General features: G+C 44.2%; 1 protein-coding gene across 3 annotated transcripts; it reads left to right on the top strand.

Annotated features, from left to right (window-relative positions):
• The first annotated feature begins 17,379 nt into the window (after positions 1–17,379).
• On the top strand, positions 17,380–49,653 carry syt13 (synaptotagmin XIII). Of its 3 annotated transcripts, XM_063062227.1 has the most exons (7): positions 17,380–17,784; positions 31,036–31,258; positions 33,492–33,626; positions 35,827–36,137; positions 37,708–37,825; positions 46,331–46,540; positions 47,363–49,653. In XM_063062227.1, the coding sequence occupies exons 1-7, from the start codon at positions 17,605–17,607 to the stop codon at positions 47,443–47,445; spliced, it is 1,260 nt and encodes a 419-aa protein (XP_062918297.1). In that variant the 5' UTR covers positions 17,380–17,604; the 3' UTR covers positions 47,446–49,653. The 3 variants fall into 3 exon arrangements, with proteins under 3 accessions (XP_062918297.1, XP_062918299.1, XP_062918296.1); XM_063062229.1 differs by lacking the exon at positions 46,331–46,540; XM_063062226.1 differs by having other exon boundaries at positions 46,331–49,653.
• The last annotated feature ends 22,436 nt before the right edge of the window (positions 49,654–72,089 follow it).

The raw sequence follows: 72,089 nt of genomic DNA, 5'->3' as shown, positions 1-72,089 counted from the left end.
TGAGGCTAGGTAATTGATAGCAGGAAACATGGAAATGGCAGATAAGTTCAGCTAATATTTTGCATCAGTGTTAACTGTGGAAGATGCTGAAAATATCAAAACAGATGAGCTAGTTTTAAATAACATGGAATAGCTTATCACATGGGCAAGGCGTTGGAAAAAGAAATAGGACCAAAGATAGATCAGTCTCCAGAACTCAGTGGTCTACAGTCAAGAGTTTGCAGGGAAGCAGTTGCAGAAAGTTATGGTCGCAGATGGCAACTCAGTGAGTTCCAGGAGGATACAACTTGAGCACCCCTTATCTGAAATTCCAAATCTGAAAACCTCCACCAGATCCCTTGCTAACCACACCAAAATATTCATGGACCCAGCTCAATAAGGCAGAAAGACACAAGCCTCAATCATCTACCTAAAACAACAAATCTTTGTTTATTAGGACAAGCACTAAAACACTTATCTAGGCGTGCATGGGCCCTGTCACAGCACCGCACCTCCCACTCTGCCTGTCCATGGCACTGTTCGCAACCAAGCCCATTGGTGAAGCCCCAAAACACTACTGGCAGGTGCAGTAGAAAGCAAAAATATTTGTAAAAAATGTTTAGAAGTATGAGTAAGAAGAAAGATTCTACCCGCACCCCCTGCCCACACCCATGTGAAGACCAGGGTGGACTGATAACTGTGGGGTTTGGCAGCCAGGCCAATTTGCTAGCAGACCATGGTCCACCAGTGGATTGGGCAGACAAGCTGGACTCCCAAGGGATAAAGACGGGATATCATCTTGTGTCCGTACCAAAGGGGATAGGGTTCCAAGACACGAAGGAAAGCTAGAGAGGACCCAGATAGCTGGGATGGGAGTATTTGGTTTAATGATGAGGACCAGGATTAAAGGGTGGAAAGCTGCCCTCCTCCCTATGTACCACAGTACTGTACTTGAAAGCACAACCAACTAGGGTTACTACATCCACAGAAATGTGGTCTGACCAGTCTCCCTTTCCGAGTGCCCCTCCCCCCAACTTGCATTGTCTCCCGACACATCAGGTGACTGGGATGGGGATATTTGGTTTAATGTGACGATTGGGAGGAAATAACCATATAACCATATAACATATAACAATTACAGCACAGAAACAGGCCATCTCAGCCCTTCTAGTCCATGCCAAATGCTTACTCTCACCTGGTCCCACCAACCTGCACTCAGCACATAACCCTCCATTCCTTTCCTGTCCATATAGCTATCCAATTTTACTTTAAATGACAATATCGAACCTGCCTCTACCACTTCTGCTGGAAGCTCGTTCCACACAGCTACCACTCTCTGAGTAAACAAGTTCCCCCTCATGTTACCCCTAAACTTTTGCCCCTTAACTCTCAACTCATGTCGTCTTGTTTGAATCTCCCCTACTCTCAATGGAAAAAGCCTATCCGTTTCAACTCTGTCTATCCCCCTGATAATTTTAAATACCTCTATTAAGTCCCCTCTCAACCTTCTACGCTCCAAAAAATAAAGACCCAACTTATTCAACCTTTCTCTGTAACTTAGGTGCTGAAATCCAGGTAAGATTCCGGTAAATCTTCTCTGTACTCTCTGTATTTTGTTGACATTTTTCCTATAATTTGGTGACCAGAAATATACATAATACTCCAATTTTGGCCTTACCAATGCCTTGTACAATTTTAACATTATACCCCAACTCCTATACTCAATGCTCTGATTTATAAAGGCCAGCATACCAAAAGCTTTCTTCACCACCCTATCCACACGAGATTCCACCTTAAGGGAACTATGCACCATTATTCCTAGATCCCTCTGTTCTACTGCATTCTTCAATGCCCTACCATTTACCATGTGTGTCCTATTTTGATTAGTCCTACCAAAATGTATCACCTCATATTTATCAGGATTAAACTCCATCTGCCATCTTTCAGCCCACTCTTCTAACTGGCCTAAATCTCTCTGCAAGCTTTGAAAACATGGCTCATTATCCACAACTCCACCTATCTTAGTATCATCTGCATATTTACTAATCCAATTTACCACCCCATCATCCAGATCATTAATGTATATGACAAACAATATTGGACCCAGTACAGATCCCTGAGGCACACCACAAGTCACCGGCCTCCAATCTGACAAACAGTCATCCACTGCCACTCTCTGGCGTCTCCCATCCAGCCACTGCTGAATCCATTTTACTACCTCAATATTAATACCTAATGATTGAACCTTCCTAACTAACCTTCCATGTGGAACTTTGTCAAAGGCCTTACTGAAGTCCATATAGACAACATCCACCGCTTTACCCTCATCAACTTTCCGAGTAACCTCTTCAAAAAATTCAATAAGATTTGTCAAACATGACTTTCCACGCACAAATCCATGTTGACAGTTCCTAATCAGACCCTGTCTATCCAGATGATTATATATACCATCTCTCAGAATACTTTCCATCAATTTACTTACCACTGATGTCAAACTCACAGGCCGATAATTGCTAGGTTTACTTTTAAAACCCTTTTTAAACAATGGAACAACATGAGCAATACGCCAATCCTCTGGCACCATCCCCGTTTCTAATGACATTTGAAATATTTCTGTCAGAGCCCCTGCTATTTCTGCACTAATTTCCCTCAAGGTCCTAGAGAATATCTTGTCAGGACCCGGAGACTTATCCACTTTTATATTCCTTAAAAGTGCCAGTACTTCCTCTTCTTTAATCATCATAGTTTCCATAACTTCCCTACCTGTTTCCCTTACCTTACACAATGCAATATCCTCCTCCTCAGTGAACACTGAAGAAAAGAAATTGTTCAAAATCTCCCCCATCTCTATTGGTTCCACACATAGCTGTCCACTCTGATTCTCTAAGGGACCAGTTTTATCCCTCACTATCCTTTTGCTATTAATATAACCATAGAAACCCTTTGGATTTATTTTCACCTCACTTGCCAAAGCAACCTCGTATCTTCTTTTAGCTTTTCTAATGTCTTTCATAAGATTCTTTTTACATTCTTTATATTCCTCGAGCACCTCATTTACTCCACGCTGCCTATATTTATTGTAGATATCTCTCTTTTTCCGAACCAAGTTTCCAATATCCCTTGAAAACCATGGCTCTCTCAAACTTTTAACCTTTCCTTTCAACCTAACAGGAACATAAAAACTCTGTACCCTCAAAATCTCATCTTTAAATAACCTCCATTTCTCTATTACATCCTTCCCATAAAACAATTTGTCCCAATCTACTCCTTCTAAATCCTTTTGCATCTCCTCAAAGTTAGCCTTTCTCCAATCAAAAATCTCCTTCTCCATAATTATATTGAAACTAATGGCATTGTAATCACTGGACCCAAAGTGCTCCCCAACACATACCTCCGTCACCTGACCTGTCTCATTCCCTAACAGGAGATCCAACACTTCCCTTTCTCTAGTTGGTACCTCTATGTATTGCTGCAAAAAACTATCCTGCACACATTTTACATACTCCAAACCATCCAGCCCTTTTACAGTATGGGCTTCCTAGTCTATGTGTAGAAAATTAAAATCTCCCACAATTAAAACCTTGTGCTTACTACAAATATCTGCTATCTCCTTACAAATTTTCTCCTCCACTTCTCGCTCCCCATTAGGTGGTCTATAATACATCCCTATAAAGTGTTATTACACCCTTCCCATTCCTCAATTCCACCCAAATAGCCTCCCTAGATGAGCCCTCTAATCTATCCTGCCAGAGCACTGCTGCAATATTTTCTCTGACAAGCAATGCAACACCTCCCCCTCTTGTCCTTCCGATTTTATCACACCTGAAGCAATGAAATCCAGAAATATTTAGTTGCCAATCACACCCCTCCTGCAACCATGTTTCACTAATAGCTACCACATCATACTTCCAGGTATCAATCCATGCTCTGAGCTCATCCGCCTTTCTTATAATGCTCCTTGCATTAAAATAAATGCATTTAAGAAATTTTCCACCTCTTACCCTCTGTTTATCACTAACGGTGCAAACAACTTTACTATTTTCTTTTTCTTCCTTCTCCCTTACATCTGTTCCTACACTGTGGTTCCCCTGTCCCCTTGTATCTAGTTTAAATCCACTGGAGCCTCTCTAGCAAACCTACCTGCAAGAATATTTGTCCCCCTCCAGTTCAGATGTAAACCATCCCGCCGGAACAGGTCCCACCTTCCCTGGAAAACTGCCCAATTATCTATAAATCTGAAGCCCTCCCTCCTGCACCATGTCTTCAGCCACATGTTGATCTGCGCTATCTTACTATTTCTAAACCCGCCTGCATGTGGCACTAGTAGCAATCCTGAGATTGCTATCCTGGAGGTCCTGTCCTTTAACTTGGCGCCTAACTCCCTAAACTCACCTTTCAGGACCTCCTCATTCTTCCTACCCACGTCATTGGTCCCTACATAGACTACGACATCTGACTGCTCACCCTCCCTCTTGAGAATACTGAGAACTCGATCCAAGGTATCGCAGACCTTGGCACCAGGGAGGCAACAGACCATCCGGGATTCTCGATCTCTTCCACAGAACCTCTTATCTGTCCCCCTTACTATCGAATCTCCTATCACTACTGCTCTCCTCTTTTCCCTCCTTCCCTTCTGAGCTGAGGGTCCCGTCTCGGTGCCAGAGACGCAACCACTGCAACTTGTCCCTGGTCGGTTGTCCCCATCAACAGTATCCAAAACGATGTACTTATTATTGGTGGGAACGGCCACAGGGATGCTCTGCTCATTCTGTCTATTCCCCTTCCCTCTCCTGACAGTCACCCAGCTACCTATCTCCTGACTCTTAGGGGTGACTATCTCCCTGTAACTCCTGTTTATTTCTGCCTCTGCCTCCCGAATGATCTGAAGTTCATCCAGCTCCAGCTCCAGTTCCGTAACTCAGTTTGTCAGGAGCTGCAGCTGGATGCACCTTTCACAGGTGTAATCATCAGGGACAATTGTGCTCGCCCTGACTTCCCACATACTGCAAATGGAGCAACTGCCCTAACTGCTGCCTCCATTACCTACTCTTAAGGTAATTAGATTTATTAAAGGAACTTACCTGGCCTTACCTCACTTGGAGTGAAGCTTGTCCTCAGCCTCTGCTCGCCGAAGCCTCTCGAGCCAAAGCTTTCCTACTCTGTCTCCCACTACTCTGTTGCCTGCTCCACTAACCTTCTCACTTTTAAGCACTCCCACTGCCTCATAGTCCGACTTACATGCGCTTGTGCAGTCGGGCCCCGTTCAACCGCCGAAGAAATGACCGACCTTCACAATCTTCTCACTTTTAAACACTCCCGCTGCCTCACAGTCCGATTTACACGTGCTTGCGCAGTCATGCCCCGTTCAACCGCCGAAGAAATAGTGGAAAGTTGCCATCCTCCCTGTGCCCTAGCCCTTGAAAGCACAACCAACTAGGGTTACTACGTCCACAGAAATGTGGTCTCACCAATTTCACATCCCGGAACAATGTGTCATCCAGCTAGAGGAAGAGTAGGACTTGAGACCCAAATGTTGACCACCTTGGTGGTGACTAAAGACTACTCCAAAAAATTGCTGGAGCTGGGAGATTGGCAGAGTCAGAAATCAGGGGAACCATTATTGGGGTGGTTGTTAAGGCTATGAGATGTGGGAGGGGATAGAGCAATCTTATCTGACCGGGAATTGGGTGCACTGGGAGGTTTGTCATCAAACCATGGGATGAACAATGCTGTACAGGAAACAGTCAGGGAGGAAGGGTCTTTGTGGGAGAGAGTAACGGTGACAGTGAAAGTTAAACACCCCTCCCTGTTAGATTGGGATTTAAAATCTCGAGAAGTGGAGGAGGAGACCTAAGCTCTCTGTCAGTGGACCCTGGTCACTGGGATTTATAAGGGTGGGGTTGACCTGCTGGCAGATTGAGAGTTCACCTTGATCATGGTAGGGTACCTGTTAAAAATGACAGTCCCCTGTCTGAAAGAAATAATACTGCCCCTTTTAGAGCCAGTGAAAGAGAGGACAGTAGAATTGGTTATTGGGCTGTTGGAACATGTAGGTGGGGCTCGTAGCTGGGTAAGGAACATAGAGAAGCAGAACAGGATCCTTGTTGATTCCTCAACCAATGGGGAAAAGGATCCCTCTTTATATCCCTCCCTTGAGGCATTGCAGAAAGTTCTCTGAGACTTGCATCAGCTGGTGGTGCCCACCTACCCTGCTCCCGTAGGCTCTCAGCACTGCCCAGCAACCCTTTTCCAAATGGGGGACCTGAGGCCTAACGTACCCATTGCAGTACATTGGGGAAAGGGGAGTGTACAAAGGTGGATGGCACTAGTTTCCCAGGTGACTTCAACAGGTGAAGAGGTCACCAGGTAATGATAGAAGGATTGGGAGAGTAACATCCAGGCCCAGGCAATTACAGTAAGGGCAGCTATCAACTCAGACAATCAGAACCAATGGCAGTGCTGGTCGTGGCATCCATGAATGCGTTTAGACCATAAGACCATAAGACAAAGGAGCAAAAGTTGGCCATTCGGCCCATCAAGTCTGCTCCGCCATTTTATCATGAGCTGATCCATTCTCCCATTTAGTCCCACTCCCCTGCCTTCTCACCATAACCTTTGATGTCCTGGCTACTCAGATACCTAGCAATCTCTTCCTTAAATACACCCAATGACTTGGCCTCCACTGCCACACGTGGCAACAAATTCCATAGATTAACCACCCTCTCGCTAAAAAAATTTCTTCTCATCTCTGTTCTGAATGGGCGCCTTTCAATCCTTAAATTATGCCCTCTCGCACTAGACTCCCCCACCATGGGAAACAACTTTGCCATATCCACTCTGTCCATGCCTTTTAACATTCGAAATGTTTCTGAGGTCTCCCCTCATTTATCTAAACTCCAAGGAATACAGTCCAAGAGCGGACAAACGTTCCTCATATGTTAACCCTCTCATTCCCGGAATCATTCTAGTGAATCTTCTTTGTACCCTCTCCAATGTCAGCACATCCTTTCTTAAATAAGGAGACCAAAACTGCCCACAGTACTCCAAGTGAGGTCTCAGCAGCGCCTTATAGAGCCTCAACATCACATCCCTGCTGCTATACTCTATTCCTCTAGAAATGAATGCCAACATTGCATTCGCCTTATAACCACTGACTGAACCTGGAGGTTAACCTTAAGGGTATCCTGCACGAGGACTCCCAAGTCCCATTGCATCTCAGAACTTTGAATTCTCTCCCCATTTAAATAATAGTCTGCCCATTTATTTCTTCAGCCAAAGTGCATAACCATACACTTTCCAACATTGTACTTCATTTGCCACTTCTCTGCCCATTCTTCCAATCTATCCAAGTCTCTCTGCAGACTCTCCGTTTCCTCAGCACAACCGGCCCCTCCACCTATCTTCGTATCGTCAGCAAACTTAGCCACAAAGCCATCTATTCCATAATCCAAATCGTTGATGTACAATGTAAAAAGAAGCGGCCCCAACACTGATCCCTGTGGAACACCACTGGTAACCGGCAGCCAACCAGAATAAGATCCCTTTATTCCCACTCTCTGTTTCCTGCTTTCTCTTTCGTAATTGTGACCGCGCACACTTCTCTCCCCTGCCACCCTTGAGTGTCCGGTATACTGCTGATGTCTTCCTCAGTGAAGACTGATGCAAATACTCATTCAGTTCCTCTGCCATCTCCTTATTTCCCATTACAATTTCTCCAGCATCATTTTCTATTGGTCCTATATCTACTCTCACCTGTCTTTCACTCCTTATATACTTGAAAAAGCTTTTAGTATCCTCTTCGATATTATTTGCCAGCTTCCTTTCATAGTTCATTTTTTCCCTCTTAATGACCTTCTTAGTTTCCTTTTGTAAGCTTTTAAAAACTTCCCAATCCTCTGTCTTCCCACTAATTTTTGCTTCCTTGTATGCCCTCTCCTCTGCTTTAACTTTGGCTTTGACTTCTCTTGTCAGCCACGGTTGCATCCTTTTTCCATTCGAAAATTTCTTCTTTTTGGAATATACCTGTCTTGCACCTTCCTCACTTCTCGCATAAACTCCAGCCACTGCTGCTCTGCCGTCTTTCCTGCCAGTGTCCCTTTCCAGTCAACTTTGGCCAGTTCCTCTCTCATGCCACTGTAATTTCCTTTACTCCACTGAAATACCGACACATCGGATTTCGGCTTCTCTTTTTCAAATTTCACAGTGAACTCAATCATGTTATGATCACTGCCTCCTAAGGGTTCTTTCACCTCAATCTCTCTAATCATCTCTGGTTCATTACACAATACCCAATCCAGTACAGCCAATCCCCTAGTGGGTTCAACAACAAGCTGTTCTAAAAAGCCATCTTGCAGACGTTCTACAAATACTCTCTCTTGAGATCCAGTGCTGACCTGATTTTCCCAATCCACTCGCATGTTAAAATCCCCCACAATTATCATAATAGTGCCCTTCTGACAAGCCTTTTCTATTTCCTGTTGTAATTTGTAGTCCACATCACTGCAGCTGTTTGGAGGCCTGTATATAACTGCCATCAGGGTCCTTTTACCCCTGTGGTTTCTTAGCTCAACCCATAAAGATTCTGCACCTTCTGATCCTATGTCACCTCTTTCTAATGATTTGATATCATTTCTTACCAATAAAGCCACACCACTACCTCTGCCTACCTTCCTATCCTTCCGATACACCGTGTATACTTGGACATTCAGCTACCAGAGACATGCATCCTTTAGCCAGGTCTCAGTGATGGCCACAATATCATACCTGCCAATCTGTAGCTGTACAACAAGATCATCCACCTTATTCCCTATGCTGAGGGCATTCAAGTATAACACCTTAAAACCGGTATTTGGTACTTTTCACTTTGATTGCAATTAGGGTATGAATGTACCAAAAGGTCAGTCCCTCCTGACCAGTAGGGGCCATTTTACTTTTGGATTGGCTTGAGCAACGATAATGGTGAGACTGGCCAAGTGGGAGCCCCTCGTCATCCCACGTCCGACCAAGGTGGTGAACATCAAGCAGTGGCACCAAGGGGAATCAATAGAAGCACTGTTGAAAGAGGAGGCTAATCAGCCAGTAACATCCCCTATAACGGCCCGATGTAACCAGTGCAGAAGTGGGATGGAACATGGCAAATGATGATAGGCTTTAAGCAATTGAATAAGAACCTCACAGCGGCTTGATGTAGTGACCATTGTAGAGGACATAAGGGGTAAGGAGGGGAAGCAATGGCATACCGTACGGGATTTGGCCAACGCCTTCTTTTCCATTTCCCTGAGGCTCGAGTTCCAAGACAATTTTGCCTTTACATGGGAAGGCAGATGGTATACCTTTTGTCATCTTTCCCAGGGATAAATGCGCAGCCTGACCTTGTGCCATGGCATTATAGCTCGAGACATCCAGGGATCTTGCTCGAGCTAACCATCTCAGTATCCCACTACATGGGTGATACACTATTGCGCTATTGCACAGGCCCTCAGAGGAGACAGTGAGGGAGGCACTGGACAAGGTGGTCAGCTCCCTGAGGGAGAGAGGATGGTCCATTATTCCTGACAAGATCCAGGGCCCCAGCCAGACTGTGTTATTTCTGGGAGTATAGTGGCACTCTGGACATCGGGAAATACCAGAAAAGGCCAAACAAAAAATATTGGGAGCTGTGGTCCCCACCTCGAAAGAGGAGAGCCACATTTTGCTGGCTACTAGGGTATTGGTGACAACATATTCCTCACCTAATGATGATACCTAGACCATTACATCAGTTATCTTAGAAATATACCTATTTCAGTGGGATCCCAATAGCAAGCTGCCTTTGAGACTGCCAAACAGGCTCTCTCCAAGGCCCCAAGACAACATGGGATACCTTTTGAACTCCAGTCTCTGCGACTTCTCGAGTAGTTGAATGGATTCTGTAGCAGCTAATGAAAGGGTGTTGGGCCCCTTTTAGGTTTTGTACTAAGACCCTTCCCAAGGCTGCAACCAGATACACCCCTTTTGAGAGACAGCTCTTAGCCTGTAACTGGGCCTTTTTAGCCACCAAATATCAGACGGGCTCGGAGACAGGGTCTTGAGACCCCACCTACCTATTGTGCAGTGGGTGAAATCCGAGGAAGTGATGCACAAAGAAGGACAAGCTCAGCACTCTTTTATAGTCAAATGAAAATGGTACATAGCAGATCAGGGGGAGAAAGGCCCCGATGGGTTGAGCAGGTTATGACCCTATCTGCCAGTGATCGTAGCACCTCTGATGAGGTAGCGCCTTCGATCCCGCTCCTATACAATGGAGCAAACTAAATGGTGATCTAATCCCAGAGGTGTGTGGTTTACCGCTGGCTCCAGCCATTGGCAGAGTGGCAAACAGTGGTGGAAGGCCACTGCAACGGGGAAGGTGGTAATAGCCAAGGGGGAAGGAGGATCCATACAGATGGCAGAACTGGTGACTATGGCCCCTGCTTGTATGCCAGGTCACAGGACTGGTACAGATATACACAGACTCCTAGGTTGTGCAGATTGGGATGGCCGTCTGGATGCCTCAATGGCCCATGATACATGGACAACCCCTTCAGGGGCCACACTATTGGGAAAACATATGGGGCGACGCACAGGGTAGCAGATCTCTGTCTACCATGTAGATGGCCACACTTCTCAGGACATGGAGGAGGGGGCACTCAACACTGCTGTTGACAGAGCTGCTCAGATAGTGACAGCCACGAAGATCCCAGAGGAGGAAGTTTGGGGTTATTTGGCCATGTAGGCACATCAGAAGGGTGGGCATTGAGGGGTGGAAGGAATAATGTAACAATCAGAGGCCCAAGGGGCACTGTTGACATGTGATGAAGCCAAAACAGCAGCAATGAATCCAGAGAGGTACTGCTGGGGGGTGCAGGGGGCAGGCCAGATATGGTAAGTGAACTACAGCGGGTCTTTACCTATGCATAATAAGAAGTGATATGTGTTGACTACGGTAGATACTTAAGCCTGATTTATACTTCAGCATCAATGCGTCGCCACAAAGCCGATGCAGAACCCTACGCGAGAGCCTGCGTTGCTGCGACGCGCACCTCTCCCAAAATGTAACCGCACGTCGCAGCAACACAGACTGTAAGATCTGTGATTGGTCTGCTCGGTAGCATCGCATGTCATCCTGTTCTGCAATAGCTTCCCGTTGGGAGACTGAAGGGCAGGGAAGGAACTCTGGCTGCAACGCTTTCTATAAAGCTTTACAGACCTCCGAAATTATGGAGCACACGTTTCACTTTGACGAAAAAAGACACTCGTGTCTTGTTTACCCCGAGAAAGACTACCATGACCATGAAGCCTTGTGCGGGCAGGTGAGTGCGCATGCATGATGTGCGCGAATTGCAGAGCGATGCAGACACACCAACGCACAAGTATAAATACTCACAACGTGCGTAGGCCACTTGCGTAGGTTACAGCATCCAGTTAACGCAGAAGTATAAATCAGGCTTAACTCCAGGTTACTGGTGCCCACACTCTGCAGCCATACTAATCAGGAGCATACAATTAAGGGAGTGCAACATTTCATGTATGGAAAACCCTGGGAAACACGGTTGGATAACAGCTCACATTTGCAGAAACCAAGGTCCAAGAATGGGCTGCAGAGTCCGGGACACTGTGGGTGTTCACAGGCTACAGGAATGATGGGGCGGATGAATAGGCTCTGAGGCAGCAGATTAGATTGTTAACACCGACATGCACCCTGCAGGAGTGGTTGGCTGTCCTACAACGGGCAGTGGACAACTTGAATTCCAGACCTCCAGGTCAGAGAGGGTCCCTGATCTCCCGACTTTTTGCAGTGTCCCACTCTTCCCCCAACAGTAGAAGAGGGGAAATTGGAGGAGAAGCTTGTGAAGGTATAGGTACAACAACCAACCGGGCTGATGGAGAGGGGGATATTGTGGCATGGGGACTGGGCAATACGTTTGGGTGGCACTTTTGGGAGAACAGGAATGGTGTGTCTGAACACCCATGGATTAACTAATAGGGAGTGATAGTGTGCATCCCAACATTACAGAAATGGCCATGACATTGCTGCTGCTCCTCATCACAAATGTAGTACAAACATGCTTATCACCTGAACAGATCATAGTGTTGTGTGTGCTCCCGGATTCCAACTCATCAGGCATGGGTGCATTGATCCCCGTCCCTCTGAATGATACTGGGTCCTGGAAATGGAAACTTGTCAGCTATGACCGTTACTGCTAATGAGACTAAACGGGGGTCAGCTTAAGGGATGGTATGTACCTGCGTATGAGCAGACTAAGATCAAAGTACCAATGTTAAATACAATTCCATGATCTGGGAAAAATTGTCATTGCTGTAATGATGGTCAGGTTCCAATGGGGACTAGCTTCTGTACCCCTGTGCTCCGTAATGGTACAGAAAAATGTGGTACTACTGCAGTGGGAATATACTGTTTTTGGGGCAGGTTTGTTTCCCATGTTGAAAGGCAAGTGCTGGGTGTGTGGCCTCTGGGCCTACCCATGGCTCCCTATGGTCTGACTGCTGCTACCTGAGGTATGTTGTGAAGTATGTGTATCAAGTTGTTGATCGAGCCAATCACCTCACCCACAAGTTGAAAAGATATATCATGGAGGCTGATCTGTTCTTTATGATAGCTCCCCCTCACCCCCCGTACGGTACTGCCTGTTTGTCAAGGGGGGTCATCCTGATGGCCTCAGCCATGGAGGCATTAGCCAACGAGACCGTGCTGGCTTTGGAACAAACCAAGCAGGCACTGACATGGCTTTCGGCCGAGATGGTAGTCATCAAGAGTGACCCTACAGAACAGAATAGCATTGGATTCTATCCTAGCAAAGGAAGGGGGCACATCTGCCATAATAGGCCAGGAGTGTTGTGCATGCATTCCCGATGAGGCAGAAAATATAACCGATTTGGCTGACCATATCCAACGGTCAGTAGATAGGACCCTATTACATCCTGGGAGGGAGTTGCTTGCCCTTTTGAGCACCAGGAAGGAGGGCTACCATTGTGTACTGTGGTGTTCTATTTTGCTTTTATGCTTAGTAGCTTTGCAATTTGTTTGTAATATGGTGGGGCATGGTAGGGATTGTATTAAAGATTGATGTAATTGGATATGTTGTGACATTCAAGGGGTGGCATGTGTTGTGAAGCATTAATCTTCATGCTTCTCAAATGTCTTCATTGCCACCTTGGCCTTGAACATAACAGAACCGGTTGCTGAAGCTTTGATTACTGCTGTGGGAATACAGTACAGTGGCCATGAAAATGCAATATACTGTGAGGGTACAGCATTGGGAACATGAAAGTCAGGTAAATACAGGGGTGGGACCCGTGAAGAGTGGTGACAGGTAATGGTTGTTTCTGGTTCGGTGGTTTGAGCTGGTGCTAATGTATTAGTCCACTTGTTGCAGCATTTCATATCAGTAGAAAGGGCATAAAAGTAGAGTGGTCAGGGGCTTGGTAGTAGTTTCTCAGGGCTTCACTGACAGCCAGAACGTGAAGGTGCCACAGACAGGCAGGGTGTGTTGCAACACCTACATAAGTGTTTTAATACTTGCTATTCTGTCCTAAGAAAGGAACTTTTTGTAGTTCTAAGTAGATAATTGGGATTTGTGTCTTTCTACTTTACTAAGCCTACCCACAAACTTCTTAGTGTAAGGTAACAGCTGAGCTTGTCTATACTAACCAAGATATCCATCTGAGCTAGTCCCATTTGCTTATGTTTGGCCCATTTCCCTCTAAATTAAAGTCTAGTATAAAAGGTGTTCTTTTTTTCAAACTGCAAGTATGTAACTAGTGCAGTGTCCCAAGGATTAGTTCTTTGACCTCAACTATTTACTATCTATATTAATGATTTGAGTACAAGACAAAGTTTAAGGTATCCAGATTTGGCCAGTAATACTAAATTAATTTGAAGACCATGTTTTAGACTTGGCAGTTGGATATAGGGAGGTTGAAAACTTGACAGGACATGTTTAATATGGGGAAGTGTAATGCACTTTGGTAGAAGGAACAAAAAGGGTGGATTACTATGTAAATGCAGTCTGAATAAAAATGAGTGATCTAGGTGTGCTTGTGCATGAATTACAGAAAGTTAGCAGGCTTATGCAGCAAGCAATCAAATAGCTTGTGGAAGGCAAACAGAATATTGGCTTTCATTGCAAGTTAGCTTAAAAATAGCTTAAAAACCACACCTAGAATACCGTGTACAGTTTTGATCTCCTTATTACTAGTGTCAGAGGCAGTTCAGAAGAAATAAACAAAGCTAATTCCTGAGATGAGTGGGTTATCCTGTTATGAGCAACTAAATAAAAACTGGATCTTTAGAGGTGGGAGAATGAGGTAAATTATGATAAATTGGTTTATTGTTATCACAGGTACTAAAGTACAGTGAGAAACTTTATTTTGCATGCCTTCCATACAGATAATTTTATCACATTGGTACGTTGAGGTAGTACAGGGGAAAAACAATAACAGAATACAGAATGAAGCATTACTGTTACAGAGAAAGTGCAGTGCAGGCAGGCAATAAGGTGGATTGTGAGGTCAAGAGTCTACATCTTATCGTACTAGGGGACCGTTCAGTAGTCTTTAATCAGTGAGATAGAAGCTGTGTTTAAGCCTGGTGGCACGTGCTTTCAGGATTTTGGATCATCTGCCCAATGAGGGTGGGGTGAAGAGAGAATGTCCAGGGTGGGTGGGTTGTTTGATTATTTTGGTTGCTTTACTGAGGCGACGAGAAGTGTAAATAGAGTCAGTCCATGGAGGAAAGGCTTGTTTCTATCATGTGCTGAGCTGTGTCTATAACCCTCTGCGGTTTCTTTCTGTCTCAAGCGAGCAGTTGCCATAACAAGCTGTGATGCACCTGGAAGGATATTTTCTATATGTAACCCTCAGGTTTAGCCAGCATGCATTTGTCTAGGGGAAGACAGTCTCTGGCCCAGACAAACAGAAATCTCGTTTGTGTGGATGCTGCGTGCTGTGTTGCCAGGTTACAAATCCGAACTGCAAAATATCAGACAGTACACCATATGCAATTATACGATTGAACTTTATAAATATTAATCTGACTATAGGGTTAGTAAAGAAAATAAAAAGAAAAAGAGCCAATTTTAATGAGTCTAATGTGCACGTTGGAGCTCACGGTTCCGTCCATTCGTTCCTCATTGACCTCCTTCGAGTGTTGCTGACCCTCAGACCCTCACTCCAAGTCCACTCCGTCCGGCAGTCTACCAACTCTCTCCACTCACGTCTTCCCTCTTCATCTCTCCCCGACAAAAGACAGCGAAACCCCTGCTCCCAGACCCACAAGAAAGAACAACACGCCTCTCATTGGATGGCACACTTTCCAAAGCCCCCGTTATCTCTAGTCATAACCCAAACACTGCTGCTACAGAGAAACCATTACATTAGCAGTGAAACATTACAGCACGTTACATATAGTTCACTGATAAAAACAGATGAGGGTCAAAGGAACAAATCAAATGTTTTCAACCTCCTCTTTCTAGGACAAGAGGGCATGGCTTCAGAATTGAAGGACATCCATTTAGAACTGAGATGCAGAGAAATTACTTTAGTCAGAGGGTGGTAAATCTGTGGAATTTATTGCCACGAGCAGCTGTGGAGGCCAAGTCATTGGGTATATTCAAGGCAGAGATAGATAGGTTCTTGATTAGCCAGGGCATCAAAGGGTATGGGGTGAAGGCAGGGGAGTGGGGATGACTGGAAGAATTGGATCAGCCCATGATTGAATGGCAGAGCAGACTTGATGGGCCACATAGCCTACTTCTGCTCCTATATCTTATGGTCTCCTAAGGAAGTAGAGATACTAACACACCTTCTTGTCCTTGGTATTTACATGGTTGATCCAGGGCAAGGTCAAGAGTCCCTCTTATCATACTAGGGGACCATTCAATAGATGATCAATGTAGGAGAGGTTGGTAGGGAGGAGTGAGGAGAAGGATCAGTGGATGGATTGGATGAGGGAGACTGGGGGAGCTGACGGAATGGTCTGAACGTGGGTCAATGGGGGAGAGGTCTAGTTCAGGATTGGGAGTATATTTGCACCATAGGACTCATATGCAGCAAATCATTTGGCACAACTGTGGTCAAGATGTGTAAATGAGCATTCTGTTTAGTTTCACCCCACTCCCCAGTTTGTTTGCAGAATCCACACAAGAATTCAGAAGTGTGCTGCTGGTGCATAAATGACTGGGTTGCATTTACTAGTTAGTTTTTTGATAAAAGTCCATCAAGCAGGTGCTGTACCTTTGAATTTCTAGCTCAGGCTTTGCTTACTCTGCTGCTTGTGTTGCTGGGACTAAACCAAACATGTTATTTAATAGTCATTTTCCTTCCCATTCCCATCCAACATACTGGAAAAGTTAGGAAATAACTAACTTTTACAGTGATATCTGTAATCTGTCAAGTAGGATGCCGTGCACAATTCTGATTTGATGGAGACAGACATGACAGTATGGAGGAACATCTGGAGAAACTTCTGAAATGCCCGCTTCGCTGCCGCTGCTACTGTGTGGTCCAGAATCTCCAGAGCAGAAGGCCCCAAATCCTCAACTTTGCTTGTTTTGGCGGCCGGGGCGAGGTCGAAGGCACTCAGCAGAGGATAGCGCTCGGGAGGCTGTATCAGAGGGGCTGGTCGGAGGCCTGAACTTTTCGGATGGACGGACTCAGTGTCGGCTGTGGTCGGGTGCTTCCAATGCATCAGCAGTTGTCGGTGCCTGGAGGTTTATGGCAGGGAGTTTCTCCCTTTTGCCGCCTGCTATCGGGAACTCAGGAGTCGATCGGGACTTGAGACTTTTTTTTACCGTGCCCATGGTCTGTTCTTTATCAAATTATGGTATTGCTTTGCACTGCTGTTAACTATATGTTATAATTATGTGGTTCTGTCAGTGTTAGTCTTTGGTTTGTCCTGTTTTCTGTGATATCACTCTGGAGGAACATTGTATCATTTCTTAATGCATGTATGCATTTCTAAATGACAATAAACGAGTACTGAGTGTTCTCATAATCTAACCTTGTGAATCTTCCTTCACTTTCACTACCGGGGCGTAGGAGTTTACCAAATTATTCAGCGTTGGAATAAAAAAGAAGATGCAGCTGCCCAGGAAGGAGTTAATAAACAATAGTCATCAGCTGTACTTTTGTAGTTTGTTCTTTTCTGCTAGTTTTCTCTTCCCTCCTAAATTAATAGATCAACAAACATAATCTTACAATTTATTGAAAATGTGAAAATTACTTGCCATTTAGTAGCGCTTTTTTTGTCAGTAAGTTCATTGTTCTCTGCCTAACCCTAACCGGTCTCCCCAGTTACCTTTTTTATATTACTGCACAAGCTCCACCTCCCTGCTGACATCAAAGCTCTCTCTGTTCCGACTGAAATCGGTCTTAGATCTACACTAAGTGCTGCTGCCTCCACTTCTATTCCACTGCTACTAAAAACTCCAGACTGGCTATCCCCTAGGGGCTCTTCCATAATGTGTTAACTATCTGTTTGAGGACTTCCAGTATAAGTTTTACCTTTGAAGGGTTTGCAGAAGCCAAAGGACGTTGTTTTGAAAGGTCAATGTTCAGCACAGCTGTCCCTGGCCCACGTTGGTGATAATGCTTCTACTGATAGTTCTCGGGGCCACTCTCGGGGTAACTGGTGGTGCTATTGCTACCTGTGCAATGGCCTTCCTCTGCTCCCGTTTTAAGAAGCTGAGAGGGTCCTACATAAATCCGGAGAACAAGTGTCTGGAAAGCACAGCAAAGGAGAGAAATATCCTGCACACGACACAGCAGGTAAGCAAGAGTATATTGCCTGTGACCTTTTGCTGTGCATTCAGGAGTTTACAGGGAACCTGAAGAAGGTATAAACAGGAGGATTAATAGGTTTGCCTAGAGAATTGAGTAATTTTTGAAAATATTTGTGCTACTCTCTTAAGGCTATCTGTGCAATGAACAAAAGATGCACATTAATCAGGGGTGTTTGATATACAGAATGCTGCATGTGGTTTCTCCCTCCTGCTCAGTAACTCTAAGCACCCCTGGGAAAAAGTAATGTAGAGGTTTAAAGTGATGGCTGGATTTTTGATAGAGCCCTGGAAAATACAACAACGTGCCAGCTCAATAAGTTAAAGACATATAGTTTCTTTGTTAAAAGTGTCACAAGCAACATTAAAGTCAAAGAACTAAAGAGGAGCTGCAGAACGTGTAACACATGCCTTGCTGTGACTTTCAAACTTGCCAGACCTTCAGTCATGCCTCAACACTTAACAGTGCCCAGACCCTAAACACTCCTATAACCTTCAGTGAATTCGTCATTCAACAGAGGTGTCACTCCCAGCAACCATTATTAAGTATTTATCCAGACATATAAGTAGCGTGACAACTGGCGACGTCAGTGGCCAGAGATTGCTATAGAATGTGAGAGAAGTTCCAAAGAGAAGGGATAGAATATTAAACATCAAGAGGTATGGAGGTTAAGGAATAACAAAGATAATATGATAATTGAAAAGGCTTTACCTTATCTTCAAAAAATTGCAGTAAGACACAACAAAGCCTCAGAAAAATTACTAATTGTAGCAATTTGTTAAAAAGCACATTCATTTATGGCAGGTGGGTGCAGAACATCTTAAAATATATTTTCTGCACTATATTAAATATTTAAATTATGTTACTAAGTCATGTCTAGGGAATACTTTATCTGAGTGGTTGCTGGGTGGATTGCTTCTCATTGCGCCAAACCAGGAACTTGGATGACCTTCAGCTCATACAGGAGAATGAGGAGGATACAGATGGGATCTACAGGGAGGTAGTCACCCCTAAGTTACTGGGGGCTGGTAGCTAGGAGACTGTAAGGAGAGGAAAACAATCCAGATAGTGCAGAGTACCTCTGTGGCTATTCCCCTCAATAATAAGCATAACACTTTGGATACCGCTGAGAGAGGAGTGAGGAAATGACCTACCAGGGAAAAACAGCAGCCTGGGCTTTGGCACTGAATCTGGATCTGTGGCTCAGAAGGGAGGGGTGACTCGAGGACTATAGTTGTGATAGGGGAGTTAATAGTTAGGGGGCACACAGAAGATTCTGCAGATGTGAAATAGATACCTGAATAGTATGTTGCCTCCCAGGTGCCAGGGTCAGGGACATCTCGGATTGAGTCCATAGCATCCTGCAGGGGGAGAGTGAACAGCTAAAAGTACTGGTACATATTGGTGTCAACAATATAGATGGAAAAAGGGATGAGGTCTTGAAGAGAGAATATAGGGAGCTGGGTAGGAAATTGAAAAGCAGGATCTCAATGGTGGTAATCTCAGGATTGCTGCATGTGCCACGCGCTAGTGAGGGTAAGAACAGGATGATTTGGCAGATGGATGCATGGCTGGAGAATTGGTGGAGGGAGCAGGGTTACAGATTTCTGGAGCTTTGTGATCTCTTCTGGGGAAGATGTAAGCTGAACAAAAAGGACAGGTTACACCTGAAACCAAAGGTGGTGGGGGGGGGGTGCTGGTGGTGGAGAATATCCTCACGGACAGGTTTGCTGGAGCTGTTGGGAGGGTTTAAACTCATTTGGTAGGGGATGGGAACTGGAGTGATGGGGCTGAGGATGGTGCAGTTGGTATACAAGCAGATGCAGGATGTAATGAGATTGTGAGGAAGGACAGGCAAATCATCGGGCAAAATTGTCTTCAGTAGGATGGATTGAAGAGTGTCTTTGGACTAAATGGGGAGGGGGGGTGTTGGTTCAATAGTTTGGAAAAGTGAGGATAAAATAAAGGGAAGGAGAGTGCAGGAGAAGTTACAAAGTCTCCAGAATAAAAAGACAAAGTTTAGAAAGAAATAACAATTTAACCTCCAGTAAAATGGAAACAAAATCAAAAAGGATGATGTATGCAGGACTGAAAAAGGTGCTATATTTGAATGCACGCAGTATATGGAATAAGGTGGATGATCTTGTAGCGCAGTTAGAAACTGCAGGTATGACATTGTGGGCATCACTGACTTATGGCTGAAAGAAGATCCTGGTTGGGAGCTTAACATCCAAGGATACATCTTGTATTGAAAGGACAGGCGGGTAGGCAGAGGGGGTGGAATGGCTCTGTTGGTAAAAAATGAAATCAAATCCTTAGAAAGAAGTGACATAGGATCAGAAGATGTAGAATCTTTGTGGGTAGAGTTAAGAAACTGCTAGTGTAAAAAGACCTGATAGGAGTTATATACAGCCCTCTGAACAATAGACAAGATGTGGGATATAAATTACAATAGGAGATAAAAAAAATACTTAAGGCATGTAATAAGGGCAATGTTACGATAGTCATGGGGAATTTCAATATGCAGGTAGATTGGGAAATTAGGTTGGTGCTGGATTCCAAGAGAGGGAATTTCTAGAATGCCTTTGAGATGGCTTTTTAGAGCAGCTTCTGGTTGAATCCACTAGGAAAAAAGGCAATTCTGGATTGGGTGTTGTGTAATGAGCCAGAGTTGATTAGGGAGCTTAAGATAAAGGAACACCTAGAAGGTCATGATCATAATATGATAGAATTCACCCTGCAGTTTGAGAGGGTGAAGTTAAAATTGGATGTATCATTATTTCAGTGGAGCAAAGGGAATTACAGAGGCAGGAGATAAGAACTGGCCAAAGTTGATTTGAGGCGGACATTAGCAGGGATGATGGCAGAACAGCGACAGCTGGAGTTTCAGGGAGCAGTTCAGAAGGTGTAGAATAGATTCGTTGCAAAGAAAAAGAAGTATTCCAAAGGGAGAATGTGGCAACCATGGCTGACAAGGGAAGTCAAAGACAGCATAAACGTAAAAGAGAGGGCATACAACATAGCAGAAGTTAGTGGGTTGCTAGAGGCTTGGGAAGCTTTTCTAAAACAACATAGCAGAAGTTAGTGGGTTGCTAGAGGCTTGGGAAGCTTTTCTAAAGCAACAGAAAGCAACTAAGAAAGAGCAATAAGGAGTGAAAAGATGAAATATGAAGGTAAGCTAGCCAATAATGTGAAAAGTGACACCAAAAGTTTTTTCAATATAAAGAATAAAAGAGAGGCAAGAGTGGTTATTGGACCACTGGTAAATTATGCTAGTGAGGTAGTAACGGAGGAAAAAGAATTGGTGGTTGAACTTAAGTTTTTTGTATTATTCACTGTGGAAGACATCATCAATATGACAGAAATTTGGGGCAGAAGTGCGTGTAGTTGTTATCACTAAGGAGAATGTGCTTGGGAAACTGAAATGTCTGAAGGCAGGTAAATCACCTGGACCAGATGGACTACACCCCAGGGTTCTGAAAGAGGTAACTGAAGAGATTGTGGAGGCATTTGTAGTGATCTTCCAAGAATAACTAGATTCTAGAATGGTTCTGCAGGACTGGGACAGTGCAAATGTCACTCCACTCTTATTAAAGAGAGGGAAACAAAAGACATGATACTTTAGGCCAATCAGGGTCTCGTCAATGGTTAGTAAGGAGTTGGAATCTATTATTAAGCATGAGGATTCGGGGTACTTGGAGGCACATGATAAAATAGGCTGAAGTCGGTAAGGTTTTTGTGAGGGGAAATCTTGTCTGACAAATCTGTTGAAAATCTTCAAGGAAATTGCAAGCAGGATAGTCAAAGGAGAATCAGTAGATGTTGTCTGCTTCGATTTTCAGAAAGCCTTTGACAAGATGCCACATGTGACGCTACTAAACAAGAGCCTGAGATATTACAGGAAAAATACTAACAAGAATAACATATATAAAAGAGAAAATCACTGTGTAATTTTCTTTACGTTCTTCGTGTCATTTGACCAATATATTCAGTCGTGTTAACACAGGCTTTAAAAAAAACACCATTGCCAGCTGTGCCCCCCCCCCCCGAAAGATACATCCCTTCATTGTTTGAGGGGCTTCCTCACCAGACTTAGCCCTTCAATGTCCAATAGCAGAATCACCCCAGATTGTGGCTGTTCCCCAAGGTGGCTTTGCATTGTCCGCACCATGCTTCATTCACACCATCCATAAACTGCAAACCTAGACCCCATACCGATATCTTCAGAACCAGACTTCACAATGCAATACAGTCACACATAGACGGGTGCAAACACAAATCCATGCAAATAGTGCTGTCTCCATATCCATGTGCTAATATCCCCAGCTTTTTAGTTCCAGGCTATGCCTCTGGGTCTCTATCTTCATCAATGTCATTAGATGCAAATATGCTTGTATGATTCATGAGGATATGCTTGTAAGGTTCTTTGGCTGTCTCCAAGCAAGTGATCTCATTTCCAAACAGGTGAAATCTGTCAGATACAAGATTATGAGCAATTATCCCTCCAACATTTAGTAATATGAGCCAATTTAATGGTTGTTACTGCGAAGTCTGGCATTTTATTTCTATGAAAAAGGAACTTAATATTTGTAAAACTTCTAATTGCCTCAACTTAGTGTGTAATGGTGAAATTTGCCTCTAAGCATAAACTGGCTTGAACACAGATCTAATTTGCTGGACCAAAGGCTTAAGCCACACTGGGGAATTATGCTTCATGTTCTTATTAGGAGCCAAAGTCTGATGTCTTCTCTGTGCTCAATATCAACATCAGAGGCAGTCATTAATGAATACAACCATCTCCAGGACAAACAACTCCCACAACCTAAATGTCCTGCCACTGACATTCAAGTATTTTGAGAAGAACAGCAAAATAAATTGGAGTGAAGCACAGTGGGCAGCTGCTCAATTATCATCCACATTCCCTAAATATCAAAAGGTAAAATTATCCTCATTAGACCATGAGATATAGGAGCAGAATTCGGCCATCCGGCCCATCGGGTCTGCTATATCATTCGATCATGGCTGATTATTATCCCTCTCAACTCCATTTTTCTGCCTTTGCCCTGCTAACCTTTTAGAACCTGATTAGTCAAGGATTTATTACCACTGCTTTAAATGTACCCAATGACTTGGCCTCCACAGCCATCTGCGTCAATGAATTCCACAGGCTCACCACCCTCTGGCAAAAGACATTCCTCTTCATCTCTGTTCTAAAAGGACGTCCTTGTATTTTGAGTCTGTGCCCTAGACTCTCCCACTATTGGAAACTATCTCTCCATCTTTCTATCTAGACCTTTCAATTATATTATTTTACTCTATGCAGTTTTGCTTTTCTCTCTGTTAATATTTCACCCTTTCTCTTGTAACTTTTGCTCCTCCCTGCTATCTTTTCCTCTCTCACTGGCCTTTACTGTGCTGTTCTATGTCTTGGGAATCTGGTTATATTGTATAAAGAATGATTAAGCAGAAGAGCCTATGCTCTCTGGAGTTTAGCGAACATTGAGTCATACAAAATTCTGATAGGGCTTCTTATTCCCGAGGCAAAGCTCACGTTTCTCCTGATTTGGGATGTTAAAGTCTGAAAATAGAGGGTCTTCCATCCAGGATTAAGTTGGGGTGAAAGTTCTTCATCCAGAGGGTAGTGAGCCTTTGGAATTCTCTACACAAGAGGGCCATAAAGGATTAGACTTTGAGTTGGTCTATAACAGAGTTAGTACATTTTTAGATATGAAGCAAATCAAGGGATATTTCAGGGAAATGGGTGAACATTTGAGAGACAAATTTCTTTGAGGGGGAGTGTGTGGGATGACTGTGATTATCGCAGTCAATTGCCACTGCAGCCTCAGTGATCTGACAGCGAGGATGTCAATAGACTTTCAACTGCACATGTCCTTTGTGGAAACTCCATCACCACTCTTGCCCCACAATATTCCTGTCCACTGTGGATGCTGTAAAGATCCCCATCACCCACCAGCCATTTTTACCTTAGGCACACTCATCCTCCTCCATCTCATTCACACTATCTATATTCACATCAGGTGGCACACACCTGTCCTTGCCCCATGTGCAGTTCTTAGCCTCCCCTTCTTCCAACACAATGTGTGACATCCCACCATCCCTTCTTCCCATCTCCACCCCGCCACCATCATTCACTGTCATCCACCGTGCCTGGTTCTCAGTGCCTCTGCTCATGGGCTAGAAGGTGTATTGATTAGCACCAGGCTTCCAAACACAAAATGCATCAGAATTCGTCTTACCTGATGTGGATCATTGCCATGTGAAATTGTACCTGTTGTGAATATTGACTGGACGTATCCACGTACCATCTGTTTTAACATGTTCAACATTTTCCTGACATAATCTTGTCACAGTTTGTATCATGCATTTTTCAAGCCTTCCTGACAAAAACTGGAGCTTAAGGGTACAACTTACAATCATCATTGGACATCTGCAATATAGTTAGATGTATTGTTAGTTTCTTTTCTTTCTACATAAATGGTCAGGAAGCATAACTAGGTTAAGAATCGGCTGTAGGTTTCCAGTGTACCTCACACAGCTAACAGAAAGCATTTAGCTGTTGAGATACTCGGACAATGGGTATCTCTGTTGCCGTACCATTGGCAGCAATGGAGTTGTTATTGTTGGCCATGTCTAGTTATTCTGAGTGCTGCAGAGAAATTTCAAGCAGGTATGGATAGTATAAGTGAAATGGTGATGATGTGGCAGATGGAATATAATATTCAGCGCTCTGGGGCGGGGTGCTGGTGTGGTCAACAGCACACTTCATTGGTGTCAGGAGTGGGATTAGAAATTAATGACAAGATTGAAGAGCTATGACATCAGTTGGAGCACCTTAAGACCCAAAGAATAAGTCGAGGGACCAAGCAGTCTGCCCCCACTGCATCCCCGGGCTGGGCTCCCAAAGACAGGACACTGATGCAGAGGAGAACCTGGAAGCAGAGCATCATGCCTTCCCAAGAAACTCCGATGGGGTCAGTGTACCCAGGCTCCTCCACCCAGGGGACATGGCAGAGTGCATCATCCACCTCCCTCGTGGCCTGCACCAGGGAACCCAAGACTCCACAGCCATGGGAGGATGGGCAACATGGCAGGCACCACTGACACACCAAAGCAAGAGGAAGACCAATAATTAACGTGGTAAGGTCCAACCTGAAGCTCCCCAGTTACAATGGTGCCAGCCGCTTGGAGTCTTACCTGATGCAGGTCAAACTTGCTGCATGGCACAATGGGTGGAGCCCTACCGAGACGGCAGGGCACCTTGCCTTGGTGCTGGGGGGGCCCTCCTTGATCTAAGGCCAGCTGAGCAGCATCATTACAGAGTCGCCGCATGGCCGACCATTTTCGGGTCGCAAGAACATTGGGCAAGCTGCGCGAACACTTCTATTGGCCTGGGTACAGGCAGGACGTGGAGCTGTTTTATGTATTGCTGCAACGTCTGCACATCCCAGAAGGGACTGAGCTGCCCGTCTAGGGTGCCAATGTAGTATCATCTGGTTGGGGCCCCAGAATGGATCTGCTGTCCCTCTCGGAAGAAGGGACTAATCCCCCAAGCTCGGAGCCACTGGAAGAGCGTTGGGGTTTCCTGAGCAACAGAGAGCACTCGTGCTGCACTGGGACTAGCTGGCACTGTATTAGCTTTTGGCTACCACCAGCCCAGTGAGGCCGAAGGAAAGAAGTGACACTCTGGGTGTCCTGCCTCTTGCCTCATAAATAATGCCTCACGTGAGGGAGTTTGGACTTTGTTGTGGATTCTAGGGTTCTCAAGGACAGCTGACCCCACAGGTGGGTGCAGTGTATCCCTCCAGCATTCCTAGTGGCCAGCACTATTTATTTTCTTGTTTTAAAATGTTTTCCTGGTGGGATGTTCAAGTTCATTTATTGTTACCTTTTAGCTAGGGTTATAGAAGTTATTTGCATGTGTGGTTGTGGGTTCATCCTGACTGTAACCGGAGTATGTGACCATCACCTCCCCATCTGTATGTGACTGAGAGGGTTCTCTCCCTGGGTCATAGAGCCTGGTCTGTTTTGTGCTTGTCGCAATAAAACCTGCAGCTGAGCGAAATGAGCTTCTCGTCTGTCATCATGGACCAATTGCTTGCCACAACATGGAAAATATCTTGGTAGAAAAAAAATTGAAAAGCAAAGTATTTTTACAGTGTTGAGAGATTGTAAGGTGTAGGCATTCAAAGGAACCAAGGTGTACTGAAAACTAATGTGAGGGTAAAGCTGGAAATCAAAAAGACAAATGATACGCTGGGCTTTAGTGCAAAGAATTTGAGTACAAGAGTAAAGTTGACTTATTGCAAACATATACAGGGTTGTGGTGAGGCAATGCCTCAAATATTGTGTGCAGTTCTAGTCCTCCTACCTAAGGAAGGATATAAACAGAGTACAGTGAAGATTCACCACATAGAGTTTGGGATAGGGGTTTGGTTTGAGGAGAGACTAATGAGACTGGACAATACACTCTAGTGTTTGGAAGAATAACAAGTGTTCCTCATTAAGACATAGAAAGTTGTTACAGAAATCAAGGTAGATGCAGGATTGATATTCCCCTCATTGGGGTGTCTTGACCCAAGAGTTAAACTAGGACAGACTTTCAAGACTGAGATACAAAGAGGACAGTAGTAAAACTTTGAAATTCTCTAAGGAGCCAGTGGAAGCCCAGTCCCTGAGTAAGTATTCAGATCAATAGAGTTGGATCTTGAAGAGAATCGCAGGACACAGACGAAGTTCAGAAAGCATTGTTGAGGTAAAAGGTTAGTGCTGACCTTACTGAATTCAGTTGGCAGGCTGAATGAGCTACACCTGCTACTATTTCCCTATGCTTGCTAACCAGACAAGGTCCTGTTTTACCACTTCACTCTGAGTGAAAACAACTCAAACACTAATTGAAACATCATTTCCCCAGTTTCACTCTATATCATGGATGGCCTGAATGGCCTTTGCAGATAACTGCAGCGGTGATTTAAGGAATCAAGAATTATGAAATCTAATTCCTTGGCAATTATCTACCTACCACTACACACCCCAGCTCTGTTGGCATTGCCTCCCACTGTCCTCACTCATCATAGGGACTACCTCCACCACACACACACTCATCATGAATCCCACCACTGTGGGTGCTCTCCTTACTCAATTATGATACTACCTCCTGTCCTTACCAACTGCTTTCAGGGAAAAATACCGTCTATGAATTCTGTTCCCCCACCCTCTCTTCCCTTTATTTTTATCCACTGTAAGTTCCTCCCACTTCACTGCTCCTATCTTTACCTCATGCTGGTTCCTCCCACCTCACTTCTGCTCATCTTTCCAGCCTCCATTTGTCACCTATATTGTGTTCTCATTACTCTGCCTTTACTGCCCATAGAAACACAGAAACATGGAAAGCCTACAGCACAATACAGGCCCTTTGGCCCACAAAGCTGTGCTGAACGTGTCCTTACTTTAGAAATTACCTAGGGTTACCCATAGCCCTCTATTTTTCTCAGCTCCATGTACCTATCCAGGAGTCTCTAAAGAGACCCTATTGTATCCGCCTCCACCACCATCACTGGCAGCCCATTCCATGCACTCACCACTCTCTGTGTAAAAAAAACTTACCCCTGACATCTCTGTACCTGCTTCCAAGCACCTTAAAACTGTGCCCTCTGGTGTTAGTCATTTCAGCCCTGGGAAAAAGCCTCTGACTATCCACACGATCAATGCCTCTCATCATCCTATACACCTCCCTCAGGTCACCTCTCATCCTCCGTTGCTGCAAAGAGAAAAGGCCAAGTTCACTCAACCTATTCTCATAAGGCATGCTCCCCAATCCAGGCAACATCCTTGTAAATCTCCTCTGCACCCTTTCTATGGTTTCCACATCCTTCCTGTAGTGAGGCAACCAGAACTGAGCATAGCACTCCAAGTGGGGTCTATATAGAACCAGGGTCCTGTATAGCTGCAACATTACCTCTCAGCTCCTAAACTCAATACCATGATTGATGAAGGCCAATGAACCATAATGCCTTCTAACCACAGAGTCAACCTGCGCAACAGCTTTGAGTGTCCTATGAATTCAGACCCCAAGATCCCTCTGGTCCTTCACACTGCCAGGATCATCACACTATCATTAATACTATATTCTGCCATCATATTTGACCTACCAAAATGAACCACCTCACACTTACCTGGGTTGAACTTCATCTGCCACTTCTCAGCCCAGTTTTGCATCTTATTGATGTCCTGCTGTAACCTCTGACAGCCCTCCACACTATCTACAACACCCCCAGCCTTTGTGTCATCAGCAAATTTACTAACCCAGCCCTCCACTGCCTCATCCAGGTCATTTATAAAAATCACGAAGAGTAGGGATCCCAGAACAGATCCCTGAGGCACACCACTGGTCATTGACCTCCATGCAGAATATGACCTGTCTACAACCACTCTTTGCCTTCTGTTGGCAAGCCAATTCTGGATCCACAAAACAAGGTCCCCTTGGATCCCATGCCTCCTTACTTTCTCAGTAAGCCTTGCATGGGGTACCTTATCAAATGCCTTGCTGAAATCCATATACATTACATCTACTGCTCTACCTTCATCAATGTGTTTCGTCACATCCTCAAAAAATTCAGTCAGGCTCGTAAGGCACGACCTGCTTTTGACAAAGCCATGCTGACTATTCCTAATCATATTATGCCTCTCCAAATGTTCATAAACCCTGCCTCTCAGGATCTTTTCCATCTAATTACCAACCACTGAAGTAAGGCTCACTGGTCTATAATTTCCTGGACTATCTCTACTCCCTTTCTTGAATAAGGGAACAACATCTGCAACCCTCCAATCCTCCAGAACCTCCCCCATCCCCATTGATGATGCAAATATCATCGACAGAGGCTCAGCAATCTTCTCCCTAGCCTCCCACAGTAGCCTGGGGTACATCTCATCTGGTCCCGGTGACTTATCCAACTTAATGCTTTCCAAAAGCTCCAGCACATCCTCTTTCTTAATATCTATATGCTCAAGCTTTTCTGTCCGCTGTAAGTCGTCCCTGCAATCGCCAAGATCCTTTTCTGTAGTGAATACTGAAGCAAATTATTCATTAAGTACCTCTGCTATCTCCTCCGGTTCCATACACACTTTTCCACCGTCACATTTGAGTGGTCCTATTCTTTCATGTCTTATCCTCTTACTCTTCACATACTTGTAGAATGCCTTGGGGTTTTCCTTAATCCTGTCCGCCAAGGCCTTCTCATGGCTCCTTCTGGCCCTCTTAATTTCATTCTTAAGCTCCTTCCTGTTAGCCTTATTATCTTCTAGATCTCTATCATTACCAAGTTTTTTGAAGCTTTTGTAAGCTTTTCTTTTCTTCTTGACTAGATTTGCAACAGCCTTTGTACACCACAGTTCCTCTACCCTACCATCCTTTCCCTGTCTCATTGGAACGTACCTATGCAGAACTCCACTCAAATATCCCCTGAACATTTGCCACATTTCTTCCGTACATTTCCCTGAGAACATCTGTTCCCAATTTATGCTTCCAAGTTTCTGCCTGATAACCTCATATTTCCCCTTACTCCAATTAAACGCTTTCCTAACTTTTCTGTTCCTATCCCTTTCCAATGCTATGGTAAAGGAGATAGAATTGTGATCACTATCTCCAAAATTCTCTCTCACTGAGAGATCTGTCACCTGACCAGGTTCATTTCCCAATACCAAATCAAGTACAGCCTCTCCTCTTGTAGGCTTATCTACACACTGTATTAAGAAACCTTCCTGAGCACACCAAATAAGCACCACGCCATCTAAACCCCTCACTCTAGGGAGATGTCAATCAATATTTGGGAAGTTAAAATCTCCCACCACGACAACCCTGTTATTATTACACCTTTCCAGAATCTGTCTCCCTATCTGCTCCTTGATGTCCCTGTTACTATTGGGTGGTCTATAAAAAAAACACCCAGTAGAATTATTGACCCCTTCCTGTTCCTAACTTCCACCCACAGAACTCCGTAGACAATCCCTCCATGACTTCCCCCTTTTCTGCAGCTGTGACACTATCTCTGATCAGCAGTCCACGCCCCCACCTCTTTTGCCTCCCTGCCTGTCCTTTCTGAAACATCTAAAGTCTGGCACTCGAAGTAAGCATTCCTGTCCCTGAGCCATCCAAGTCTGTGTAATGGCCACTACGTCATAGCTCCAAGTACTGATCTATGCTCTAAACTCATCCGCTTTGTCCATAATACACCTTGCATTAAAACAGACACATCTCAAACCATCAGTCTGAGTGTGTCCCTTCTCTATCACCTGCCTATCCTCCTTCTCACACTGTCTACAAGCTTTCTCTATTTATGAGCCAACTGCCCCTTCCTCCGTCTCTTCAGTTCGGTTCCCACCCCCCCCAGCAATTCTAGTTTAAACTCTTCCCCAGTAGCCTTAGCAAACCTCCCCGCCAGGATATTGGTCCCCCTCGGGTTCTAGTGCAACCCATCCTTTTTGTACAGGTCACGCCTGTCCCAAAAGAGGTCCCAGTGATCCAGAAACGTATGCCACATTAAGTAGCGGTAAGTAGAATGCTACTACACTTAGGGCTTCGGAGTTTGAGTTCAATTCCGATAATGAGTTTGTCTGCCAACCCCGTGATAGCTGGGTTTCCTCCGGGTGCTCAGTTTCCTCCCACAGTCCAAAGACTTACTGCTTAGTAGGTTAATTGGTCATTGTAAATTGTTCTGTGATTAGGCTAGGGTTAAATAGGTGAGTCGCTGGGCTGTGCGGCTGACTGGGGCCACAAGGGCCCATTCCGTGTTGTATCTCTAAATAAAGAGTAATTTACAGGTGCACATTACCAGATATTCTTACTGACAGTGAACAATTTCTCTCAACCCTCCTGCCTTCCTTCCTCGCAACCTTACTTGATGTGAATAGTTACTGCACTGATTTACTCCATCATTCTTGGCTGAAACTCTGTGACCTTCCCAGTTACTGCTCTATCCAATTTCCCATGGTTTTCATCCTGAATCTGGTGGTCCATCGCTCTGCATTCAATGGTTCCCCATTCTGCATCAAATAGTTTTACACCCTATACAGTGGAATCATGAGCAGAGTAGAGAAAAAGGTTGGCAAAGAATTGCCTGAAGAAAAATCATGAATATGTGGCATAATATCCAAATATTACAGTGTATCAGTGCATTCTAAAAGGACCCAAATAAAGCTCATGGTTTTCAATTGCTGTCACAGTTTAGAGTGAAGAAGACAATGGAGACAGTCCAGCCAAGGACCAGGTTAGCAACACCTAAAATCTATGGTCCCAAACCAATGAAAACCTTCCCAGAGTTCATCAATTATCCAGACTGCTCCTTAGAAAGGATGGATGAATGTCTGCCAGCTAGAGCAGAGAAGACCCACATCTCCAGTTTAATTGTGAATTCATCTGAAGATCTGTTTGTTTTTTCCAGGAACGGTAAGGAAGCAGGTGAAACATTCCATATTTTAACACATTGCAATGATTGAAAACACATGGCCCTTTATGCTTATGGTGAGGACTACAAAAACAATCTGTTTGCTGCACTGTAGCAAGCATACAGCCACCCTATTCATGGTTAAAGATGTATACAGCTATGACACAAAGTTCCAATAAGTTCTGGGGTATGGTATAAGTGGATGAAACATTTTTTTAGAAACTGAAACAGTGACGTGCGCAGCTTTTAAAAATGTATTATGTGAGTCATTATTCCACCAACTCCCCTTTTGAAAATTAAGATTGTTCAATGTGGCATGGTGCCTCTCTGCTGGCTTGCTTGGTGTAAGTCCGGAAAAGCTGCAGTAATTACTCCCTCTTCCACCTTCATTCTTTTCCATTTCCCCATTCTTGCTCCCATCTTATCGCTTCCCTTCTCCTCACCCCCATCACCTCTCTCTGGTGCCCCTTCTCCTTCCCTTTCTCTCATGGTCCACTCTCCTCTCCTATCAGATTCCTCCTTCTTCAGCCCTTTAACTTATCCACCTGTCACCTCCCGGCTTCTCATTCCATGCCCCCTCCCCCACCCACTCACCTGGCTTCACCTATCACCTGCCAAATTGTTCTCCTTCCCCTTCCCCTATTTCTTATTCTGGCTTCTTCTCCTTTCCTTTCCAGTCCTGATGAAAGGGTTTCAGCCTGAAATGTCGACTGCTTAATCCGCTCCATAGATGCTGCCTGACCTGCTGAGTTCCTCTAGCATTTTGTGCATTGCTCTGAATTTCTAGCATCTGTAAAAGAGCTATGATAAGATGGATTTCAGGAGGGAGAGATGATAATGCAAGAAACAGGGGAGGTTAGGCAACATTTAGGTCTTGAGCTGTGTGAACTACTGAATAACTATCTAAAATGCAAAACTGTATTAAATCTACAAGATTGTTAATGCGGTTAGTTGAGGGATGAAAGGTTATTCCTCCAACGTACATTGAGCTCCTTTGCAATAGAGTGCTAGAGAGATCATAGGATGGAAGATTTAACAAGAATGACAACTGATAGCTCAGGGTAATGTCTGTAAAGTTAATAGAGATGTTCCATAGAGCCGACACTTCATCTACACATGGCCTTCTTAATTTCGAGGACACCAAGTGATGAGTTGTAACTAGTTTACTAAATCCACAGATGTACAAGGAAATTGTTGTTTCACCTGGAAAGAGTAGTTCTTAGTCTCTATAAAGATAAGGATGAGGTAAAAGAGCAGGCTTTCATCTCCTTCACTTGAATAGGAAGGTATCATGTTAAGGGATGTGCGTTTGGGAGAGGTTGCAAAGTAAAGGATGTGCAGAGGGAATTATCTCTTTGGAATGTAGACAGGTTAAAGGATGGTGGCATTATAATGGAGTTGTGGAATTTGCAGAGGATGAGCACTTGAATGTGTGAAGCTAATCAGTGGAAAGTTAGGGGTAGAAAAGACAATCAGGTTTCTAGGAGGGTGGTTTATGAGTATGGGCAGAAGTACAAGAAAGTTTTGATATTACTTTACAGTGTATTGGTTATAACAATGACAGGTGAAGAGAAAGAAGAGAGTATGTAGGGAAAAGAAGTTAAATTAGACCTACTAGTGAAGGAGCCTTTGGTGTTCAGGGTATGAGATTACCACATTAACCAGAATACTTTTGGCTTCAGTATAATGTTACTGTAACCTCAGAATCTTCCAATTATATGGCTAGAGAAGCGATCCAACCAATCAGTTTAGATAGTTTCTTAAGGGATATTTTTCTACCTTTGTGAATCTTGAATCTTCTGATAATTAGGGCATTTTTTTTACAAAAATTGTGCTGTCAACTCAGATGGAACCATCTAATATTTAGATATAACTGAATCTTTAGGTCAATTGGGTGTCAAGTCAGAAGGATAAACTATGTATTTTTACATAATAGAAAAAATACTGCAAATGTAGGAAATCTGAAAAGAAAACAGATATTGGAAACTCTAAGCAGGTTAGGCAACATAGAGCACTTCACATGATATTAGGGCCTGATATAGCACCTAAGAGAAAATTAGTCAGTTCTTATGAGATTACAGTTCCATCTGTAGGAACTCACAAGATAAAGCAATATTTGGAGATAGTTTCATGTGGAAAAGCTGCTGCTGGTGGGAAGATCTATGATTTAGACCTTCAGCTCATGGTTTGCCAAGTCGTCGCTGATGACTATTCCTTCTTTCTGTTTAACATCAGCTCCCGGTGATGCTGTGCCTCTGTCAGATGACATGCAGAGTGAAGTATCTGAGGATTCGATGGAAGATGTGAAGCTGCATTATGGAATTCAATACAACCGCTATAAGTCGGAACTTTATCTCACCATTATTGAAGGTAAAGTTGGTTCAGTATCATTAAGAGTGCAGTGCAAAGGAGGTTGGTTGGTGTTAATGAAGGTTCAGTGCAAAGGAGAAGATTGGCATTAAAGATATAAGTAATAATGATTTGATTTCAATATAATTTATTGCATAGGCAATCATACCTAGGGTATAAATGCCTTGAAAATTAGCCTTTTTTATAAGAGCCATGTTTTATTCCATCATTACTCATGTTAAGGTTCTTACAATGATACAATAATATGCACTAACATGACCTGAACATTAGGCTCAGGAGGATATCATCACACTACCTGTCAGAAAAGTTGGAACACATATTTAGATAATCATGGTCATACAATGCAATCTATTTAGTCCCCTACACCCACAAATTATAATATAAAAGATACTTCTCTAAAATATATTCTTTCCCCTTCTTTAGATTTTGCTCTCCTAGTCAGTACCTATGCACAACACAATAGTACCTGGTCTCTTTCCCTTCACTGTGGCTGAGGAAACGTCCTGGCCATTCAAAGTAAATTTATTATAAAAGTACATACCACCCTGAGAAAGACAATGGCATCAAGTTTGTCCATGGTAAATTTCAATCATTGCTTCCACGCAGAGTTTAATAGTAAAGAGCTAATCCAAGATAATTTCCTATGAAAAATATATTTTTGGCTAATATTTCAGAGCAGGTGTGATGAAGCCTCCAAACACAGTGAATTTGGTGTTTGTGATTTATCATTAGGGAATAGGAATATTATAATTACTTAGGCAAAATTTCCTATTCCACCTCAAATTCAGCTACAGAAATTACAATCTCCCACTCTTTGCCCCACCCTCATTCCCCAATACTTCAGTTTCTGGTTTCTTTAACTTCCAACCTTTGATATTGTCAATGCAGTGAAGAACCATTTGTGACAGGGAAAGCTCAAATACCTCCACCCACAATACTTTGTGGTGGTTAAGGGTAGCCCAATGACTTTTCCTTTCAATTTCTCACAGGATTCTGCAGAAAGGAAAGCAAGAAATAGGGACAGGTGGTCTCTTACTTTCAGATTTCCAAAGTGCTGTTCAACCAGTAATGTACTCTTGAAATTGAACCACTAATTCGAGGGCACATGGCCAAGTGGTTAAGGCATTCGACTAGCAACCTGAAGGTCGTGAGTTCGAGCCCCAGCTGAGGCAGCGTGTTGTATCCTTGAGCAAGGCACTTAACCACACGGTGCTCTGCGACAACACTGGTACCAAGCTGTATCAGCCCTTGCCCTTCCCTTGGACAATGTTGGTGTCGTGGAGAGGGGAGACTTGCAGCATGGGCAACTGCTGGTCTTCTATACAACCTTGTCCAGGCCTGCGCCCTGGAGAGTGAAGACTTTCCAGGCACAGATCCATGGTCTCGCAAGACTCACGGATGCCTTTATACTTTTTTTTATAATTCGATGGCAAGCACAGTTGTCAATTGTGTGCATCAGGTTACCATGAACAGCACCAGACAAAAAGTCATTTGGTCCAAGCCTAGCCTGTGCTGCTTTCTAACATGAGTCACCTAATCTTGATCCTATTCCCCACTTGCAAAGTCTTGTAAAAACATGTATATAGCAGAGATTGTACTTCCTAACCACACTGTGTTGTAACCATCCTGTTAAACATTTTTTTATTATTTTGACTTTGAGCCATTAGAATTATAGTGCCACACACCAGCAAAGCATCACTTATTATTTAATCCCTTATAATCCTTCACAAACTGGAAGGTTTCTGTTAGGATATCATAAATCATCATCCTATAGTTCCAAGTCTCCTAGTTAATATACTCTACCACAGTATAGTGATTGCAATCGAGTCCCCTTTGGGACCGGATGGAAAAGAGATGAAATTCATGTTCAGTATCTCAATGACAACACTGGTATTCTAATATCTTCTGGCAGTGGAAAAAACCTTTTGAATTTTGGACTTCCTCACTTAGAGTTGCTAAACTACCTACTATCATTTTTTTTTTAATTTGATATTGATTTTTTTTATTCCAAAATTGTGGTGAGAGCCCTGCTGTGGTACATTAGCTGATATCCTCCAAAGATACTTTCAGGGTTGAAACCCCTCCATTAACTATTTCTTGGGTCCTTATTTATTAAACCCTCAATTGTTAGATGTTGAATAATATTACTGCCATGGCCCCACACCTAGCCTTGTTTGAATCTTGTTTTATTGTCTTCCAGCCCAAAACACAAACATGGTGGAAAACGTGAACCGCAGTGATAGTTACGTGGTAGCTGCCTTGATCACGAAACTTGGGAAGGCTGAGGCCGAGACCTCTATCCAGGCAAAGACCCTGCACCCGGTTTGGCAAGAGACTCTGACATTCCCCGTCTTAGAGGAACATATGCGGGGGGCAACTTTAACCGTGGCTGTCTACAGCTGTGATAAGTATTCCAGGCAGAGCTGTGTGGGGGAAGCTCAGCTCAAGCTGTGTGATGTGGCAGTAGAAGAAAGGACGGAGTGCTGGATCAGACTGACAGCCCCTCTAAAGGTACCTTTCTTCTTCCTCCCCAGTTCAACCTGCTCACTGATGTTGCTAAGTGGTGGAACCTTAGGGATGATAAGCATCTCTGAAAAGCAGTGCGCCTCTGTGTCATCAATGGAGCAACTGCCTGTAGGATGTGAAAATATCTTGGTTTGATTATTATAACTTTTTTTTAAAAAGGGAAGTATTTGCTTTAGAATTGACCAGTGTTTCAAAATGGGAGTTAGAAATGTGTTGTTTGTCGCTAATGGAAAATGTACAGTAAATCAACTGTATTTCTAAAAGAATTAATTTACAGTGTGGATGCTTTGCAGCAAGAGTTCCAGTGTTTCGAACCAGTAACAATGAAAACGGTGATATATTTCCCTCTCCCTGAACAGGGAGAAATGGCAGTGCCTCCGCTTCCTAAGGAGGTTGAGGCGAGCTCCACTGACAGCATCCTGACAAGTTGCATCTCCATCTGGTATCTGGTCTGGAAGCGGATGAGCATCGAGCCAGAAGTCCCTACAAAGGACTGTTGGAACAGCTGAGAGGATCATAGGGGCCTCCCTACCATCCATCGAGGACATTTAGCAGGAGTGTTGTGTGTGCACTGTTGTCTCTAGGCTGAGGATAATGCCCTCCAACACTGGTGTCTTTTGGCTGAGGTGACAGATCACTAACACTGGTGTCTCTAAGCTGAGGATAATCCCTCCAACACTGGTGTCTTTTGGCTGAGGTGACAGATCACTAACACTGGTGTCTCTAAGCTGAGGATAATCCCTCCAACACTGGTGTCTTTTGGCTGAGGTGACAGATCACTAACACTGGTGTCTCTAAGCTGAGGATAATGCCCTCCAACACTGGTATCTTTTGGCTGAGGTGACAGATCACTAACACTGGTGTCTCTAAGCTGAGGATAATGCCCTCCAACACTGGTGTCTTTTGGCTGAGGAGACAGATCACTAACACTGGTGTATCTAGGCTGAGGTGACCAATCTCCAACAAATCCTTTCTCACCAGAGACCACAGGCCCAGCCTCCCTCCGTTTCTGCACAATCTATTAGAAAGCCTGTCACTGTCCTCGGCACAGTATTTCCCTGGATTGGGAATTCACTGCCTCAACAGCCAGGCGACATGATTACAGGAATTGTGCAGTTTTAATTATTCATCTGGAGGGAATAACTCTACTGTCATGGCACTTGTTTAGATTTTAACATATGCTTTCAATGTCTTCATAAAAGTAGTAGACAAGGTAAATGTGGAGCAGTGGATTTGTAACGCGTTTTTCTCTTTATCACAAATAGGACTGATGGGAATCCAGTTAGGTTTGTTCACTTCATAGAAAAGTACAGCACAGGAACAGGCCATGTCGCCCACAGAGTTGTGCTGAAGCAGCTAAAAAGCAAATCAAGAACATCCAAACACTACTCTGTCCTACCTACACCATGTCCATATCCTTGCATCTTCTTATATCCATGTGCCTATCCGACCGGCTCTTAAAAGCTTCCAATGTACCACCATACCAGGCAGTGCATTCCAGGCATCCACAACTCTCTGAGTAAAATAATTCACCCAGTATTGACATGTCTTTCAGAATTCCTCGCTTGGTGAGATCTTGCTTTCCATCAACTTCCTTCCGGCTGCTAACCGTCTGATTGTCATCATTATGAAGGCACAGAACTTAAATCCCAACAAGCTGAATGATCTGATAGGTAAAGGAACCGTTTCTGTCTCAATGTGCATATTCTTTATTTTATTTTAAAATCATTTACCTTTGCTCTTGTGTTCCTGTGTCACATGATGTTCTCTGATTAAGGTGAAGAGCAGTGTGTAACGAATTGCTGTGGCATTTTCCTCCAGTGATAACCTCACAGGTGTTCATAGGGTCATGGAATCATACAAGCATGAAACATACGTCAAGTCCACCCCTATCAAGCATCCATTTACACTAATCCAACATTAACCCATGTCACCATCAATTCCCCTCTTATTCTATCACTCATTTAAACACCAGGAGCAACTTACAATGGCCAATTATTCTATCAGCCTGCACGTACTTGAGCTAGGGGAGAAATTAGAACCGAAGTCAAAGGACTCCACACAGAGAGCATTGACGGTCTGGAGTGAATCTAGGACACTGGAGCTGTGCAGCAGCAGCTATGCCAGGCACCCTACCGTGCTACCCATCAGATTTGGCCTCTGCTTACTGCCTTTCCAGGTGCCTCCTACTTAAATATAAAGTAAGTCCTTGCCCTATAAGCTTACCACTGTCTGATAATAACACACGCAAAATGCTGGGGGAACAGGTGTGGCAGTATCTATGGAAATGGAAAAACAGTAAACATTTCGGGCGAAGACGCTTCTTCAGGGCTGAAAAGGAAGGGGAGAAAACACTCTTTTCAGCATCTTCCCTCTTCCCCTTCAGTTCTGAAGAAGTTGTTTTGACCCGAAATGCCCACTGTTTATTCATTTCCATAAATGCTGCCTGGCCTACTGAGTTCCTGCAGCATTTTGTGTGTGTTGCTTTGGATTTCCAGCATCTGCAGTCTTTCTCATGTTTATGACTGACTGATAATCGGCCAAGTTCTCCCATTCCCCACTTGCAAGCCCCAACAATTTGCAGCTAAGTTTTCAGTAAAGTTTGCAGGTGCTTTATAATCTCAGTTGCTTCACCATTTGATCACAACCTAGGCCAATGATGACCAAATATGGCATAATAGTGAGCAGAAATTACTTTACCTCCCAAAACTCTAGTCTATTACTCCCACAACTAAGAACTAGCAGAAGCTACTCTGCCAGCTTCTGGCAGATCAGAGCAATGAGCAGCCCCCGGGGATCAGAAGCATAAGCGGCAGCTCTAACTTTTAATGTAACTGAGCTGGGGAGCCATCCTACTTTGAAAGCTTTTGCAAAAAGTAATGACTGAGTGGTGCAGCTGTTTTATTAAAACTGTGATTTAACTATCTCTTATCTGTTAATGTTTTTCCAACTAACCAACAGGGCCTTGTTTGAAAATAAGCCCTAATCTCTACAAATAAACTAAATAAATTGGCACAGTAAAACTCAATTATTTCCACCCAGGAGCAGTATATATTCAGGGCAGTCTGCATAGCAATTAAAGTCCTATTGTTTTGAAAAATTAAAATGAAACTAGATTTGATCAGAAGCACAATTACACATAACTATAAGACTTAGCTACAGAAAATATAAAAGCCATGTAAAAAGGCAAAGTTATGAATGACATGGGGGCTTTCAATATGCAGGGTGGTTGGGGAAAATCAGGTTGGTGCTGGATTTCAAGATAAGGAATTTGCAGAATGCCTACAAGATGGCTTATTTGAGCAGTTCGTAGCTGAGCCCACTTTAAAAAAAAGGCAGTTCTGTATTTGGTGTTGTGTAGTGAACCAGATTTGATTAGGGAGTTTAAGGCAACGGAACCCTGAGGAGTCAGTGGTCATAATATGATAGAATTCACCCTGTATTTTGAGAAGAAGAAACTAAATTCAGATGCATCAGTATTACATGTGAAGTAAAAGGAACTACAGAGGTATCAGAGAGGAGCTGGCCAAAGTGATTGGAAGGGACTAGCAGGGATGATGGCAGAAGAGCAATGACTGGAGATTCTGGGAGGTGGTCGGAAGGCTCAGGATCGATTCATCCTAAAGAATAGGATGGCACAACTTTAGCTGACAAGAAAGTCAAAGAGAGCATACAAGCAAAAGAGAGAGAATATAACATAGCACAAATTATTGACAAACTAGCAGATTGGGAGGCTTTAAAAAAACAGAAGGAATTAAAAAACAAGGAGAGAAAAACGAAATATGAAAGTAAGCTAGATAATAATATAAAAGGATATCAAAAGTTTCTTCAGATATATAAAGAGTTAGAGAGGTGAGAGTGGATAATGGACTCCTGGAAAATGATGCTGAAGAGTTGTTATGGTCAAGGAAATGGTGGACAAACTCAGTATTTTGCATCAGTTTTCACTGCGGAAGACACCAGAAGTCTGCCAGAAATTTGAGAGTGTCAGGGAGCAGAAGTTACTGTAGCTGCTATTACTAAGGAAAAGGTGCTTGAGAAGCTGAAAGGTCTGAAAGTAGATATGTCAGCTTAATCAGATGGACTACACCCCAGGGTTCTGAAAGAGGTAACTGGAGAGATTGTGGAGGGATTAGTAATGATCTTTCAAAGAATCACTAGATTCTGGAATGGTTCTAGAGGCCTGGAAAATTGCTGATGTCTCTTCACTCCTTAAGAAGGGAGGGAGGTAAAGGACAGGAAATTAAAGGCCAGTTAGTCTGACCTCAGTGGTTGGGAAGATGTTTGAGTCCATTATTCAGGATGAAGTTTTGGGTTACTTCGGTGATAAGATTGGCCGAAGTCAGCATGGTTCCCTGATGGGGAAATCTTGCCCGACAAATCTGTTGGAATTCTTTGAGGAAGTAACAGGTAGAATAACAAAGGAGATTCAGTGGATCTTGTTTACTTGGGTTTTCGGAAGGCCTTTGACAAGGTGCCACGCATGAAGCTGTTAAACAAGGTAAGAGTCCGTGGTATTACTGTAAAGATATTTGCATGGATAGAAGATCGACTGACTGGCAGAATGCAAAGAGTGGGAATAAAGGCCTTTACTGGTTGGCTGGCAATGATTAGTGGTGCTCCACAGGGTTTGACATTCTTTTCATGTTATATGTTAATGATTTGGTGATGAAATTGATTGCTTTCTGGCCAAGCTTGTAGAAGATACAAAGATAAGTAGAGGGGCAGGTAGTGTTGAAGAAGCAGGGTGTCTGCAAAAGAACTTAGACAGATTAGGAGAATGGCCAAAGAAGTGACAGATAGAATACAGTGTAGGGAAGAGAAGGAATGACAATTCTAAATGGGTAGCAATTGCAGAAATCAGAGGTGCAAAGGGACTTGGGATTCTCATACAGCATTCCCCAAAGGTTGACTTGCAGGCTGAGTCAGAAGGCAAATGTAATGTTAGCATTCATTTTGAAAGAACTAGAATACAAAAGAAAGGATGTAATACATTGGCCAGAATGCACTTGGAGTATCGTGAACAGTTTTAGGCCCCTCATCTAAAAAATGCTGAGTTGGCATTGTAGAGGGTCCAGAGGAGTTTCACAAGAATGATCCTGGGAATGAAAAGGTTAACGTATGAGGAGCATTTGATGGCTCTAGTTTTGTACTCACTGGAGTTAGAAGAATGAAGGGGGATCTCATTTAAACCTATTGAATATTGAAAGGCCTAGAATGGACATGGAGAGAATGTTTCACACAGTGGGGGAGTCTAGGACCAGAGGGCACAGCCTTAGAATACAAGGATGCCCTTTTAGAACAAAGATGAGGAGGAATTACTTTAGCGGAGGGTGGTGAATCGGTAGAATTCATTGCCACAGACTGCTGTGGAGATCAAGTTATTAGTATATTTAAAACAGAAGTTGATGAGTTCTTGAATATAAGGGCATTGAAGATTACAGGGAGAAGGCAGCAGAAAGGGATTGAAAGGAATAATAAATCACCCATGATGGAATTGCTAAAAGATTTGATGGGCTGAATGGCCTAATTGTGCTCCTAACTTATGGTCTTTTGGTCTTAACCGTGCCCAGTATTTAAGAATATAATCCAGGCCAATCCTCACTGTAAATTGAAGCATTTCTCCACTGTCAGGTGCCCTGGGTATCATATGCAATGCTATTTTCACTTGTTCATGATGGATATTAATAGTGAAGGAATAGCTTTTTGGAAAGCTGAGGATAAAGAGTAAAAGGATAGTTCTTGGAAAGGTGATGCTTCTTGATTAGTAAGGGCATCAATATTTATGGGGAGAAGGCAAGAGGCTGGGGTTGAGAGAAAGAAAAAATCAGCCATGATGGATTGGCGGAGCAGACTCCTATTTCCACCGTTCTTAAATAGACTAAGGCATCTTCTACAATTAAGTATATCCTGTGAGTGGTGTATGTATTCAGCCATAGCGCTGAGAACATTTTTCCATTTTCTGCCTGTGGAGACAGGTTCACTGTCAGATTTAATCCATCTAGATTAAGATTCCATCAGCTCTGCACCACTTGGGGACCTTGGCCAATTTAGAGGTCTGCTTCTGTGTCGTTTTAATCTCTATGATTTATCTTGAGTACAATATTCAGTTAGTTTTAAATAATGATTTGGTTGGGCACTCAAGATTTGTTTGTTGTTTTCAACTAACACTGCTACTATAAGAGAAATACAGTGGATTCTGATTCACTGGTTAATCAGGGTAGCCACTTATTTGGGATAAAGAACAAAATCTAATTGAGAAAATTGCGGGGAATCCTTTTGTTTATTTGGGACACAATGCTGCTTAATTAAGACAAGAGACTGCTGCCGAACAGTTTCTAACTAGTGTCAGTTGCATGTACTTGTGTGGCCGTTAGACACTACACCATGCTTAGAGCAAACAGTTTTAAATAGCATCAGTTGTGGGTGTTTGTGTTCGAAAAGCAGTGATTTTTGTCGCTAATAGTTGGCAAGAAATCAGCAGTAAGATTATTCAGAACTATTTTGCTCACTGCAATTTCAAGTATTCAGGTGTGGAGAGGGCAGAAACAGCTGGAAATGAAAATGAAATTATTTCACTACCTCAGTACCAAACAAGAGAAAATCTGCAGATGCTGGAAATCCAAGCAACACACATAAAATGCTGGAGGAACTCGGCAGGCCAGGCAGCATCGATGGAAAAGAATACAACTGATGTTTTGGGCCAAGACCCGTCAGCAGGACTGGAGAAAAAAGATGAGAAGTCCATTTCAGGCCATTTTAGATGATTTTCATCTATCACCTTGTGTTTCTTCTTCTTCCCACCCCCCACCCCCACCCACCTTCTTACTTAGTCTCCTCATCGTTTTTTCTCTGGTCCTGATGAAGGGTCTCGGCCCGGTATGTTGACTGCATTCTTTTCCATAGATGCTGCCCGGCCTGCTGAGTTCCTCCAGCGATATTGACAATCATCTTGAATGTTACAATGAAAATGAAGATTTAGAGGATGCAATCAACTAAAGCATTGTATGAAGGCAGTCCATGATCTGCACTAGGTGCCTGCGATGATTTTGTTCATTTACATTCAATCTAAAGAACCTGGCAGTGAACACTAGATGAATTCCTCTCTCAATAATTATTAGTAACTAATATGCAATTCTATAGTACTGTAGTATTATTGATAGTGTTCTAATTTGTTCCGTATTTCATTTGAATACCTAATTTGTTACTCAGAAGAACAGTAGGTTTTTTTTATACCTTCTACAAAAGGTAGTAGATTCGGCCCAGTACATCACGGGTAAAACCCTAAAAACTATTTAGAACATCTACATGAAACACTGTCATAGGAAAGCAGCATCCATCATCAGAGATCCCCACCACCCAGGTCATGCTCTCATCTTGCTGCTGCCACCAGATATAAGCTACAGAGCCTCAGGACTCGCACAATCAGGTTGAAAAACAGTTACTACCCCTCAACCATCAGGCTCTTGAATAAAAGGGGATAACTACACTCACTTGTCCCATCACTGAAATGTCCCTACAACTAATGATCTGGCTTTAAAGATTCTTTATCTCATTATCTCATGTTCTCATTATTTATTTATATTTGAATTTGCAGAGTTTATTGTCTTCAGCGCTCTGGTTGATCTCTCATTGTTCCTGTTATAGTTATTGTTCTGCAGATTTGCTTGAGTATAATGAATCTGTGTGGTATGTGGTGACATATATGTACTTTGATAATAAAATTTGCTTTGAACTTTTAAAATTATTATCATGAAACTAGCTAATTGGGCCAAAATGTACAGATCCCGATGTGGCTCAATTTACCAGAATCCACTGTATTAGTCACCTTGCACGTAGCCAGGTAGTACAAGCAACGATTTAATAATCACAGATAATGTTTTAGTCATAGAGTAGTACAGGGTGGAAACAGGTCATTTGGGCACATCTGGTCAATGCAAACCATGGTGCCCAGCTAAGCCAGTCCCATTAGCCTGCATTTGGCCAGTATCTATCTAACTTTTCCTATCCATCTATTTATGCAAATGCCCCTTAAATGTCATTATTGTACCCACCTCAAGTGCTTTCTTTGCAGCTCGTTCCACATAATGCACCATCCTCTATGTGAGGAAATTGCTCTTCAGATCTCTTTAAAAACTTTCCCCCACTCACCTTAAATCTATTCCCTCCAGTTTTTGGTTCCTTTTCCCTGGGAAAAGACTAAATACAATCACACTATCTATGCCCCTCATGATTTTATGCACCTCTATGAAATTATCCCTCAACCTACTATGCTTCAAGGAATAAAATCCAAGTTTGTTCATTCTCTCGCTCAAGTCCTCAGGTTCTGGCAACATATTTGTAAACCTTGGCACACATTCCAGCTTAGTGATATCTTTCTATAACCAGGCAACCAAAAATGTACAAAATACTCCAAATGTGGTTCTTACCAATGTATCGTACAGCTGCAACTTAACATCCTAACTCTTACAGGCAATGCACTAACTCATCAAACACTTTCAGCAAAGTAGGTTCCTCTACTCTGCAACACTCTTCAGGACCCTAACCTACACTGTACGTTCTATCCCCGTTTGACTTCCAAAAATGCAACAACTGTTTGCTAATCTTTGCCCCACTTACACAGCTGATCAAGATTTCCTCTGCAATATTGTGATAACCTTCTTCACAATCTACAATACCACCTATTTTAATATTATTTGAATATGCCTTGTACATTGTGACCCAGTAATGTTGGTCGAGAGGTTAATATTAGCCATTCATTTATTCAGTCTAAATTATTGGTATTTTCTTTTTAAACAAAAATTTTCAGAAAATAATCTGCCAGGGGAAAAGAGGGCTGGTGTCGCTTCCCTTTCTCCCACAGTCCACTCTCCTCTACTAACATATTCCTTCTTCTCCAGCCCTTTACCTTTCCTACCCACCTGGCTTCATCTATCACCTTCTAGCTGGTCCTCTTTCCCCTCCCCCAACCTTTTATTCTGGTGTCTTCCTGCTTCCTTTCCAGTCCTGAAGAAGGGTCACGTACTGTTTATTCATTTCAATAAATGCTGCCTGACCAGTAGTGCTGAGGAAACAGAGAGTCTGCAGAGAGACTTGGATATATTGGGAGAATGGGCAAAGAAGTGGCAAATGAATACAATGTTGGAAAGTGTATGGTTATGCACTTTGGCAGAAGAAATAAATAGGCAGGCTATTATTTAAACAGGGAGAGAATTCAAAGTTCTGAGATGCAATGGGATTTGGGAGTCCTCGTGGAGGATACCCTTAAGGTTAACCTCCAGGTTGAGTCGGTGGTAAAGAAGGCGAATTCAATGTTGGCATTCATTTCTAGAGGAATAGAGTGTAGGAGCAGGGATGTGATGTTGAGGCTCTATAAGGCACTGGTAAGACCTCACTTGGAGTACTGTGGGCAGTTTTGGGCTCCTTATTTAAGAAAGGATGTGCTGACGTTGGAGAAGGTTCAGAGAAGATTCACTAGAATGATTCCGGGAATGAGAGGGTTAACATATGAGGAACGTTTGTCCGCTCTTGGACTGTATTTCTTGGAGTTTAGATAAATGAGGGGGGAACTCATAGAAACATTTCGAATGTTGAAAGGCATGGACAGAGTGGATGTGGCAGAATTGTTTCCCATGGTGGGGGAGTCTAGTATGAGAGGGCATGACTTAAGGATTGAAGGGCACCCATTCAGAACAGAAATGCGAAGAAATTTTTTTAGCCAGAGGGTGGTGAATCTATGGAATTTGTTGCCACGTGTGGCAGTGGAGGCCAAGTCATTGGGTGTATTTAAGTCAGAGACTGATAGGTATTTGAGTAGCCAGGCCATCAAAGGTTATGGTGAGAAGGCAAGGGAGTGAGACTAAATGGGAGAATGGATCAGCTGATGATAAAATGGCGGAGCAGACTCAATGGGCTGAATAACCGACTTCTGCTCCTTTCTCTTATAGTCGTATGGTCCTATGGACCTGCTGAGTTCCTCCAGTATTTTGTGTGTATTGCTCTGAATTTCCAGCATCTGCAGAATCCCTTGTGTTTATTATTACAGAAGTTTTGTATGTGTTCTAAGGAATAACATAAAAAATGTGTCATTTTGAGTGCCAGATTAAGGCTATTAATGTCTATTTAGAGGATATGTTACCACACTTGTGCTCTAATCGTCTGTGATTTGGTTCTTTTAGATATGTCAGTCAAGCTCACTCTCATGCACCAATCCTTGAAGCTAAAGAGAAAACATACAAGACATGTTAAGCACAAGATTAACCCAGTGTGGAATGAGATGATAATGTTTGAGTGTCCTTATGAAATGCTATGCAAAGCCAGTCTTGAACTGGAATTATTGAATCAGGACTGTACCAGGCAAAATCATCTCCTTGGAAAATGCAACCTCGGTATGAATTACACTGACTTAGAGTTAAGTCACTGGCAGGAAATGCTGGCCAACCCCAAGAAACAGATTGCAATGTGGCATAAACTGCATGAATAATCACCTTCTCTCTCAGTCACATTCACTGGCAAAGTTCAAGCTTCAGCAGATTCATTTCCAAAGTTTCCTGCACCCGTTGATGCCATGGCCAATGTTCAGTTTTCCATAAGCTATATAAATCCCAGTGCTCACATAGTGGGAAAGGTTTAAACAAAAAGCTATTCAGTGGCTGCAGCTGAAGTGTGTACTGAGCCCTGCAGCTTGGGGCCTACTTCTTATTGTGGCTTCTTTTGTAAAATGGTTGCACAGAACACAGTTAATTTTTTTTAATGGATCTGTTTGCAGCCCAATTAACTGTCCTTCAGAGGAACTCACGAGGCCCACTTCAGTGCCAAAGACGAATGCCAATCTGTGCTCAGCCCCCTTATGAGTATCTCCTCCATTCAATTTCCCTCTCTCTACTTCATCAACTTCCCTCCCCGCCGCTCCTTCCTCCCTCAATTAAAAGACCCTTGTAACCTGTTCTGGCATTCAAAAAGTTCTTATCTCATTTGATCAGTGTCCTCACCCTCATTTTCTTGATAATCCCTGTAACCCTCAACTCTTCTTTAGACTGAAATTCTAGTTCAGCTTTGAATATGCTTAATAACTCAATCACGTCTTCCCAACCTCCTCCTTTCTAATTGTCCTCACCATCTTCTGATCAGCACCTTTCCTTCACTTCTCTGAATTACTGCCTTCCACTGTCTTCACCTGCCCCTTTCATTCATGACCTATTCTCTTCCAGGATACAGCAGAGGACCATTACCAGCAAAAGAGTGGGTCAACATTGAATGCCTCTTCAACCCTGAGCTGCCTGAGGATGCCTAGTAACTGAGTGCAAATTTCCAGCCATGTGGAAATGAAGATGGAGTCTCACCTGCATGATGTGGTGGCGTACTCTGCCACATTTCAACTGGTGGCTCTAACAGAAATCAATTTCTAATCATTGAAGTGGAAATATTAATGTGATGAAGATGGGTTTATTAATCCATTATTTGTGGTATCCCATCATCATCACCTAACTGATTTTATTGAGGTTCAATCATTTTAACTGAGAAGCCACAATATGGTCTTGATGTAGCTGCACCTGAAATGTTCTCAAACATCATTATTCAAGTTCCTGCTTTTAATTCATTGCTAAGAAGAAGAAGCAGACAGTTCTAAATGGAAAATAATTCCTCAACATTTTATTATCTTAAAATTGGATGTGATGTTGAATTTCAACTCTTTCAAATAACTGAACTCAGGAGCACATTAACTTTTTATGCTTCAGCTGATTGGGACAAAGGGTCATGTCTGTTTATCCTGAAATTATATCCACTTGATCACCATGTTCCTGTGTTTAACAAACTCATTGGATATCTGCCACTGAGTGTTCCAAATAGTACTTTCAGCTAAAGGAAGGCACAAAGCAGCATTAAGCAGTGCATTTTGCAAGCAGGAGTGTTAAAAGTGGGGATATTTATGGACTAAATTGTAAGCTCAAAATGGTATTACAACATGATTGCAGCAACAAGAGACATTACTCTATATTGACTATTTTAATCAACATTTACCTCAAGTCTTTTGAATCTTTAACCATTTGAACTTGAATGACCAGCCAAAAGTTCTATTTGAAGGTGTGGGAGACCAAAAGCATTCATATGTCCAGATACATTAATTATTCGATGCTAATATACAAATACAAAAGTATTTTTAAAAAGAACAATGGAAATGTCAATCTTTTCAAAAGAGATGGAATTTATAAAAAATTAAATACCATATCGATCCCTGTCTGTCTAGAATACTGCACACAGTTTTGGGCTAAAATTATGACTTTATAATGATAGTATGGTTTAAAATATTAAATTATAAAGATGCATAAACAAGGCTTGCTTACTTGTGGATTTAGAAATGTGACAACTTATCAAAATGATTAAGGGATTTGGTAGGGTTGACACCAATAAACCATTCGCTCTTTTTGTGAGAACTGTGACGAGATTGTATAACCTGAAATTGAAACTGGGGTATTTGGAAATAAAACCATACAACAATTTGATTTCTGTCAACCGGTTCAGATATGGCCCAAGTGCTGAGTGAGAGACGCTGAAGCAGGTCGATAGTTCATAGACTTTAATGCAAACAGTGTTAAAGGGAAAAGAAAACAGTAAACGCTAGGCCAACCAGGACAGTTAACTAATACTCTCAAATGGAAAACGAGGCCTACACTGCGGCTGAAAAGAACAACTAAGAATAAAACAAATAGCGCTAGTCTTCAGAGTCAGTTGACTTGACAGTCCGGTTTCTCGGGCAAGGTCGAATGCAGGCAGGCAGTGAGGTGTTGTTGTGTCCATGTCCAAGTCTCAACAAGCACTACGAAGACAAGTACGGAGTTAAATACTATCACAATGAAATAATAATTAGCTGACATGTGCATATTCACAAGTGTAATTGACGTATCTACTGCACTGCCAAATCCATAATTGTGACACGGCCACCCTCTCTAGGCATAGCCCCTGAGGCACCACAGATCTGTGTCCGCTGGAATTTCCGGATCAACGACTTGTCCAAGATGTCCTTCACCAGGATCCAAGTATGTTCTTCTGGTCTATACCCTTCCCAGTCCACAAGGTACTGGACCTTACCACGTACCCAGCGAGATGCCAGGGATGACTCGAGAGACTTGGGGAAACATGAGAGGGAGGCATGGGGAACTCGAGAGGCAGGGAGACTCAGGGATCCAGAAAGACTGAGAGACCTGAGAACCTCAAGTAAGATCAAGAAACGTCGAGCAAGGCCAAGAAGGAGGCTTGGGAATCCTCGAGATGGGGAGGACATTGAAAAACCCTAAACACATTGAATAAACCTTGGAAACAACCGGAAAAAGAAAACCCTGGGAACATAGAGAAAAGTCTTTGGGAAACCTTGAAACCTAGAGAAGGAACCTTTTCAAAACTTGCTCAGTGTTTTATCTTTCACAATTTTTCCAGAGACAATTAGGATATGCTCTCAATTTTACAGATCAAGACAGGATCGACAGGTTTCTTTCATTGCTCAGCTAGTTTAATTTAGTTTAAATTAAAAGAACAACTAAGAATAAAACAAATACCACTAACCTTCAGAGTCAGTTGACTTGATAGTCCAATCTCTCAGGCAAGACGGAATGCAAGCAGGCAGTGAAGCGTAGATGTGTCCGTGTCCAAGTTTCGATAAGTATGGAGTTAAATACTATCACAATGAAATAATAATTAGCTGACACATGCATATTCACAAGCGCAATTGCCATATCTACTGCGCTGCCGAATTCGTGGATGTGACAGATTTCCATGCAAAGATCATTGGAGGCCTCAAAGTTGCTTTCCCCAATGCTCAGTCAAATTATTTTTTTTACATTTTTTGTTCAGTGAGGTTATAAAAGTAGATACCTGTTGTTGAGGTGGAGATACTAAATGATCCATTCATTTAAGTTTCCATTAAATATACAGTGATGAATCTTGGGATTCCCAGACAGTCATGGTGGTGTAATTGTTGTCCCATATTTTGCTCATTTTTAGTCAATGTCCACGTTTTACAAGACACAGTTTTCTTTCACACTATCCTTTCTTGATATCACCCATTCATTATCTGACCTTTCATTAGTGATCAATTTATTCTATATTCTCAATATTTCTAATATTCAGTCTCTCACGATGCATTGATTGAATTATTCCTTCAATATCATACAATCTAGAGAGATACAGTATAGAAAGGTCCATACTGATCATCAACCAACTTATTTTTATACTAACTCTATAGTAGTTCTATTTGTTATTCTCCCCACATTCTCCTCAAATCCCTTCAGCTTCAGAGAATGTGCAAACTTCACATAGGCAATGCACAAAATCAGGAATGTGGATATCTACCATCTGTCCATGTTAAACCCTTCATTATGTTAACATTTTAACAGATGACCAGTAAAATTAGTCATGGTTAGTAACTCAGAATATTTGAAGGTAAATTTTCATGTAATTTCAAAATCAGACCGATTCTTTATATCCCTGCTGTCTCTTCAGCTGATGTATAAACCATTACTTAGATACTCTTAGTTCAATCTGTTGATTTATTCCTGTGATAAAGCTGTATTCAGAAATATAGCTCTTTGTTTCTCATGCCAAATAATTCTTGACCACTCAACAATAGTCTCTTTCAAATTCAATTTCACTGAGAATTTGAATATTGCTACATATGTGTGGAGCTCTATCAATCACCTGTCTTAGGAGCGGTTGGGTGATCTTCACACATACTGTAAGAAGAAGTAATGTGCTATCAAGATACATATGTGGCACAACAACATCGGCGCCGGACCCAGGAGCGGAGGTTCCCAGGTTCGAAACTAGTCGGGCCCACTCCCGAGTACGCTTTCCATCCGTGCTGGGTTGAGTGTCGAGGTCGCAACTTGACCTCGTGGCGCGTCACATAGTCTGTCACTCCGCGCCTTGTAAAAGCCATGAAAAAGACACGCACGCAGGCACACGCCAAAAAAGAAGATACATTTGTGTAGCTCAAAATGGAAACTTGGTGGGGCAGGTCTACAGGTGTTTTGTCTTCTTGCCTGGGGATTTCTTTGTCCGATGTAGCGAGGTTTTATTTCCCCTCAATCTTTGCTGACTCTGCTCACTTCAAACCTAAACATCCAAACAGGCCATTAACTGCTTCATTCTAAATATTATGATTTTATTTCAACAAGGCAACAATTTCATTCAGAATGAATAAATGATCTCTGACCAATCACTTGAAACAACTATGAAGCTTTAATGAGCTACAGCATGAAGCACTGACTTCATTGAAATGGGAATTAAATTTCCATTCGGTCTGAAGTACCTCTCAGAAATCAAGTGACCACAAACAAAGCTGACATTTACTGGCAAAGTGAAAAAAGCCAATGTTCTTTATGGCCTAAGTTAGATTTACCCTTGCCAGACAGGAAAACTGTTCAGACTGTAACTGATTACTATTTTCTTCAACAGGGAAATCAGCAATCTATTGCTCATCACTGGTATTCCCTTCTATCTTGAAAATTATTTATTTTTAAATTTTTATTTAGAGATACAACACAGTAACAGGCCCTTCCAGCCAACGTGCCCGTGCTGCCCAATGACACCCGTGCTGCCCAATGACACCCGTGTGCCCAATGACACCCATGCTGCCCAATGACACCCGTGTGCCCAATGACACCCGTATGACCAATGACACCCATGCTGCCCAATAAAACCCGTGTGACCAATTAACCTGTATAATTTTGGAATGTGGGAAAAAACTGGAGCACCCGTGGTCATGAGAATGTACAAGTTCCTTATTGACATTGTCGGAAATGAACTCAGGTTATTAGCAGCATAGCATCAACCAGTAATATTTCCTATGAATAAAAACCTTTTAAAATATATTTTCTTTATTTGAATGCATTGCCTATATTAAATGTTTTTTCTTAAATTTTATTTAAGCAAGAATATTAATGGCATTTGAAAGAATCCTTTGTAAAGAAAGCAGGGTGTGAAATTGTTGTTTGATAGTGATAAAGACCAGTTGTCTTATTTGCCTTTCATTATTTTCTGACATTTTAATAATCCATCTCTAATTATTTATAAAACTTGAAATGCTTCAGTAGATGTTATCAAACTTTTAATACAGGTATTAAAATCCATTTTTCATACTTCTGTCCTTTCACAATCTAACCATATCTGTGTGGTCCAGTGCTTCCATTCACACCATTTAGTACTTGGCCTAACTTGGTGTCACCAAAAAGCTTGGATATACGGATTCCCTTCTTAGAATCGAAGCCAACTGTGAATAGTTGCTCTCCTTGCATGATATCCTGGACTGCATCTTGTAACCAGCCCATTATTCTGCTTTCTGAACAGCCTGTCTTCTAAGAAATCAGAGGATGTATCTTCAAGAAACAGGAAAAAAGAACCCACAAAAAAAACAGGTGGTGCATCAAGGATGGACATGTGAAAATATTTTGGTATGAAGCTCTTAGTAATTTAATAACTATCTTCAGTCAAGAAATGGCAGCTGGAATTGTGGAAAGAGAATCTTGAACATCTTTCAGTGACTGGAATAGTTGATGGAAGAAGATGTCACGATCAACAGCACATGGCATTCATGAGTTACATCAAGAGACGGACAGGCATACATTTTGAAGAGACCATAAGATACAGGAGCAGAATTAGACCATTTGGCCTATTGACCCTTCTCCATCATTTCATCAAGGCTGATCCAATTTGCCTCTCAGCCCCAATCTCCTGCCTTCTCTCCATATCCCGCATGCCCTCACCAATCAAGAATCTATCAACCTTTGCCTTAAATATACATATAGACTTGGCCTCCACAGCTTCATCTTCATCACTCTCAGGCTAAAGAAATTCCTCCTCATCTCTGTTCTAAAAGGATGCCCCTATATTCTGAGGCTGTGTCCTCTGGTCTTAGACTCTCCCACCATAGAAATCATCCTCTCCGCATCCATTCCATCAAGGCCTTTCACCATTCAATAGGTTTCAATGAGGTCACCCCTCATTCTTCTGAACTCTAGTGAGTACAGATGGACTGAGTATATTCAGGAATTGTTTGAAGACGATCGAGGTGAAAAACCGGAAATTAAGAAAACTATTGAAGGTCCAAATATTTTAATATCTGAAGTTCGCAATGCAATAAATAAGATGAAGAAAGGAAAGGCAGCAGGTCCTGATGAATTAGTAATAGCACAAATTATTGCCCTTGAAGATTATGGAATTGAAAAACTTACTGATTTAATCAATGACATTTATGAGACTGGAATAATACCAGAAGAGATGAAAAAAAAATCAGTATTTATCACTCTTCCTAAGAAAGCTGGAGCAATAGAATGTGAATTACACAGGACCGTAAGTTTAATGAGTCATATCACCAAGATACTTCTAAGAATTTTGATGACAAGAGCTAGAAGTAAGATACAAGCTGAAATAGGTAAAGAACAATGTGGATTTGTGAAAGACAAAGGTACAAGAAATGCAATATTGATGTTAAGGATACTATCAGAAGAAGCTATTCAAGTGCAAAAAGATTTGTTTGTTTGTTTTATTGACTAAACAAAAGCATTTGATAAAGTGAAGCACAATAAGTTATTTGAAATATTACAGAAAACACTAGATCTAGATTCGAAAGACCTCTGCCTAATCAGAAATCTGTACTGGGAACAAACTGCCGCTGTAAGAATAGATGGAGAAGTGAGTCAGTTTACGAAAATCAATAGAGGTGTTAGACAAGGGTGTGTTTTCTCCCCTGATTTATCTAATGTGTACAGTGAAACAATATTACGAAAAATAAGATACATCTTGGGAATCAAAGTTGGCAGTGAAAACATCAATAATTTCATTTATGCAGATGACACTGTGTTAATTGCAAGTATGGAGGAAGAAGTACAAAACTTAATTGATATAATTGTTGAAGAAAGTGCAAAAGTGGGCCTATCTATCAGTTGCAAAAAGACAGAATGTATGGTGATATCCAAAAAGAAGGAGAATCCTATCTGCAGGCTGAGAATACGTGAGGAAGACATAAAACAAGTACAGAACTTTTGCTACTTAGGAAGCTGGGTGACATCAGATGGCAGGTGCGACTTGGACATCAAAAGAAGAATAGAGATGGCAAAAGACACCTTTACGAGAATGAAGAGTATACTGACCAATACTAAACTAGGCATGTTACGTTTATCCAGTTATGTTATATGGATCAGAATGTTGGACAATATCTAGTAACATGAGGAAACGAATTAAAGCAGCAGAGATGTAGTTTTTGAGGAGGATGCAAAGAAAATCATGGACGAAATGAATATTTAACGAGGATGTCATGAACAGAGCAAGCACAAAAAGAGAAATAATGTAAGAGATCATGAAAAGGCAACGTAACTTCATTGGACATGTGATTAGGAAAGAGGAGTTAGAATGCACGGTAATTATGGGAAAGATTGAAGGGAAGAAAGCAAGAGGAAGACAAAGACAAATGATGATGGAAACAGCAGCCAGAGAACTGGAAATGAATACCAATGAATTGATCCACTTGACCCGAAACAGGAATGTGTGGGCCATGGCAGTCAAAGCTCAAACTGGGCACAGCACCTGATGATGATGATGATGATGATGAATACAGGCCCAGAGCCATCAAATGCTCTTCATATGACAAACCATTCAATCCTGGAATCATTTTCGTGAACCTCCTTCGAACCTTCTCCAGTTTCAGCACATCCCTTGTAAGATAAGGGGCCCAAAACTGCTCACAATACTCCAAGTGAGGCCTCATCAGTGCATTATAAAGTCTCAACATTATATCCTTGCTTATATATTTTAGTCCTCTTGAAATGAATGCCAACATTGCATTTGCCTTCCTCACCACAGACTTAACCTGAAAATTAACCTTTAGGGAATTCTGCACAAGGACTTCCAAATCCCTTTGCACCTTAGTTTTTGTCTTTGCTATCCATCTAGAAAATAGTCAGCTCTTTTACTTCTTCTAACAAAGTGCATGACCATACACTTCCCAACACTATTCCATCTGCTATTTCTTTGCCCATTCTCCTAATCTGTCAGAGTCCTTCTGTAGCCTCTCTACTTCCTCAAAACTATCTACCTCTCCACCTATCTTCATATCATCTGCAAACTTTGCAACAAAGTCATCAATTCCATCATCCAATTCATTGACATAGAATGTAAAAAGAAACAGTCCCAACACAGATCCCTGTGGAACACCACCAGTTACCGGCAGCCAACAAGATAAGGTTCCCTTTATTCCCACTCTTTGCCTCCTGCCAATCAGTCACTGCTTTATCCATGCTAAAATCTTTCCTGTTATACCATGGGCTCATAGCTTGTTAAGCAGCCTCATGTGCGGTACCCTGTCAAAGGCTTTCCGAAAATCCAAGTACACAATATCCACCGATTCTCCTTTATCTATCCTGCCCATTATTTCTTCAAAGAATTCCAACAGATTTGTCAGGCAAGATTTTCCCTTGTGGAAACCATGCTGACTACAGCCTATTTTATCATGTGCCTCCAAGTACCCTGAAGCTTCATCCTTAATAATTGACTCTAACATCTTCCCAACTACTGAGACTAACTAACCTATAGTTTTCTTTCTTCTGCCTCTCTCCCAGTTAGTCTGACCTCAGTGGTTGGAGTTGATTATTAAGAATGAGGTCTCAGGGTACTTGGAGACACACATCTATCCCTTTCCACATAGACCATGCTGCACTTTGCATCACATACACTACCAAGTTTGAAAGGTTTTTATTATACTATTTACATTTGATGTCTGAATTGGTTTCATTAATGACCATAACTTCTGAGTTGGTAATATGCACACTGGGAGTGATTTTGTACAGCAACCTGCATTTCCACCTGGTTAAATTGTAGTTCTCTCATCCTGTATGTTTCCAGACTCCACTGAGAAAATACATCCACTTCAGCCTGGTTATGCTGTTCTCCTTTGTTGCATCTTTTCTAACAAACCCTCTAGAGTTTTGTTATTCTCACTGAGGTCCTAAATCATTACAAAGGACTCTGAACAATCTTGTGATTCACGTTTTCCCCATAACAAGGTTGTAAAAACCAAGATGGTTGCTGGAATTAGACCTAATCTAGAAGCTGCCAAGAAAGTAAACTATATTACATTGGTTCCTTTGATGTTATGGGACGGATTTAGCAAGAATTTGGATTACATTTCATAATTAGACTGTAGTATCCCACAATCACTAAATTGCATAGTTCCTTGATCATGCTCTTCGGCAGTTTCAAATGAATATCGAATAAGCAGTTGGTGACTTTGATGCTTGTTGAAAGATCATACGAAAAGGAGGTGGAGCCCATGCAGTCCCTCAAATCTGTGCCACGAATATGGCTGGTGATGTACCTCAGCATCATATTCCTGCCCTTACCTTTTGATTCCTCTGATATCTAGAAATCTATTGATCTCTGGTTTCAAAAGCAATTAGTGACTGAGTGTCCACAGCCAAAATTTAGTCCTAAATTACCTACCCTTTATTTTGAAACTACAGCCTCTAGTTCCAGACTCATTGGCTGGGGGAAATATCTTCACTGCATCTACTCTGACACATCCTCCAAGGGTTTTGCTTGTCTCAGTGAGGTTGCCTCTCATTCTTCTAAGAACTAGAGTGGAGGCTATTCAAACTCTCCTCAGCTGACAAATCCAACATTCCCAGAACCAGCCCAGTGAATCTTTGTTGAAACTTCCCTCCAGTAATTACTTACACAGGAAGACAAAAATAGCACACAATATTTCAGTGTGATATGGCTAAGGCCTGAATAATCTTGTTAGACATTCTTGTTCTTGTATTCAAATCCTCTTGCAGTGAAGGTCAACATACAATTTGACTTTCTAATTGCTCGCTGCACCTGCATGTCAGTTTTCAGTAATTTATGTAAGCACACATGGGTTTCTTTGAACAGCAGCACTTCCCAGTCTCTTACCATGTAAAATTTTTTTCTGCTGAAGTGAATCACCTCATACCTTCCACATTGTGCCCACCAGTTATGCTGCTGGCCACTTACCAGCTTGTCTATAACTCCTTTTCATCTTCGTCCCTGCTCACATTCCTACCGAGTTTCAAATTAACAGCAAATTTAGAAGTGCTGCCTATGGTCCCCTCAGCCAGGTCAATATTGATTGTTAATAGTTGAGGCTCATTCACTGCTCTTTTTGATACTTGACTGGTCACAAAATACCATCCTGAGAAGGACCCATTCACTCTCACTCTCCATCTGTTAACCACCTCTTATTCCACACAAGTGAATTGATCTCAAATTGAATCAATAATTGCTCTCTTTTCATTGAAATCCTAATTCTGAATGTTAGGAAGAAACAACTCTTATTGAAAGAGAACCTTCTGTGTTTACAGATTTCTTTAGATATATTTCACTTGTTCTTCTTTCACATAGAAATGCTACAATTGGGTGTGATTGCTGGTGGCAGATATGTGACACCTTGGCCGGTAAAAGTGGGGGAAAAATGTTAGCGAATGCTTTGTGTAATTCAGGTGAGATATGATGTAATGGATGAATAGCTAGAAGTATAAAAAGTGAGACAGCACTGTACAGTATTGGTTAGCACAACACTTTACAGTTGTCACAATGGGGGTGTTGGGAACGGACCCAAATGCAAGACACAGACACTTAAGTATAAGGAAGGAACAGGACTTGAATAGAGTAGGGACATGACAGGATACAGACAAGGAGCAGGGACAAGAACGCAGACTTGGGCTAGGGAAAGCGAGCCAGAGACTGGACAAGGACCCAGAACCTGGATCTTGCCTCGGGCTCGGGCCCCAGAACCAGGCAAGGACATGACATGACTACAGGACTGGAGGCTGGGGAGTAGAGGCTTGAGCTTGGAGACAGGCTGGCGTCTTGAGGCTTGAGCTTGGAGACAGGCTGGGGTCTTGGGGCTTGAGCTTGGGGAGAGGCTGGGGTCTTGGGGCTTGAGCTTGGAGACAGGCTGGGGTCTTGGGGCTTGAGCTTGGAGACAGGTTGGGGTCGAGGCTTGAGCTTGGAGACAGGCTGGGGTCGAGGCGTGAGCTTGGAGACAGGATGGGGTCTTGAGGCTTGAGCTTGGAGACAGGCTGGGGTCTTGGGGCTTGAGCTTGGAGACAGGCTGGGGTCTTGGGGCTTGAGCTTGGAGACAGGCTGGGGTCTTGGGGCTTGAGCTTGGAGACAGGCTGGGGTCTTGAGGCTTGAGCTTGGAGACATGCTGGGGTCTTGAGGCTTGAGCTTGGAGACAGGCTGGGATCTTGAGACTTGAGCTTGGAGACAGGCTGGGGTCTTGAGACGAGCTTGGAGACAGGCTGGGGTCTTGAGACGAGCTTGGAGACAGGCTGGGGTCGAGGCTTGAGCTTGGAGACAGGCTGGGGTCGAGGCTTGAGCTTGGAGACAGGCTGGGGTCGAAGCTTGAGCTTTGAGACAGGCTGGGGTCTTGAGGCTTGAGCTTGGAGACGATGGGGTCTTGGGGCTTGAGCTTGGAGACAGGCTGGGGTCTTGGGGCTTGAGCTTGGAGACAGGCTGGGGTCTTGGGGCTTGAGCTTGGAGACAGGCTGGGGTCTTGAGACGAGCTTGGAGACAGGCTGGGGTCGAGGCTTGAGCTTGGAGACAGGATGGGGTCTTGAGGCTTGAGCTTGGAGACAGGCTGGGGTCTTGAGACGAGCTTGGAGACAGGCTGGGGTCGAGGCTTGAGCTTGGAGACAGGCTGGGGTCTTGGGGCTTGAGCTTGGAGACAGGCTGGGGTCTTGGGGCTTGAGCTTGGAGACAGGCTGGGGTCTTGAGACGAGCTTGGAGACAGGCTGGGGTCGAGGCTTGAGCTTGGAGACAGGATGGGGTCTTGAGGCTTGAGCTTGGAGACAGGCTGGGGTCTTGAGACGAGCTTGGAGACAGGCTGGGGTCGAGGCTTGAGCTTGGAGACAGACTGGGGTCGAGGCTTGAGCTTGGAGACAGGATGGGGTCTTGAGGCTTGAGCTTGGAGACAGGCTGGGGTCTTGAGACGAGCTTGGAGACAGGCTGGGGTCGAGGCTTGAGCTTGGAGACAGGCTGGGGTCTTGAGACGAGCTTGGAGACAGGCTGGGGTCGAGGCTTGAGCTTGGAGACAGACGGGTCGAGGCTTGAGCTTGGAGACAGACTGGGGTCGAGGCTTGAGCTTGGAGACAGACTGGGGTCGAGGCTTGAGCTTGGAGACAGGTTGGGGTCTTAAGGCTTGAGCTTGGAGACATGCTGGGGTCTTGCGGCTTGAGCTTGGAGACAGGCTGGGGTCTTGAGACTTGAGGTTGCAGGCTGAGGTCTTGGGTCTTGAGGCTGCAGGCCGAGGTCTTGGGTCTTGAGGCTGCAGGCCGGGGTCTTGGGTCTTGAGGCTGCAGGCCGGGGTCTTGGGTCTTGAGGCTGCGGGCTGGGAGCTAGGGTCTTGGAATACGGATGCTGATAACTCAGAGGCTGGAGCTCAGAGACAGGCTGGGAACCGTACATCAACATAGAGCCGGGACTTATCCTTCGATAAGCCGGGACTCATCTTTAACACAACACCAACACGAGACTGGACAGAACATAGACATAGAGCCGGGACTTATACTTAGACAAGCCGGGACTCAACTTCATCTCCACACCAAGGTGGGAAAGGTCCTTCTGTTGGGTAACGGCAGAACGGCCTGACTTACCCCACAGAGGCGAGGACAAGAAGAGACAAACACAGAAGAACGACAGACAGTTCCATCTCCACATCGGGGTTTCTCCGAGACACAGTTAAGGCCAGCAACCTCAGCTGGCTACAGAAACAGCCAGGTCCCTTACCTAGCTCGGAGTGGCTGACGGCCACTCAGCTGGCCTGGGAAATGGCTGAATCCATACTGCAAAGACAGCTCCGACTACTGACAGCAAGGCTTCATGAGGGGATGGTTCCCTAACACGGCCTAAAGATGGCAATTGGCTGCTTTAGCCTTCCACCGGCAGGTTGCTCCCAGGGAATCTTGACGAGACAAACCAGCCGCCCACACACGACCCCAAGGCAACTTATATTCCAAGCCCCAAGATGGGAATCAGGTGCCTATGATTAACCCAGCCAAAACAAAGGACAGCTGGAAGACCTGGAGTCCTGAGTCCATGGACCGGACCATGAACCAGAATGCGGACTTCATGGATTGGACCATGACAACAGTACCAGTGACGCAGGTTCAATTTCCACCGCTGTCTAGAAGGTTTTATGTTTTCCCTGGTGATTGTGGGAGTTTCTTCCAGGTGCTGCGGTTTCTTCCGACATTCCAAAGACATACCAGTTAGTAGGTTAATTGGTCATTGTAAATTGTCCTGTGATTAGGCTAAGGTTAAATTGAGGGTTGCTGGGCAGTGCAGGTCGAAGGGCCAGAAGAGCCTATTCCACGCTGAACCTCAATAAATAAATAAATAAACAAACAAACAAATACAATGCGTGTGAGTGTTGAAACCCTGGTAACATGAGAGGGAGCAGCAAGACCACATGGTTGTTAGGTTGGAGTCATGATTGTTAAGTGAGAGAGACTCAGGTGAGCCAGAGACCCAGTCTGACCATCATACTCTCTAACCTCAACCAGCTTCACCACTGGTCTTACTGTCAATTCACTCAACCCACAGTGCAGTCTTTACACTAGCATAGAGCATTCTGTGGGATCACCTCTCTTGAGAGACTGATAAACTGCAATTACATAAGATTTCAACATAACATAACTTAACATAAGATTTCAAGGTCTGGAGTCGATGCTGAGGACTCCCAGAGCCCACTCCTTTCTGATCATATCCCTGATGGAACAGAACAATTGTACCACTTTGTGGATCTTGCTGAAGCATTGGCCAGTAGCTGCACAACTGGTCTGTGCATTATTTCTTCCAACTTAGACACCAAGATTTACAAATTCCAAAGGAAATGTGCCATGCAGTTCAAGAGTTGCTTAAACCACAGCAGAGCAATATTGTACCTATTTCAGAATGTCTTAGTGCTTGTTGGCAAATTCTGGCTGTTTGACAGGATCTTTATTTATTTATTAGAAGAGTAGAGTACAGCACAGGAAGAGGCCATTCGACCCACAGTGTTGCACTAAACCAGCTAAAAAGCAAATCAAAAGCATCCAGACACTAATGCCTCCAACCTACACCATGTCCATATCCCTCCACCTTCCTTACATCCATGCAGCTCTTAAAAGCCTCCAGTGTATTTGCCTCTTCCACCATACCAGGCAGCACATTCCAGGCATCCACCACTCTCTGACTAAAAAACTAACCCCACACATCCCCTTGAACCTACCCCCTCTCACCTTCAATGCATGCCCTCTGGTATTAGACATTTCAACCCTGGGAAAGAGATACTCTCTGTCCACCCTATCTATGCCTCTCACAATCTTGTAAACCTCTATCAGATCTCCTCTCAGCCTCTGGTGCTCCAGAGAAAACAACCAAGTTTGTCCAGCCTCTCATGATAGCACATGCCCTCTAAACCAGACAGCATCCTGGTAAAACTCTCCAAAGCCTCAACATCCTACCTACAGTGGGGCGACGAGAACTCTATGCAATGCTCCAGAGGTGACCTAACCAGAGTTTTATAAAGTTGCAACATAACTCCTGACTTTTGAACTCAATGCCTCGACTAATAAAAGCAAGTATTCCATAAGCCTTCTTATCACGGACCTATTAACTTGGATCCCAAGATCTCTCTGCTCAGGACCTTGCCCTTAACAGTGTACTGTCTCCTAGGATTGGCCCTACTGAGGTGCAACACCTCACATCAATCTGGATTAAACTCCATCTGCCATTTCTCAGTCCATATCTGCAACTGACCTATATTAGCTGTATTCTTTGCCAATCTTCTACACTATCCACAATTCCATTAATCTTGGTATCATCCACAAAATTCCTAACCTACCCATCTACTTTTTCAACCAGGTCATTTATTTGAGGTCCCAGCAGAGTTTTTTTTCTCTTTTGAATTTGCACAATTTGTTGTCTTTTGCAAATTGATTGTTTGTCTGCCCTGGGTGTGGTCTTTCATTGATTCTATTGTGGTTGTTGAATATATTGAGTACGCCCGCAAGAAAATGAAATCAGGGTTGTATATTGTGACATATATAGTATGAACTTTAATAATAAATTTACTTTGAACTTTGTACTGGTATCATTTTTCCAATGAAAAGCTCCAATATATCAGATTAATTATAGTGCAAAATCCAAAATGTCCCAGGATGCTTTCAACTTCACTCATCTGAAAAATATGAGTTTTTAAAATAATTCACAGAACAAGTAGCTTTCACTAATCCAGTTTTCATTTAAAACATTCACTATTCAAACTATATTTTTTGTCTCTTTGACATCCGTGACCTCATAAACAGAGCTATTCCAAACTTAACATAAAAAACTGAGCCAGACACTTCAAAGAAAGGCCAGAGAAAATCTTCAGTTGATCCAAAGAGAATGACCAAGAGCTTGGTCAAACAGGCTAGTTTCAAGGACAATGCTATTAGAAGTAAACATAGACAGCCAAGAAGGTCGAGGGAGAAAGTTACAGGTGGTGTTTCCTAGCCAGCAGAATAGGAAAGATAACTTGGGAATTTGTACAAGGTTACAAAAATAAGAAAAGCTTTGATCAGAAGATTGAGATACAATAACTAGGGGTACTGAAGGATGGAGAGCCAGTATCTGAAAGACAATGAGCAACAAGCAAATGAGGTTTGGTGTGGGGTAGAACAGTTGGATTCCGGATGAGCTGGATTATGGAGGATACAGGCTGGTGAGAGAGTTGGTCAGAGTAGTAGGACTAATCAAATCTGGAATAAAAAGGATTCACATGTGCTTTAGCAGTATATGACTGAGGAAGGAGCAAACACAGCAGAGGTAGAAATACATGGTCATTGTGATGGAGGGAAATTAACTTGCATGCTGAACTCATGGTCTATCAAGGTTGCAAATACTGACACAGTGGCTGTAAGATAACCGTTGTTCAGCAACTAATGACATGTCCTCATTCCTCCCAAATGGAGCTGTGGCTCACTGAAGACTGAGTGACAATTACTTTGACAATTAAACTATTGAGAGAGGCAGTGGCAAAGCTATCAGCACATATGGGGAAAGATGACCCAATGCCAATGGATGATGTTACCAAGAGGAAATGAGAGGCAAGGGGAAACAGTGCCCAAGGACAGGTAACATCACATCATTAGTGCAACCTAGCAGCAGAACCCATTGCTTCAGATACTCTGACTGCACTTCCCTATGTAAAGGTGAAACTGAAAGGATAAGGATGTACAATCACTCGAATATTTAAAAATCTTTAATATTACTGATAACATGGGAGATGGAGAAGATAACAGCGCAACACAGCTCGCAGCGGCCACTCCGGTGGTGATGTCTGTTATTTGTCAAGTAGGTGCCCTGCCCAATCCTGATTTGATGGAGACAGACCTGAGAGCACGGAGGAACATCTGGTGAAACTTCTGAAATGCCTGCTTCTCTGCTGCTGCTACTGTGTGGTCCAGAATCTCCAGAGGAGAAGGTTCCAAGTCCTCGGCTTTGCTTGTTGCTCGGTTGCAGGGGCGGGGTCGAAGCATTCAGCAGAGGATGGTGCTCGGAGAGGCTATGTCGGAGGGGCTGGTCAGAGGCTCCAAGTTTTTGGACAGACTCAGAGTCCGCTGCGGTCCGGTGCTTCCAATGGTGCTGCATCGGCAAGTTGGCAGCGCTTGGAGGTTCATGGCAGGGAGAGTTTCTCCCTTCTGATGCCTGTGTGAGATGATGAGTCTATCAGGACTTTGAGACTTTTTTTTACCGTGCCCATGGTCTGCTCTTCATCAAATTATGGTATTGCTTTGCACTGTTGTAACTATACGTTATAATTATGTGGTTTTTGTCAGTTTTAGTCTTGGTTTGTCCTGTGTTTTTTTGTAATATCGTTCTGGAGGAACATTGTATCATTTTTCAATGCATGCATTTCTAAATAACAATAAACAAGGACTGAATGTCCTCATAATCTAATCTAATAGGTGGTGGGCTTCATAGTCTGTAGTTTACTGCTTTCCCCTTTTCACCTTTCTTAAGTAGTTGAGTGAAAAGGACAATTCTCCACTAAGAAGAATGGTACTCAAATCATGAATTTTTGGAATATTATAGTTAGCTCATGTCCAATGTTATCAGCAGAATCATTTATAGCCCTAAAAGGGAGCCTGTCTGCTCCCTGAGAAATTTCACTTTTCAGTGCAATTATATATTTTTTAAATTATTGTTTGGTGTGTGATAATTTTAGTGAGTTTCTGCACGGTTTTATTAGAATAATAAAATATAATAATTCCTTTTATGTAAATACTGACACAGTGGCTGTAAGATAACCGTTGTTCATCAACTAATGATAAAGCAATGTAATTTTGACTTTCTTTGCAGATATTATCACTGTTCATTTTCAAGAGAAGCACATTGTTCTTGACCATTTTCATTCTTCTAATATTTTGATTCTGATATCCATTGCGGGGTTCTTTCCATACACCCTTCCTGTAGCTATTTGTTGTTAGCATTTTTGTCTCTCAGCTTTATCAGGACTTTCATGAGTTAGTATCTTTTTCAGTGCCTATTATTTTGCCTTTATTATGTTCCTTACCCTTTTAGAAATCTTTAGCCATTTTGTCTTGGCTCGAAGAGCTTCTGCTGCTCATAACATTCTCATCAGAGTGGACACTTTCTCGCCCTCCTACGTTCACTGTGCCATACGACATAGCTAGACCTTTGTCCCTGCCACTCCTTTGGCATCACTAGGATGGCAAGGTGGTGTAGTGGTTAGCACAACGCTTTACAGTGCAGGTGATCAGGGGTCAATCCCTCCACTGCCTGTAAGGAGTTTGTATATTCTACCTGTGTCTGCGTGGGTTTCCCCCGGGTGCTCCCACAGTCCAAAGATGTCCCAGTTAGTAGGTTAATTGGTCATTGCAAATCAAGTGAGGGTTTTCTGGGTGGTGCAACTTGAAGGGCCGGAAAGGCCTATTCCACAGAGTGTCTCAATAAATAAATAAATACCTTATTCGGCGACATCTCAACATGTTTAGCTACTAGAGGGTTAAAAGTATGACACCACTCTATCACTTGACCACTAAACCACTTTAACCAATATTAAAATTGCTAATGGCCTTGGTAAGTGTCTTTATCCTCACCATGGTCATATATTTTAAGCTCCAAATGGCTTTTAAAACTGCTCATCATTTTCAAAGAGACATTAAGTGCTGCTTGACCATTACTTCCTATACTTCTGAAAGGTTTCTAACATCAGAGCCATTACAGATAAATTAATCTGATTTGGCAAAATCACATCAGGATGCTTCCCCTTGAATGGGCAATGACGAATGATACACCGCTAACTGATTTAAGGCACATTTAAAAACATTAATGTTTCAGTGAATTAATCAATGAGCTGTACAACTTACATTACAATCAATAAATGACTTTGATTTTTCCATGTAGTATGATGGCAATATATTCCTTTGATAGTGAGATTATTGATCCACAACATCTGTAGAACAGCATCAAATGCTCTTGCAAGTGCCACTTTATTATTCGAGATTTTTCATTTTCTGTGTCCATTTGTAGCCATGAAATATTAAGCACGGCTTTACATCTGGTATTCAATCCTTACTGGAAAGTAATGCTAAGTACAATAATTTCCCAAATAATGCCATGATTTACTTATAAGCAAATTTCCAGCACAGCAAACATGGTATCATCGAAAATTTGAGCTACAAAGTTCAAAGTAAATTTATTATCAAAGTACATGCATGTCACCAGATACAACCTGAAATTCATTTTCCTGCGGGGATACTCAGCGAGTCTACAGAATAGAACTGTAACAGGATCAATTGAAGATCAACTGGAGTGCAGAAGACAACAAACTGTGCAAATGCAAACATAAATAAATAGCAATAAATAATGAGAACGTGAGATAATGAGATAAAGGGCCCTTAAAGTGAGAGCATTGGTTGTGGGAACATCTCAATGATGGGGCAAATGAGTGTAGTTACTCCCTTTTATTCAGGAGCCTGGCTGTTTTAGGGTTCACAACTGTTCTTGAACCTGCTGCACACTCTAAAATTAGTAGAAAACACCAAAAGAAACAACACTCCCAACAAGCTGGAGGAACTCAGCAGGTCAGGCGGCATCCGTGGAAAAGATCGGTCGATGTTTCGGGCCGGAACCCTTCGTCAGGACTGAAGAGGGAGGGGGCAGGGGCCCTATAAAGAAGGTGGGGGGAGGATGGGAAGGAGAAGGCTAGTGGGTTCCAGGTGAAAAACCAGTAAGGGGAAAGATAAAGGGGTGGTGGAGGGGAAGCAGGGAGGGGATAGGCAGGAAAGGTGAAGAAGGAAAAGGGGAAAGCACAATGGATAGTAGAAGGAGGCAGAACCATGAGGGAGGTGATAGGCAGCTGGGGGAGGGGCAGAGTGAAATAGGGATAGGGGAAGGGAGGGGGAGGGAATTACCAGAAGTTGGAGAATTCTATGTTCATACCAAGGGGCTGGAGACTACCAAGACAGTATATGAGGTGTTGCTCCTCCAACCTGAGTTTAGCCTCATCATGGCAGTAGAGGAGGCCATGTATGGACATATCCGAATGGGAATGGGAAGCAGAGTTAAAGTGGGTGGCCACTGGGAGATCCTGTCTGTTGTGGCGGACGGGTTTACCAAAAGAAACAATTTACCCACTTTTTAATCAGACTAGCAAAAAACAGAAAAAACAGGTTTGAAGTTGATGAGACAGGGGAAGAGACTGAGATGCAGAGAAGAGTGGAGAAGGACTCTTACTGGGTGAAGATAAGGAGGGAATTAAATGAAAGAGTGGTGGCAATGCTCGCTAAAAACGATTCAAGCAATTAAGCAAAGGATTCCCTTGGGGTATTGCATATGGAAGGAAGCCAAAGGCAGAGGTTCATCAGTTCATTGACTGGTCTCTGGATAACATTGTGTTTGATGATCCAAAAATACGCTTATCTTCACTGAATTCAAGCCTATTTTAGAACACACCAGCTACCCATCCCAAAATGCAGCTCCTGCCCCAACTCTGGAAGAATCTGTGGTTTCCACATTGGTTATATTAGTCACCTGCAGAACTAGTGGAAATAAGTCATGTTGTCATGAACCCTGCAGCTTGCCACAGAGTGTTGAGTGCCCAGGGTTTTTGAGCACCTGCTTTGACTAATCGTTATCTTACCTAGATCCATTAAGCCCTTGTGCTTAATCTTGTCAAGTTAATTGTGACTGGCACATGTTTCCCACAATTAAGATGATTTAAAGAGGACTCTCGTTCAGTGCCTCAGCAGAGTCAGTGTGTTGGAGAAAATTAATTGTCTCGTGGTGTCACTCAGTTATTCCTCCGAGGCTTTATTGGTAATCCTGTGTCTAACCTCTTGTTTCTGTCTCCTCCTGGAGATAGTGCCATTCCTCCACCTCTGGGTAGAGTCGAGAGCCTGTCGTCCACAGTTCCTGGGTCGAGTCGAGAGCCTGTCGTCCGCAGTTCCTGGGTCGAGTCGAGTCGAGAGCCTGTCGTCCGCAGTTCCTGGGTCGAGTCGAGTCGAGAGCCTGTCGTCCGCAGTTCCTGGGTCGAGTCGAGTCGAGAGCCTGTCGTCCGCAGTTCCTGGGTCGAGTCGAGACGAGAGCCTGTCGTCCGCAGTTCCTGGGTCGAGTCGGGACGAGAGCCCGTCGTCCGTAGTTCCTGGGTCGAGTCGGGACGAGAGCCCGTCGTCCACAGTTCCTGGGTCGAGTCGAGTCGAGAGCCTGTCGTCCGCAGTTCCTGGGTCGAGTCAAGTCGAGAGCCTGTCGTCCGCAGTTCCTGGGTCGAGTCGAGCCGAGAGCCTGTAGTCCACAGTTCCTGGGTTGAGTCGAGCAGAGAGCCTGTAGACCGCAGTTCCTGGGTCGAGTCGAGCCGAGAGCCTGTAGTCCGCAGTTCCTGGGTTGAGTCGAGCAGAGAGCCTGTAGTCCGCAGTTCCTGAGTCGAGTCGAGAGCCTGTCATCCACAGATCCTGGGTCAAGTCGAGAGCCTGTCATCCGCAGTTCCTGGGTCAGGTCAAGTCGAGAGCCTGTCATCCACAGTTCCTGGGTCGAGTTGAGAGCCTGTCATCCGCAGTTCCTGGGTCAGGTCGAGTCGAGAGCCTGTCATCCGCAGTTCCTGGGTCAGGTCGAGTCGAGAGTCTGTCGTCCGCAGTTCCTGGGTCGAGTCGAGCAGAGAGCCTGTAGTCCGCAGTTCCTGGGTCGAGTCGAGTCGAGTCGAGAGCCTATCATCCGCAGTTCCTGGTCGAGTCGAGACGAGAGCCTGTCGTCCGCAGTTCCTGGGTCGAGTCGAGAGCCTGTCGTCCGCAGTTCCTGGGTTGAGTCGAGTCGAGAGCCTGTCGTCCGCAGTTCCTGGGTCGAGTCGAGAGCCTGTCGTCCGCAGTTCCTGGGTCGAGTCGCGACGAGAGCCTGTCGTCCGCAGTTCATGGGTCGAGTCGGAACGACAGCCCGTCGTCCGTAGTTCCTGGGTCGAGTCAGGACGAGAGCCTGTCGTCCGCAGTTCCTGGGTCGAGTCGAGTCGAGAGCCTGTCGTCCGCAGTTCCTGCGTCGAGTCGAGTCGAGAGCCTGTCGTCCGCAGTTCCTGGGTCGAGTCGAGTCGAGAGCCTGTCGTCCGCAGTTCCTAGGTCGAGTCGAGACGAGAGCCTGTCGTCCGCAGTTCCTGGGTCGAGTCGCGACGAGAGCCTGTCGTCCGTAGTTCCTGGGTCGAGTCGAGATGAGAGCCTGTCGTCCGTAGTTCCTGGGTCGAGTCGGGACGAGAGCCTGTCGTCCGTAGTTCCTGGGTCGAGTCGGGACGAGAGCCTGTCGTCCGTAGTTCCTGGGTCGAGTCGAGACGAGAGCCTGTCGTCCGCAGTTCCTGGGTCGAGCCGAGAGCCTGTCGTCCACAGTTCCTGGGTCGAGTCGGGACGAGAGCCCGTCGTCCACAGTTCCTGGGTCGAGTCGAGTCGAGAGCCTGTCGTCCGCAGTTCCTGGGTCGAGTCAAGTCGAGAGCCTGTCGTCCGCAGTTCCTGGGTCGAGTCGAGCCGAGAGCCTGTAGTCCACAGTTCCTGGGTTGAGTCGAGCAGAGAGCCTGTAGACCGCAGTTCCTGGGTCGAGTCGAGCCGAGAGCCTGCAGTCCGCAGTTCCTGGGTTGAGTCGAGCAGAGAGCCTGTAGTCCGCAGTTCCTGAGTCGAGTCGAGAGCCTGTCATCCACAGATCCTGGGTCAAGTCGAGAGCCTGTCATCCGCAGTTCCTGGGTCAGGTCAAGTCGAGAGCCTGTCATCCACAGTTCCTGGGTCGAGTTGAGAGCCTGTCATCCGCAGTTCCTGGGTCAGGTCGAGTCGAGAGCCTGTCACCCGCAGTTCCTGGGTCAGGTCGAGTCAAGAGTCTGTCGTCCGCAGTTCTTGGGTCGAGTCGAGCAGAGAGCCTGTAGTCCGCAGTTCCTGGGTCGAGTCGAGTCGAGTCGAGAGCCTATCATCCGCAGTTCCTGGTCGAGTCGAGACGAGAGCCTGTCGTCCGCAGTTCCTGGGTCGAGTCGAGAGCCTGTCGTCCGCAGTTCCTGGGTTGAGTCGAGTCGAGAGCCTGTCGTCCGCAGTTCCTGGGTCGAGTCGAGAGCCTGTCGTCCGCAGTTCCTGGGTCGAGTCGCGACGAGAGCCTGTCGTCCGCAGTTCCTGGGTCGAGTCGGAACGACAGCCCGTCGTCCGTAGTTCCTGGGTCGAGTCAGGACGAGAGCCTGTCGTCCGCAGTTCCTGGGTCGAGTCGAGTCGAGAGCCTGTCGTCCGCAGTTCCTGCGTCGAGTCGAGTCGAGAGCCTGTCGTCCGCAGTTCCTGGGTCGAGTCGAGTCGAGAGCCTGTCGTCCGCAGTTCCTAGGTCGAGTCGAGACGAGAGCCTGTCGTCCGCAGTTCCTGGGTCGAGTCGCGACGAGAGCCTGTCGTCCGTAGTTCCTGGGTCGAGTCGAGATGAGAGCCTGTCGTCCGTAGTTCCTGGGTCGAGTCGGGACGAGAGCCTGTCGTCCGTAGTTCCTGGGTCGAGTCGGGACGAGAGCCTGTCGTCCGTAGTTCCTGGGTCGAGTCGAGACGAGAGCCTGTCGTCCGCAGTTCCTGGGTCGAGCCGAGAGCCTGTCGTCCACAGTTCCTGGGTCGAGTCGAGCCGAGAGTCTGTCGTCCGCAGTTCCTGGGTCGAGTCGAGCCGAGAGCCTGTCGTCCATTGTTCCTGGGTCGAGTCGACTCGAGACATTGTCATCCACACTTCCTGGGTCAAGTCGAGAGCCTTTCGTCCGCAGTTCCTGAGTCAGGTCGAGTCGAGAGCCTGTCGTCCGAAGTTCCTGGGTCAGGTCGAGTCGAGAGCCTGTCGTCCGCAGATCCTGGGTCAGGTCGAGTCGAGAGCCTGTCGTCCGCAGTTCCTGGGTCGAGTCGAGCCGAAAGCCTGTCGTCCACAGTTCCTGGGTTGAGTGGAGCAGAGAGCCTGTAGACCGCAGTTCCTGGGTCGAGTCGAGCCGAGAGCCTGCAGTCCGCAGTTCCTGGGTTGAGTCGAGTAGTGAGCCTGTAGTCCGCAGTTCCTGAGTCGAGTCGAGAGCCTGTCATCCACAGTTCCTGGGTCGAGTCGAGAGCCTGTCATCCGCAGTTCCTGGGTCAGGACGAGTCGAGAGCCTGTCATCCACAGTTCCTGGGTCGAGTCGAGAGCCTGTCATCCGCAGTTCCTGGGTCAGGTCGAGTCGAGAGCCTGTCATCCGCAGTTCCTGGGTCAGGTCGAGTCGAGAGTCTGTCGTCTGTAGTTCCTGGGTCGAGTCGAGCCGAGAGCCTGTCGTCCGCAGTTCCTGGGTCGAGTCCAGCAGAGACCCTGTAGTCCGCAGTTCCTGGGTCGAGTCGAGTCAAGTCGAGTCGAGTGCCTATCATCCGCAGTTCCTGGGTCGAGTCAAGTCGAGAGCCTGTCGTCCGCAGTTCCTGGGTCGAGTCGAGTCAACAGCCTGTCGTCCGCAGTTCCTGGTCGAGTCGAGACGAGAGCCTGTCGTCCGCAGTTCCTGGGTCGAGTCGAGAGCCTGTCGTCCGCAGTTCCTGGGTTGAGTCGAGTCGAGAGCCTGTCGTCCGCAGTTCCTGGGTCGAGTCGAGAGCCTGTCGTCCGCAGTTCCTGGGTCGAGTCGAGTCGAGAGCCTGTCGTCCGCAGTTCCTGGGTCGAGTCGAGTCGAGAGCCTGTCGTCCGCAGTTCCTGGGTCGAGTCGAGTCGAGAGCCTGTCGTCCGCTGTTCCTGGGTCGAGTCGAGTCGAGACGAGAGCCTGTCGTCCACTGTTCCTGGGTCGAGTCGAGTCAAGACCCTGTCATCCACAGTTCCTGGGTCGAGTCGAGAGCGTTTCGTCCGCAATTCCTGGGTCAGGTCGAGTCGAGAGCCTGTCGTCCGCAGTTCCTGGGTCGAGTCGAGTCGAGAGCCTGTCATCTGCAGTTCCTGGGTCGAGTCAAGTCGAGAGCCTGTCGTCCGCAGTTCCTGGGTCGAGTCGAGTCGAGAGCCCGTCGTCCGCAGTTCCTGGGTCGAGTCGAGACGAGAGCCCGTCGTCCGCAGTTCCTGGGTCGAGTCGGGACGAGAGCCCGTCGTCCGTAGTTCCTGAGTCGAGTCGGGACGAGAGCCTGTCGTCCGCAGTTCCTGGGTCGAGTCGAGTCGAGAGCCTGTCGTCCGCAGTTCCTCCGTCGAGTCGAGTCGAGAGCCTGTCGTCCGCAGTTCCTGGGTCGAGTCGAGACGAGAGCCTGTCGTCCGCAGTTCCTGGGTCGAGTCGCGACGAGAGCCTGTCGTCCGTAGTTCCTGGGTCGAGTCGAGACGAGAGCCTGTCGTCCGTAGTTCCTGGGTCGAGTCGGGACGAGAGCCTGTCGTCCGTAGTTCCTGGGTCGAGTCGGGACGAGAGCCTGTCGTCCGTAGTTCCTGGGTCGAGTCGGGACG

This window comes from Mobula hypostoma, chromosome 11, assembly GCF_963921235.1.
Source record: "Mobula hypostoma chromosome 11, sMobHyp1.1, whole genome shotgun sequence".
Classification (NCBI taxonomy): domain Eukaryota; kingdom Metazoa; phylum Chordata; class Chondrichthyes; order Myliobatiformes; family Myliobatidae; genus Mobula; species Mobula hypostoma.
This window is presented reverse-complemented; position numbering and strand designations above follow the sequence as displayed.

Bases quoted from the DNA above. Each gene is read 5' to 3' on its own strand.
- syt13 (XM_063062226.1), top strand. From the start codon at position 17,605: ATGCTTCTACTGATAGTTCTCGGGGCCACTCTCGGGGTAACTGGTGGT. The intron at 33,627-35,826 runs GTAAAGTTGGTT...ATTGTCTTCCAG, and splicing joins TTATCTCACCATTATTGAAG to CCCAAAACACAAACATGGTG. The intron at 37,826-46,330 runs GTAAAGGAACCG...TGGTTCTTTTAG, and splicing joins CAAGCTGAATGATCTGATAG to ATATGTCAGTCAAGCTCACT.